Source organism: Panthera pardus, unplaced genomic scaffold, assembly GCF_024362965.1.
Source record: "Panthera pardus isolate Hobbes unplaced genomic scaffold, ASM2436296v1 HiC_scaffold_13, whole genome shotgun sequence".
Classification (NCBI taxonomy): Eukaryota; Metazoa; Chordata; class Mammalia; order Carnivora; family Felidae; genus Panthera; species Panthera pardus.
In genome coordinates this window covers 158902851-158974939 of record NW_026526688.1, presented here as the reverse complement: position 1 = coordinate 158974939, position 72089 = coordinate 158902851, and positions in this window count along the sequence as shown.

The following is a 72089-nucleotide window of genomic DNA, read 5'->3' as shown; positions in this document are numbered from 1 at the left end:
AATAAAAGAAGAGATAAAAAAGTACAAGGAAACAAATGAAAACGCAATGATCCAAAACCTTTGGGATGTAGTAAAAGTGCATTCCCTTCTAAGAGGGAAGTTTTTAGCAGTACAGGCCTACCTTATGAAGCAAGAAAAAAATCTCAAATAAACTACCTAACCCCACAAAAAGAGCAACAAACAAAACCTAAAACAAGCAGAAGGAGGGAAATAAATATTAGAGCAGAAATAAATTATATCGAAACTAAAGGAACAACAGAACAGATCAATGAACCAGGAGCTATTTCTTTGAAAAAAAATCAATAAAATTGATAAACCTCTAGTCAGACTTATCAAGAAAAAGGAGAAAGGACTCAAATAAAATCACAAATGAGAGAGGAGATATAACAATAAATACCACAGAAATACAAACAACTTTAAGAGATTATTATGAAAAACTATATGTGAGCAAACTGGACAATCTAGTAGAAGAAACAGATAAATTCCTAGAAACATATAAAATACCAAAACTTAAATAGGGAGAAATGGAAAATTTGAACAGATTGATAACCAGCAAAGAAATTGAATCAGTAATAAAAAAAAAAACTCCCAACAAACAAAAGCTCACTGCCAGATGGCTTCACAGATGAATTCTCTGAAACATTTCAGGAAGAATTAATACCTATTTTTCTCAAACTGTTCCAAAAATAGAAGAGGAAGGAAAACTTCCAAGATCATTGTATGAAGCCAGCATTACTCTGATACCCAAACTAGATAAAGACACAACAAAAAAAAGAGAACTACAGGCCAATATTTTTGCTGAACATAGATGCAAAATTCCTCAACAAACTACTAGCAAACCGGTTTCAACAATACATTAAAAAAATCATTCACTGCAAGTTGGGTTTATTCCTGGGATACAAGGTGGTTCCATATTTATAAATCAATCAATGTGATACATCACATCAGTAAGAGAAATGGTAAGACCATATGATCATTTTAATAGATGCAGAAAAAGCACTTGACAAAGTACAATATCCATTCATGGTAAAATCCCTCAACAAAATAGGTTTAGAGGGAACATACCTCAACATAACAAAGGCCTTATATGAAAAACACACAGCTCACATTATACTCAATGGTGAAAAACTGAGAGTTTTTCCCCTAAGGTCAGTAACAAGAGGAGGATGTCCACTTTCACCACTTTTATTCAATATAGTACCGGAAGTCCTAGCCACATCAATCAGACAACAAAAAGAAATGAAAGGCTTCCAGATTGGTAAGGAAAAAGTACGAACTTTCTCTATTTGCAGATGACATGATACTGTATATAGAAACCCCTAAAGACTCCACCAATACTAGAACTGATAAATGAATTCAATAAGATTATAGGATACAAAATCAGTGTATAGTAATCTGTTGAATTTTTATACATCAATAATGAAGCAGAAGAAAGAGAAATTAAGAAAATGTTCTCATTTACAGTTGAACCAAAAATACCTAGGAATAAACCTAACTAAAGAGGTGAAAGTCCTGTGAAAACTATAAAGCGCCGATGAAAGAAATTGAAGACACAAGGAAATGGAAAGACATTCCATGCTCATGGATTGGAAGAACAAATGTTAAAACGTCTATACTACCCAAAGTAATCTACACATTCAATAAAGTCCCTATCAAACTACCAACAGCATTTTTCATGGAACTCGAGCTAATAATACTAAAATTTGTATGGAACCACAAAAGATGCTGAACAGCCAAAGCAACCGTGAATAAGAAAAGCAAAGCTGGAGGCATCATAATTCTGGACTTCAACTTATATTACAAAGCTGTAGTAATCAAAGCAGTATGGTACTGACACAAAAGTAGACACATAGATCAATAGTATAGAATAGAAAACCCAGAAATAAACCCACAATTACATGGCCAATTCTTCTTTGAGAAAAGAGACAGGAATATTCAATGGGAAAAAGTCTCTTCAACAAATGGTATTGGGAAAACTGGACAGCTACATACAAAAGAATGACACTGGACCATTTTCTTACCCCATACACAAAAATAAATTCAGTATATGTGCTGCCGAAGCGAGCACTCACAAAAATAAATTCAAACTAGATTAAGGATCTAGGGGCGCCTGGGTGGCTCGGTTGGATAAGCATCCAACTCTTCATTTTGGCTCAGGTCATAATCTCACAGTTTGTGAGTTTGAGCCCTGCATCAGGTTCTGCACTGTGTCCATGTGGAGCCTGCTTAGAAGTCTCTCTTCCTCTGTCTCTGCCCCTACTCCCCCCTCCCCTCAAAATAAATGAACTTAAAAGAATAGATTAAGGACTTAATGTGAGACTTGAATCCATGAAAATCCTAGAAGAGCGCATGGGCAGTAATTTCTCTGACATTGGCCATGGAAACTTTTTTCGGAATAGGTCCCTGAAGCAAGGAAAACAAAAGCAAAAATAACCTGTTTGCTCTACATAAAAATAAAAAAGCTTCTGCACAGTGAAGGAAACAATCAACAAATCTAAAAGGCAACCTACCTAATGGGAGAAGATATTTGCAAGTGACATATTCAATAAAGGGTTAGTATCCAAAATATATAAAGAACTTATAAAAACCAACACCCCCAAAACAAATAATCCAGTTAAAAAAATGGGCAGAAGACCTGAACTGAATTTTCTCCAAAGAAGATATACAAATGGCCAACAGACACATGAAAAGATGCTCACCATCACTTATCATCAGGGAAATGCAAATGAAAACTACAATGAGATATCACCTCACACCTGTGAGAATGGCTAAAATCAACAACAGGAATTGGTAAGGATATAGAGAAAAAGGAACCCTCTTACACTGTTGGTGGGAATGCAAACTTGTGTTGGCACTGTGGAAAACAGTTTGGAGGTTCCTCAAAATGTTAAAAATAGAACTATCTTATGATCCAGCAATTGCACTACTGGGTATTTACCCAAAAGATAGAAAAATACTGATTCTAAGGGATACGTGTAACCTCTATGTTTATGTCAGCATTATTTACAATAGACAAGATATAGAATATGTATATATATATATGTATATATATATGAATATTACTCAGCTATAAAAAGAATGAAATCATGCCATTTGCAACAACACGTATGGAGGTAGAGAGTATAATGTTAAGGGGAATAATTCAGTCAGAGAAAGACAAATACCATATGATTTCACTCATATGTGGCATTTAAGAAACAAAACAAAGGAGCAAAGGGAAAAAGAAACAGACTCATGGGGTGCCTGGGTTGCTCAGTTCGTTAAGCATCCTACTTTGGCTCAGGTCATGAACTCATGGTCTGTGAATTCAAGCCCCATGTCGGGCTCTGTGCTGACAGCTCAGAGCCTAGAGCCTGCTTCAAATTCCGTGTCTCCCTCTCTCTGCCCTTCCCCTGCTCGCGCTCTCTCTCTCTCAAAAATAAACATTAAAAGAAACAATAGAAAAAAAAAAGAAGAAACAGACTCTTTTAGCTATAGGGAGCAAACTGATGGTTACCAGAGGTGGTGGTGGGCTAAATAGATGATGGGGATTAAGGAGTGCACTTGTTGTTATGAGCACTGGGTGATGTTTGGAAGTGTTGAATCACTATGACATATACCTGAAACTAATATAACCATGTATGTTAACTAACTGGAATTACACTTAAAACTTAAAAAATAATTCTCCTTTGATAGAAGAAAAAAAAGCTCTTGTAAATGCATACTTGGTAAATGCATTCATCTGTCTGGGGAGAAATTTTTAGCTTCTTTTGTGGTTTCAAAACCATAAATACGGAATTGTTTAAATCAAATCTCTACAGATGTCAGGTATCAACCACACTATCTTCATGACATGAATATAAAAATTATAAACTATTTTGAGATAGATATTTGGTACATTTAAAGTAGCTGTTTTCTGGGCACCTGGGTGGCTTAGTTGGATGGGTGTTTGACTCTTGGTTTCAGCTCAGGTCATGATCTCATGGTCTGTGAGTTTGAGCCCTGCATCAGGCTCTGTGCTGACAGTGCAGAGCCTGGTTGGGATTCTCTCTGTCTCCATCTCTGCCCCTCCCATGTTTCTCTCTCTCTCTCTCTCTCTCGCTCTCTCTCTCTCTTTCTCAAAATAAATAAATAAACTAAAGTAGATGTTTTCTGAATTTGGTAAATTTTTCAAATTTCTCCAGAAAAGTTGTTTTAAATTTCAAGTAAGACTGGACAGGTACTAGTTGTATGTGTAATTGTTGTTTCACAAATGGGAGAATATCACACATCTGTATGAGACTTACACAGATACCTTCAGAAGAAATGAAACATTATAAATATACAAGGGTACATACAGACTGGAGCTGGAAATAAGGTCAGCAAGTATATGGGGATTGACTCTACAATCTCTTTTTATTAATTTCATAATATGATAAATCAAAATTTATTAAGCCAGTCCTTCAATACAGCAATTACATTACATCCAGTTGTTCATTATTATACATAAGCTGGAGTGAACATATTTGTATTTGGATCTTTGCCATTCTTTTTTTTTTTTTTTTCAGTATATGAAGTATACTGTCAAATTGGTTTCCATACAACACCCAGTGCTCATCCCAAAAGATGCCCTCTTCAATGCCCATCATCTACCCTCCCCTCCCTCCCACCCCCCATCAACCCTCAGTTTGTTCTCAGTTTTTAAGAGTCTCTTATGCTTTGGCTCTCTCCCACTCTAACCTCTTTTTTTTTTTTTTTTTTTTTCCTTCACCTCACCCATGGGTTTCTGTTAAGTTTCTCAGGATCCACATAAGAGTGAAAACATATGGTATCTGTCTTTCTCTGTATGGCTTATTTCACTTAGCATAACACTCTCCAGTTCCATCCATGTTGCTACAAAGGGCCATATTTCATTCTTTCTCATTGCCACGTAGTACTCCATTGTGTATATAAACCACAATTTCTTTATCCATTCATCAGTTGATGGACATTTAGGCTCTTTCCATAATTTGGCTATTGTTGAGAGTGCTGCTATAAACATTGGGGTACAGATGGCGGCATAGGAGGACGCTGGGCTCACCGCGCATCCTGCTGATCACTTAGATTCCACCTACACCTGCCTAAGTAACCCAGAAAACCGCCAGAGGATTAGCAGAACGGAGTCTCCAGAGCCAAGCGCAGATAAGAGGCCCACGGAAGAGGGTAGGAAGGTCGGTGAGGCGGTGTGCGCTCCACGGACTGGCGGGAGGGAGCCAGGGCGGAGGGGCGGCTCGCCAGCCAAGGAGAGCTCCCGAGTCTGGCTGGCAAAAGCGGAGGGGCCTGACGGACTGTGTTCTGACAGCAAGCGCGACTTAGCGTCTGGGAGGTTATAAGTTAACAGCTCTGCTCAGAAAGCGGGAAGGCTGGAGGACAAAGGGAGGGAGAGCTGCTGAGCCCCCGGAAGACAGAGCTCAGTTTGGTGGGGAACAAAGGCGCTCACCAGCGCCATCTCCCCCGCCCATCCCCCAGCCAAAATCCCAAAGAGAACCAGTTCCTGCCAGGGAACTTGCTCGCTCCGCGCAAACACCCAACTCTGTGCTTCTGCGGAGCCAAACCTCCGGCAGCGGATCTGACTCCCTCCCGCTTCCACAGGGCCCCTCCTGAAGTGGATCACCTAAGGAGAAGCGAGCTAAGCCTGCCCCTCCTGCCCCCGTGCACCTTGCCTACCCACCCCAGCTAATATGCCAGATCCCCAGCACCACAAGCCTGGCAGTGTGCAAGTAGCCCAGACAGGCCACGCCACCCCACAGTGAATCCCGCCCCTAGGAGAGGGGAAGAGAAGGCACACACCAGTCTGACTGTGGCCCCAGCGGTGGGCTGGGGGCAGACATCAGGTCGGACTGCGGCCCCGCCCACCAACTCCAGTTATACACCACAGCACAGGGGAAGTGCCCTGCAGGTCCTCACCACTCCAGGGACTATCCAAAATGACCAAACGGAAGAATTCCCCTCAGAAGAATCTCCAGGAAATAACAACAGCTAATGAACTGATCAAAAAGGATTTAAATAATATAACAGAAAGTGAATTTAGAATAATAGTCATAAAATTAATCGCTGGGCTTGACAACAGTATAGAGGACAGCAGAGAATCTCTTGCCACAGAGATCAAGGGACTAAGGAACAGTCACGAGGAGCTGAAAAGCGCTTTAAACGAAATGCAAAACAAAATGGAAACGATGACAGCTCGGATTGAAGAGGCAGAGGAGAGAATAGGTGAACTAGAAGATAAAGTTATGGAAAAAGAGGAAGCAGAGAGAAAGAGAGATAAAAAAATCCAGGAGTATGAGGGAAAAATTAGAGAACTAAGTGATACACTAAAAAGAAATAATATACGCATAATTGGTATCCCAGAGGAGGAAGAGAGAGGGAAAGGTGCTGAAGGGGTACTTGAAGAAATTATAGCTGAGAACTTCCCTGAACTGGGGAAGGAAAAAGGTATTGAAATCCAAGAGGCACAGAGAACTCCCTTCAGACGTAACTTGAATCGATCTTCTGCACGACATATCATAGTGAAACTGGCAAAATACAAGGATAAAGAGAAAATTCTGAAAGCAGCAAGGGATAAACGTGCCCTCACATATAAAGGGAGACCTATAAGACTCGTGACTGATCTCTCTTTTGAAACTTGGCAGGCCAGAAAGGAATGGCACGATATCTTCAGTGTGCTAAACAGAAAAAATATGCAGCCGAGAATCCTTTATCCAGCAAGTCTGTCATTTAGAATAGAAGGAGAGATAAAGGTCTTCCCAAACAAACAAGAACTGAAGGAATTTGTCACCACTAAACCAGCCCTACAAGAGATCCTCAGGGGGACCCTGTGAGTCAAAGTACCAGAGACATCACTACAAGCATAAAACATACAGACATCACAATGACTCTAAACCCGTATCTGTCTATAATAACACTGAATGTAAATGGATTAAATGCATCAACCAAAAGACATAGGGTATCAGAATGGATAAAAAAAACAAGACCCATCTATTTGCTGTCTACAAGAGACTCATTTTAGATCTGAGGACACCTTTAGATTGAGAGTGAGGGGATGGAGAACTATTTATCATGCTACTGGAAGCCAAAAGAAAGCTGGAGTAGCCATACTTATATCAGACAAACTAGACTTTAAATTAAAGGCTGTAACAAGAGATGAAGAAAGGCATTATATAATAATTACAGGGTCTATCCATCAGGAAGAGCTAACAATTATAAATGTCTATGCGCCGAATACCGGAGCCCCCAAATATATAAAACAATTACTCATAAACATAAGCAACCTTATTGATAAGAATGTGGTCATTGCAGGGGACTTTAACACCCCACTTACAGAAATGGATAGATCATCTAGACACACAGTCAATAAAGAAACAAGGGCCCTGAATGATACATTGGATCAGATGGACTTGACAGATATATTTAGAACTCTGCATCCCAAAGCAACAGAATATACTTTCTTCTCGAGTGCAATGGAACATTCTCCAAGATAGATCATATACTGGGTCACAAAACAGCCCTTCATAAGTTTACAAGAATTGAAATTATACCATGCATACTTTCAGACCACAATGCTATGAAGCTTGAAATCAACCACAGGAAAAAGTCTGGAAAACCTCCAAAAGCATGGAGGTTAAAGAACACCCTACTAACGAATGAGTGGGTCAACCAGGCAATTAGAGAAGAAATTAAAAAATATATGGAAACACACGAAAATGAAAATACAACAATCCAAACGCTTTGGGACGCAGCGAAGGCAGTCCTGACAGGAAAATACATTGCAATCCAGGCCTATCTCAAGAAACCAGAAAAATCCCAAATACAAAATCTAACAGCACACCTAAAGGAAATAGAAGCAGAACAGCAAAGGCAGCCTAAATCCAGCAGAAGAAGAGAAATAATAAAGATCAGAGCAGAAATAAACAATATAGAATCTAAAAAAACTGTAGAGCGGATCAATGAAACCAAGAGTTGGTTTTTTGAAAAAATAAACAAAATTGACAAACCTCTAGCCAGGCTTCTCAAAAAGAAAAGGGAGATGACCCAAATAGATAAAATCATGAATGAAAATAGAATTATTACAACCAATCCCTCAGAGATACAAGCAATTATCAGGGAATACTATGAAAAATTATATGCCAACAAATTGGACAACCTGGAAGAAATGGACAAGTTCCTAAACACCCACACTCTTCCAAAACTCAATCAGGAGGAAATAGAAAGCTTGAACAGACCCATAACCAGTGAAGAAATTGAATCGGTTATCAAAAATCTCCCAACAAATAAGAGTCCAGGACCAGATGGCTTCCCAGGGGAGTTCTACCAGACGTTTAAAGCAGAGATAATACCTATCCTTCTCAAGCTGTTCCAAGAAATAGAAAGGGAAGGAAAACTTCCAGACTCATTCTATGAAGCCAGTATTACTTTGATTCCTAAACCAGACAGAGACCCAGTAAAAAAAAGAGAACTACAGGCCAATATCCCTGATGAATATGGATGCAAAAATTCTCAATAAGATACTAGCAAATCGAATTCAACAGCATATAAAAAGAATTATTCACCGTGATCAAGTGGGATTCATTCCTGGGATGCAGGGCAGTTTTAACATTCGCAAATCAATCAACGTGATACAACACATTAACAAACAAAAAGAGAAGAACCATATGATCCTGTCAATCGATGCAGAAAAGGCCTTTGACAAAATCCAGCACCCTTTCTTAATAAAAACCCTTGAGAAAGTCGGGATAGAAGGAACATACTTAAACATCATAAAAGCCATTTATGAAAAGCCCACAGCTAACATCATCCTCAACGGGGAAAAACTGAGAGCTTTTTCCCTGAGATCAGGAACACGGCAGGGATGCCCACTCTCACCGCTGTTGTTTAACATAGTGCTGGAAGTTCTAGCTTCAGCAATCAGACAACAAAAGGAAATCAAAGGCATCCAAATTGGCAAAGATGAAGTCAAGCTTTAGCTTTTTGCAGATGACATGATATTATACATGGAAAATCCGATAGACTCCACCAAAAGTCTGCTAGAACTGATACATGAATTCAGCAAAGTTGCAGGATACAAAATCAATGTACAGAAATCAGTTGCATTCTTATACACTAACAATGAAGCAACAGAGAGACAAATAAAGAAACTGATCCCATTCACAATTGCACCAAGAAGCATAAAATACCTAGGAATAAATCTAAGCAAAGATGTAAAAGATCTGTACGCTGAAACCTTAGAAAGCTTATGAAGGTAATTGAAAAAGATATAAAGAAATGGAAAGACATTCCCTGCTCATGGATTGGAAGAATAAATATTCTCAAAATGTCAATACTACCCAAAGCTATCTACACATTCAATGCAATCCCAATCAAAATTGCACCAGCATTCTTCTCGAAGCTAGAACAAGCAATCCTAAAATTCATACGGAACGACAAAAGGCCCTGAATAGCCAAAGTAATTTTGAATAAGAAGACCAAAGCAGGAGGCATCACAATCTCAGACTTTAGCCTCTACTACAAAGCTGTCATCATCAAGAAAGCATGGTATTGGCATAAAAACAGACACATAGACCAATGGAATAGAATAGAAACCCCAGAACTAGACCCACAAACGTATGGCCAACTCATCTTTGACAAAGCAGGAAAGAACATCCAATGGAAAAAAGACAGTCTCTTTAACAAATGGTGCTGGGAGAACTGGACAGCAACATGCAGAAGGTTGAAACTAGACCACTTTCTCACACCATTCACAAAAATAAACTCAAAATGGATAAAAGACTTGAATGTGAGACAGGAAACCATCAAAACCCTAGAGGAGAAAGAAGGAAAAGACCTCTCTGACCTCAGCCGCAGCAATTTCTTACTCGACACATCCCCAAAGGCAAGGGAATTAAAAGCAAAAATGAACTACTGGGACCTCATGAAGATAAAAAGCTTCTGCATGGCAAAGGAAACAATCAACGAAACTAAAAGGCAACCAACAGAATGGGAAAAGATATTTGCAAATGACATATCAGACAAAGGGCTAGTATCCAAAATCTATAAAGAGGCACCAAACTCCAAACCCGAAAACAAATAACCCAGTGAAGAAATGGGCAGAAAACATGAATAGACACTTCTCTAAAGAAGACATCCGGATGGCCAACAGGCACATGAAAAGATGCTTAACGTCGCTCCTCATCAGGGAAATACAAATCAAAACCACACTCAGATATCACCTCATGCCAGTCAGAGTGGCCAAAATGAACAAATCAGGAGACTATAGATGCTGGAGAGGATGTGGAGAAACGGGAACCCTCTTGCACTGTTGGTGGGAATGCAAATTGGTGCAGCCGCTCTGGAAAGCAGTGTGGAGGTTCCTCAGAAAATTAAAAATAGACCTACCCTATGACCCAGCAATAGCACTGCTAGGAATTTATCCAAGGGATACAGGAGTACTGATGCATAGGGGCACTTGTACCCCAATGTTTATAGCAGCACTCTCAACAATAGCCAAATTATGGAAAGAGCCGAAATGTCCATCAACGGATGAATGGATAAAGAAATTGTGGTTTATATACACAATGGAATACTACGTGGCAATGAGAAAGAATGAAATATGGCCTTTTGTAGCAACGTGGATGGAACTGGAGAGTGTGATGCTAAGTGAAATAAGCCATACAGAGAAAGACAGATACCATATGGTTTCACTCTTATGTGGATCCTGAGAAACGTAACAGAAACCCATGGGGGAGGGGAAGGAAAAAAAAAAAGTGGTTAGAGTGGGAGAGAGCCAAAGCATAAGAGACTGTTAAAAACTGAGAACAAACTGAGGGTTGATGGGGGGTAGGAGGGAGGGTAGGGTGGGTGATGGGTATTGAGGAGGGCACCTTTTGGGATGAGCACTGGGTGTTGTATGGGAACCAATTTGACAGTAAATTTCATATATTAAATAAATAAATAAATAAATAAATAAATAAATAAATAAACATTAAAAAAAATAAACATTGGGGTACAAGTGCCCCTATGCATCAGTACTCCTGTATCCCTTGGGTAAATTCCTAGCAGTGCTACTGCTGGGTCATAGGGTAGGTCTATTTTTAATTTTCTGAGGAACCTCCACACTGTTTTCCAGAGTGGCTGCACCAATTTGCATTCCCACCAACAGTGCAAGAGGGTTCCCGTTTCTCCACATCCTCTCCAGCATCTATAGTCTCCTGATTTGTTCATTTTGGCCACTCTGACTGGCGTGAGGTGATATCTGAGTGTGGTTTTGATTTGTATTTCCCTGATGAGGAGCGACGTTAAGCATCTTTTCATGTGCCTGTTGGCCATCCGGATGTCTTCTTTAGAGAAGTGTCTATTCATGTTTTCTGCCCATTTCTTCACTGGGTTATTTGTTTTCGGGTTTGGAGTTTGGTGCCTCTTTATAGATTTTGGATACTAGCCCTTTGTCTGATATGTCATTTGCAAATATCTTTTCCCATTCTGTTGGTTGCCTTTTAGTTTCGTTGATTGTTTCCTTTGCCATGCAGAAGCTTTTTATCTTCATGAGGTCCCAGTAGTTCATTTTTGCTTTTAATTCCCTTGCCTTTGGGGATGTGTCGAGTAAGAAATTGCTGCGGCTGAGGTCAGAGAGGTCTTTTCCTTCTTTCTCCTCTAGGGTTTTGATGGTTTCCTGTCTCACATTCAAGTCTTTTATCCATTTTGAGTTTATTTTTGTGAATGGTGTGAGAAAGTGGTCTAGTTTCAATCTTCTGCATGTTGCTGTCCAGTTCCCACAGCACCATTTGTTAAAGAGACTGTCTTTTTTCCATTGGATGTTCTTTCCTGCTTTGTCAAAGATGAGTTGGCCATACGTTTGTGGGTCTAGTTCTGGGGTTTCTATTCTATTCCATTGGTCTATGTGTCTGTTTTTGTGCCAATACCATGCTGTCTTGATGATGACAGCTTGGTAGTAGAGGCTAAAGTCTGAGATTGTGATGCCTCCTGCTTTGGTCTTCTGCAAAATTACTTTGGCTATTCAGGGCCTTTTGTCGTTCCATATGAATTTTAGGATTGCTTGTTCTAGCTTCGAGAAGAATGCTGGTGCAATTTTGATTGGGATTGCATTGAATGTGTAGATAGCTTTGGGTAGTATTGACATTTTGAGAATATTTATTCGTCCAATCCATGAGCACGGAATGTTTTTTCATGTCTTTATATCTTCTTCAATTTCCTTCATAAACTTTCTATAGTTTTCAGCATACAGATCTTTTACATCTTTGGTAGATTTATTCCTAGGTATTTTATGCTTCTTGGTGCAATTTTGAATGGGATCAGTTTCTTTATTTGTCTCTCTGTTGCTTCATTATTAGTGTATAAGAATGCAACTGATTTCTATTCGTTGATTTTGTATCCTGCAACTTTGCTAAATTCATGTATCAGTTCTAGCAGACTTTTGGTGGAGTCTGTCGGATTTTCCATGTATAATATGTCATCTGCAAAAAGTGAAAGCTTAACTTCATCTTTGCCAATTTTGATGCCTTTGATTTCCTTTTGCTGTCTGATTGCTGATGCTAGAACTTCCAACACTATGTTAAACAACAGCGGTGAGAGTGGACATCCCTGTTGTGTTCCTGATCTCAGGGAAAAAGCTCTCAGTTTTTCCCCATTGAGGATGATGTTAGCTGTGGGCTTTTCATAAATGGCTTTTATGATGTTTAAGTATGTTCCTTCTATCCCGACTTTTTCGAGGGTTTTTATTAAGAAAGTTGCTGAATTTTGTCAATGGCCCTTTCTGCATTGATTGACAGTATCATATGGTTCTTATCTTTTCTTTTATTAATGTGATGTATCACGTTGATTGATTTGCAAATGTTGAACCTGCCCTGCATCCCAGGAATGAATCCCACTTGATCATGGTGAATAATTCTTTTTATATGCTGTTGAATTTGATTTGCTAGTATCTTATTGAGAATTTTTGCATCCATATTCACCAGGGCTATTGGCCTGTAGTTTTCTTTTTTTTTTTCTGGGTCTCTGTCTGGTTTGGGAATCAAAGTAATACTGGCTTCATAGAATGAGTCTGGAAGTTTTCCTTCCCTTTCTATTTTTTGGAATAGCTTGAGAAGGATAGGTACAATCTCTTTTTTATTGACTTCAAACACCTTTCTAGTGATGGTTGTGTGTGTTTTTTTTTTTTTTTTGGTGTGTGTGTTTTCTCCAGCATACTTTCTCTCCTAACTGACCAGTTGTAGACACCATGCTTGACATGTGCAGTTAATTATTTTTTTTTATCCTGTTTTCCTTCATTCTCTATTTCTTCCACTGCAGCAGCAACTCTGGTAGAGTCTTGCACAAATGCTGGGTGTCCTGGATGTTTCTCTCAGTGCAGAGACAAACACAGTAGATGAAATTAAAAATAGAATTGAGAAGGGGTGCATGGGGGCTTGGTCAGTTAAGTATCCCACTCTTTGTACTGGTTCAAGTCTTGATGTCAATGATTGTGAGATGGATCACCACGTCAAGCCCCATCTCAGGCTCTATGCTGGGTGTGGAGTCTGCTTGGGGTTCTCTCTCTTGCTGCCCCTCCCTCACTTGCACTCTCTTTCTCTCTCAAAATAAATAAATAAACTTAAAAAAATAGAAATGAGAAGAAAAGCCCAAATTACAGCCTATAGAAAGAATGATATGAGCATAATAGAATAACATCGTGAAACTCAAAAAAACAATATAGGGTTCTTTGATTAGGAACTGGATAGATATCTTTCTTTGATCAGAAAGTTCTGTCATTTCTGTCTTGCTCCCAATTTGTTGTTCTTTTCACTGTTCATATGTTCAATCATTGTGAATGACCACTGCCATCATCCCACCCCCATGAGGGAAAAGGACCAAAGTGGTTTCATGGTAAACTAGTCAATTGATGTCTTTCATTTTCATGAACCTGTGGCTAGAGGTCCATGAAGTATCTAACCTTGATCTCCTGTATTAGTATGTGGATATTTAGCATTTTCACTGCCAGATATAGAGCTTCCTTGGCATATTAAAAAACCATTTCATCAGGAAGATACAGCATCTTTTAAGGGAAAACCAACTTCTTTATGTTTAACAGAGAGCATGATCGTGCTTTGTGTCGATCTATTCACTAACTCCTTATCAGGTATAATATATTCCTGTTGGCAGCTTGATTTAATTGGATTTGTGGTAACTGGTTCAGATGAGCACTTTAATTAGGTAATTATTTTGTTATAAGAACCACTTTTCAGCTTGCTAGAGAGAGGAAATTTTCCATTTTTCTCAGGCTAAAAAGATTCTTTTCTTTTATAATAAAGTGGAATAAAAATGATCAGATATAGAATTAGGTTGAGATTGAGCTGTAGAATGAAGAAAAATAACCTTGACTTAGGTATTGATAAGAGACAAGTAAGCTTTGAGAAATGATTACAGAATGAGATTTTCTTAGACTGTGAGTACTGCCACCAGCTATTCATCACTGTTGAACAGAGTGATTATTTGTCCTTTGCCTCAGTTTCCCTTCGGAGGTATAGATTTCTTTTTCTGACCCTATGCAAGAAGATAACTCCTGGAAAAAGAAAATAGAACATAAGTTCCCTTGACTCTAAGCAAATGTCCATGATCTAGGGAATTTTTAAAAACAGATTAATTGATTATTGCCTTCTTTGAAATTTTTTAATGAAAATTAGTTATTTATTAACTTCCTAAAGAAACTTTGTCTTGAAGAAAAGACTCAGGCTCTGAAAATTTTGCCTGAGACTGAGCATACAGGATAAAAGCTGTTTTCTAATTCCCATATACTTGTGAGATTCAACCTTATTATCTTTTGTTGGTTGGCAAGAATAATAGTAAATAATCTAAGGATACCTCAGATCAGACAAACAAATAATTAGAGTTGACACTAGAAAAGCTAACAAGACCCTAATTAATTGATTTGTTAATAGCTACTCTCCATTTACAGACATTAGCCCAAATTGGGTTTTAAGCTGTGACAGGGACCACAGGATAAACATTTTCTTTCTAAATTTCCTGATTTCCTGCCAGCTTTCTAGTCTCACCATCAACTAGTCTTTGGAAGTTTTTGTTCACTAAAGGATTGGAGGTAATTCCTAACAGTTTCCATCTGAAACATAATATTCTTGTATTAGCTCTTTGTGGAATGGTCAGTCAGTATATAAATTATGTTTTGCTGTAGAATTTTTTAGCTTTATCTTTTCTGTGTGAAAATAGAACAAAAGGAAACATTTCTCAATGAAATTCTCATTTAAACAAATGATGTTGCAAGTGAAGCTTTCCCTAGTGGATGATAAGAACAATGACAATTCTGTTCCAGAAACCCAGGTGCCAGAAAGGAGCTGGTTCCAATCACCACTGTGTAACAAACCATTCCAAAATCTACTGGTGAAAAATAACAAACATTTTCGTATCTGTAACAACTTTGTAGGTTGACTGGTCTCAGAGGGTTGTTCTTCTGTTCTTTTATGATATCATTTGGGCAGCAGTTGTATAGGCTGGAATATCCAAGTTGGTTCATTTACATGACTGGCAGCAGATGCTGGTCATCTGCTGGGAGCTCAGCAGTTGATAGGAGCACCTCAGTTTTCTCCATGTGAGCTTCTTAAATCATCTCCAGTTTCATGTGATGTGGGTTTTGTGGTTTTGAAACTGGGGCTGCAACTGGGAGGGGACCAGGGAGCAGTGAGTGGAAGCAGACCAGAACATACATGTTAGGACTCCTGTCATCTTTACCTAGGTAATATGATACCAGAACCTCTTGAATTGTGTGAGCCTATGGTTTTTGTATTTTATTTTTTAAAAATTTTTAATGTTTATTCATTTTTGAGAGAGAGAGAGAGAAAGTGAGAGAGAGAGAGAGAGAGAGAGAGAGAGAGCGAGAGCGAGCAGGGGAGGGGCAGGGAGAGAGAGAGAGAGAGGGAGACAGAATCCGAAGCAGGCTCCAGTCTCTGAGCTGTCAGCACAGAGCCTGGTGCAGGGCCTGACTCATGAACCGTGAGATTGTGACCTGAGCCGAAGTTTGATGCTTAACTGACTGAGCCACCCAGGTGCCCCTGGATTTTGTATTTTAAATTATTCAACAGCTGCTGCAAAGGAAAAATTATGTATTAGGTATCAGATATTTATCAGAAAAGGAAGAGTGGTGATTTGCATGACTTATACCACCTGGGAAAGCAAACTTAACATTTTCCATTTTCTGCTATCTCCTGCATTTATTTGCTCTATACTGTGCTGTGACATAATGTTTGGAAAAGTGACACTTACCAATGGCTTGCCTGTCATGGGATGGGTTCTCTTTCTTTTTTTTTTTTTTTTTCTGGCTTCACAGTTTCCATGTGCAGGGATTTAGAGTAAACCTTTGGCCTCTAGTCCTACCCGTTATTTCCTGTGAGTTTCCTCAGTTATCTGAGTAACATCCACCAGTCCATGATTCTCAAGGCCCCAAACTCTGGGGATATGATCTCTTACTTTCTGCACTACCTTAGATACAATGAAGAGACACTTACTTTTTTTTTTTAATTTTTAAAAAATCTTTTCATTTACTTTGGAAGGAGAGAGAGACAGAGCATGAGCGGGGGAAGAGCAGAGAGAGAGAGAGGCACAGAATCCGAAGCAGGCTCCAGGCTCCGAGCTGTCAGCATAGAGTCCGATGCGGGGCTTGAACTCATGAACTGCGAGATCATTACCTGAGCTGAAGTCAGATGCTCAATCGCCTGAGCCACCCAGGCACCCCAAGAGACACTTCTTTAAGTGTATGTGTCCTGCAGAGCCAATCCTTCCTTTAGATGGACTTTCTCAAGGTTTATTATGGGATAGGAAGGAGTCATAAATTATTTAGGTTACAGATTGCATGGCTCATTTTTCAATGGACTTGTCAATACTAATGCCACAATTATCAGTGTACCACCTTTATTGGTCCTAAAGTAGGAGAAAGAATAAATGGGTGTTACTTATAGGCTCCCTAAAACTTCCACAGTGACATTTTCCAACTCCATTTAGCTGGGGTTGTCTGAATCGTTGAGACCAACCTGATTGAACTTAACTCATATCATAATATCTATGTATAGAGCAGTAAAAAACTTTTCATTTTAAAAGCACATTTGTAGAGCTCTTAAAAATAATTATTTCTTGTATACTCTGTATGCTCTTACATATTCCTTCTTGTGTAGTACCTCCTTTAGTGAGACATTTGTGTTTCTGTCTACTAATCCAACAAATATTTATTTAGCGCCTTCCACATGCCAAGCACTGTCTTACGTGTTGGAGTTATCACTAGGAAACAAAAACAGATGGGGCCCCTACTCTTCTTGTTGGTCTTATATTCTAGTGGGGGAGGAGACAGGCATGAATCTAAAAATAAATAATAGAAATCGTTGTTTGTGTAAGAACGAGCTGAGACCAGTGGTATGAAGTCCATGATTCTGTGCAAGTTTTAATAGAGCCTGACTTGGATTTTGTCCCCTAAGTTGTCAATTTATTTTAATTTATTCACTCACTCATTCACTCTTTCTGTCTGTTTATGCTTTCACTCATCCATCCATCCACACTCATCCATCTATCCATCCATCCAAACACACATTTATTGAGTGTCTGTATGTGCCTAGTACCATGCTAGGAAACGAGTTTATAGAAGGGCATAAGAATGAAACTATGGTTAATTGATGTTAATTATATCTTTCCCTGGGCTCCAACACTATTGTGTTTCTCTCTCTGACCTTTCAAGTGTTGTATTTATTTACTTTCATGTTTATCTTTTTCATAAGACTCAGCTCCGCAGTCATATACTTTGTCTCATTCACATTTGGATTCCTGGTGCTTAATAGGGTGACTGGCACACACTATTTAAGAAACACTTGTTAAATGAATTAATTTAATGCATCACTATTACTGAGTAGTATCAAATTAAATGCCAGATGAATTCTCACTGTTATGTGTAGGCTAAAATTGGAGTGACCAGTTTGATGTTTTGATATCTTAAACGATGAACTCAGGTACATTAAAATTTTCAATTATAAGTTGGGCAGTGCCAAACCTTAAGTGGTTAGGAGTGCTCCCCTGGGGAAGAGGTTTTTTTTTTCTTTAATAGAGAAAATGTGGCAGTAAGGCAAAGAAATTATTTGACTGGTTGTATCTTAAGCAGTTGCCTGCTGGCTGTTTGTGATTGGTTTTTCTTAAGTTTCGCTTTCTTCGATTCAAGTGCATTGACTCCAGTTTATGTTTTGGTTTCCTTACATAGGTTACCAAAGCATTAGACCCACCTCAATCTAATAGCCTTCTCGTTTAAAATATGTTAACAGGTACAAACCAATAATGCTATACTTTGAATGAAGTGGATGGCTTCTAGTGAGACCTCAACAGGCATGGCCAGGAGCTATCAGTACTGGTCCCTCTGTCATTGTCCTAATTGGATCCCTCAGCCAACCGCTTTGCCTCTGAGTACATCAAGTCTTGAAATATTCCAGGGAGAAAGAGCAGTAACACGTTTCCCTGTTCCTTGGGAAGATGAACAAAATGAGATTAAGAAGGGGACCCTGTTCCTTGGACACAAGAAATGCATAACCGGGGGTTTAATGATTATGGCAATCTAAGAATTGATGTATCTTCATCACACCACACTGCATTGTGTCTCTAGATTCTAGAAGAGTTTAGCAAAATAATCAAAAGCAAAGGAATGAACTTTTTTCTTAGCTTCAGAAAGCATTTCTATAAATTTCACAGTTGAATTCTCTGAAAGTAAAGGCTGTTTTAAAAGAGTGAACGAGGTACTTTACACAGATCTCTCAACTCTCAAAATAGACCTGTGAGATTCAGATGCAAAAAGGGGCCATAATTTCTTCTCTCACAGGTGCAGTTCAAATCAAATGATTTCCATTTGTTTTTCTTGTCACTTTAGCCACCACTATAGCTTTATTATAGCTATGTGTTTCCCTCCTCTTTGCCCTACCAATTCCTCCTAAGGTTTTCCACAGTTCTTGTCTGAGAAGTAAACTTATAAATTAGCTGACAGTAAAGTCAGGGGATAAGTAAATCACCATTCAGTCTGATCACAAAATCAAAATGTTTGTGATATGTCAAACCTCTAACAAGTCAATTGCTTCTTTTGAAAAATGTGTCTCTTCTTCATGCTGAGAACAACTATGTCATTCAATGAATTTTACTCTGCTGCAAGACCAAAGGCACAATGTCTTCAGGCAATAAATTATGTCAAATATCTAATAAGATGGTTAAGCAGAATTAATGTCTTATTTTTAAGAATCTTATTTCATAGTTTAATTCCCTATAGGACAGATTGAGCTCTGTGTCTGTGGAAACTTGAGTAGATAATGTAAAATTTGTCCTGAAGTTTCAGGGAGTAAAAGTTTAGGTCTTGCAGGCCCTGAGCCATTTGTGGTGTCACCAGACATTTTCCTCCTAAGTAGTCTTCAGAATTATGCTCTGTGTGTGTGTGTGTGTGTGTGTGTGTGTGTGTGTTCCTCTACTCTAAGAGTTGTTCATCAGACCCTAGTTTGTTAATGACTATTGTTCCTGCCGGACTTCATTTAATCTTGCTCACAGATGAAACTGAGGAGCACATTGGTCAAACCTGTGTTCTTTTACAAAGCCAAAAATAAAGATCTTTTAAAAAAGATTTAAAAGAAGTGTTTGGACATTAGAGTTGAGCAAGAATTTTCAGATTTGCTGAGTAATAGTCACTGCAAACAACAGACTCATTGAGCCTTGAGGAACTCAATCAAGCAAGGATACCAATTTCCAGATGAAAAATTTAATACTAGAGGAATGTGTTGGTTTATTAAATATAGAAACCCATTTCTGAGAATGATTGATAATTGGAGCATTATATAAAAAGGTAGCTTCTCACAGGAAGTTTCAAAATGCTTAAAGAAAACATTCTTGAGCCTTTCCAAACAGTGTAACTAGTAACGTGAGATTTAATGTGAATACTTGTTGAATTGAAAATAGAGAAGAAAACATATTCTTTCTTTTAACCCCTCCCCCCTTTTCTCTCCCTCTCTCTCAATCTCTCTCTCTCATGCACATGCATGCACACACATACATACACCCTTACACTTGTACATGTAGAGTCCACATAATGCTTTTTCAAACTTAAGTGTGAATTTCTGTGGATGAGAGTTTCAGAACAAAAATATCCTATCTGGTCCTTTAAAGAACTGCAAGGTCCTTTATTCTCAAACTTGTCACTTTCTCTAATCTTGTTTCCTATCTCAGACAGCTTACAAATAAGCTCTAAACACAACATCAGCGTTTTGGGGTTGTCCAACAACTAATAGTCATTTATTTTTCTTGTGTATAAGTGTCGCTAAGGTAAGTTGGCTAATTCTCTCAAAGATTAGGTTCATCTTGTCATCTTTATTTTAGCTCTAAACGCAAGGTGAAGGGCCAAAAAGACTTTCCTGAGTGTAACTGGGCGACAAGCAGTCTTTCAACGCCCTCTGTTTAGAACCTCCATTATCATTTTTCTCCTACAGTGAATCAGATCATCCTCTTTTCATTAGCCAGCCCTCCCAATGGCTTGGTCTGCTTCAAATGGATTGCTAGCTGCAGATTATGCATGCTCAAATATCTCATCATTTCCACATAATTCCCCTAATTGAGAAACTTGTACTTTCATTGCGTCCTCAAAAAGCAATTTCCTAATGACTTATTAAAATAATGCCATTTGCCAGCCTTTTTAAAAGTCCCACTTCTGCATGGTGTCATGCTATAATTAGTAATACAGTATCAGTGATTAAGTTGAATACCAAATTGAGGCATTTGCACAGCCTTAACGGGGTTTGGTCACTAATGGGGTATGGCACTTTGATTGTTTCTTGATACCTGAATGCTGCAGCAATATCTAGATCCGCAGATTACCTTGAAATGTTGATTTCAGACTCTTGAAACCATGGCAACAGTTGGTTCAAGTGAATCCCAGGGCTTTAAATACCAGAATTCTGTTGTTGAATTTTTTTTCTTTTTTTTTAACCCCTTGGTCATAAAGCTCATGAGAAAATAGTTACATCCAGGCTTTGTACAAATGTGGTATTCATTCACCTTTCTATGGAAAAGGGCAGAACACAGGTATGATTATCTTTCCACCAGGATGAGAAGGGAAAACTGAAATGTGGGTCCCATGACTGGTGTTTAAAGGTTACATGATAATATGGTAGCAGAGTAGTAAACAGTATGGTATTAGAATCTACCCAGTTGTCCAAGCTTAGAAATCACCCCTGCCATATCCACTTGGATACCAAAACCTCAAATCCTATTGACGAAATACATATTTTTAAGTTTATTTATTTATTTTGAGAGAGAGCGAGAGAGAGAGAGAGAGAGAGCAAGCATGTGTGTGAGAGAGCACGTGGTGGGGGAGGGGCAGAGAGAGAGAGAGAATCCCAAGCAGGCTTCGTGCTGTCAGTGCAATGCAGAGCTGGACAAGGGGCTCAATCTCATGAACCATGAGATCATGACCTGAGTGGAAATCAAGAGTTGGACGCTTAGAGGTTCCTGGATGGCTCAATTGGTTAAGCGACCAACTCTTGATTTTGGCTCATGTCATGATGTCATGGTTGTAGGATTGAGCCCCAAGCTGGGATCTACACTGGCAGTGCAGAGCCTGCTTGGGATTCTCTCTCTCTCCCTATTTCTCTGTCCCTCCCTTGTTCTGTGGTGCATGCTCTCTCTCCCTCTCTCTCAAAATAAATAAATAAACATTAAAAAAAAGACTTGGACACTTAACCAACTGAGCCATCCAGGCACCCCAACTAAATAATTTTTGTATTTCTTCCCTCCTCCTCATTCTCATTGCTACTTCCCTAATGTAGGCAATAGCCCATTAACCCAGCTGCTTGCTTCTTATCTGGCACCTTTTAAATCCATCCTTATGTTTAGTTGATGCCTGAGTGATTTTGCTGCTTGAAAAATCCATAATGGATCTCCATCATCTTCAGAATAAAATCTGAATTTTTGACATGAATTTAAGGCTTTTGACAAATTGGCTCAAGCCTAACTTTTTAAGCTTTCTCTGTTCATTTCTCCTCATGCATCCCAAATTCTAGATATATCAAATTATTGATGGTCCCTGAACAGAGCTTGTCATTTCTTTTATTTCTGATTTTGTTTTCACTATTCTTTCTAGGATATCCTTTCCCCACCTGGTCTAATAGCCATCAAGAATTCTTCAAGTCTCATCAAATGTCTTCTCCTTTCTAAGTTTCTCTGATATTTTTGCCCCTTTCTATACATCTCAGCAAACTGTCAGCCATGATAGTATTACGTCAATATTAGATTTCATTTTTTTCATATTAGATTTAATTTTATTGTACATTTCTATTTTCTGCTGCACTATGAATTCTTTGAAGGCCAAAAACTTGCCACATTTACTTCTATGTTCCCAGAATTTAGTACAATGCTTGTCAAATGACAAAATTCTAGTTTTTGTTGAGATGAGCTGAATTATCCCTGAAACTGATTCTATACCTGTCACTAATTGAAATAGTCCAAGATAAAATGGTGAGGAAGTAAAAACTTTTTTTCATTGTTTTCTTTTTTCTTTTCAGACCTAACCCTTCTTGTCAGTTTAGTTCCAACATTATTCTTATAGCTTTGATCAGCATGAAGAGAATCTTCCACAGTTGGACCTCCTTCAGAATAATCTCCACAGTTTGTAACACAACCTGAGCAAATGCAAAAGGAGGGGATTCCAATACAAAGGTTAGGAAAGCATAAAAATGGCAAGTCTGGGTTAATGTTTTGATGCTAGGTTTGGATGAATGCCCATCAAGGGCCCCTGTCGTATTGTTCTCCTTACCCCCTCTCCTCTCCTTCTCCTTAATGTCCTGGACAAACACAAAATTTCATTTCTTTACAGATTGTCACCCTGAACAACTCTTTCAGATTCTACAGAGAGTCCTTTCTCTTTCCCTTTTGGTGATTTTTTCTTCATCTTCTTTTTTTTTCCCCCCTTCTAGATTTCTGATGCCTCATGGCAAATAGGTAAATTAATATGATCACTTGAGAACAGGAGGTAGTCATGGTCCATTAATAGTTATCTGATTTTCAATAGCATCTGAAAATAGAAGAGATAAACCCCTTGAGAAGTTGCCTACATATACTTATTAAAGAACCTCAATCATTTCACCCTGAAATCCCCAATGCTATATTGCCCCATCCTATGGGTCAGAAAGTTATACAGCAGAAGCAAACTGTTCATCTCAGGATCTTCTCTGTTTATGATTTTTTTTAATGGCTATTTAAGAAAAGGAGGACAGAGAGAGAATAGCAGGAAAAGTGAATTCTCTTTCTGACTGGGGCAAGGCCAGAAGTAGTAGGGATGCTTCATACAGTTTGTGTTTTCCTATCCTTTGTCTTCTGTCTAGGCTTCTTTAATTCTTAAATCTATCTTGTTTCATTCTTAGTTTTACCTTTCCTGCTCATGGTTTCCATCATCTTTATTTAAATATTTCTTAGTTGATTTTTGAGTGTTCATCATTTATTTCAACACAATTTAATTGAACATCTACTGTATTAGAGACAGTAATGCTAATCATTGTAACAAGAATGTCAGTAGCCTATCACGGTAGTTTGTTCCTTGCTCGCCTAAAGTCCAGTCTGAATGTTCCTGCTGAGACTGCTTACCTTTTAAGCGTGATTCAGGGATTTGACTGCTATAGTTCTTTGTTTCTAGCCACATGGATAGAGAACCTTCAAAAGATTGCTTGGGACATGTTATGGCCAGATTTGATAGTGCTGTATGTTGCATGCATTCACATTCTACTGGATGGAACTCAGTCATGTGATTACAGTCATGCCAGGCTGGGAGTGGACAGATGCAAGAGGTGTGTGGGAAATCTTTTTTAATTGTATATCCAGGAAGGAGAGGAGAACTGATGAACACAGTGTCAGACACTTTGCTAAGTATTGGGAATTAAAAAAAAAAATGAATAAGAAACTGGCTTCAGGAGCTCATGTCCAGGGCACCAGACACATATAAACAGAAAATCAAATATGATATGATATTAACAATTACTGAGTGTATACTTTCCTCCACATACTATAGTAAGCCCTTAATATAGTGTCCCTTAATTAATTTATTCTGTACAATAGCCCCATGAGGTAGGCACTTTGATTATCCCTATTTCATAGATAAGGAAACTAAAGCACAAGAGTTTAAGAAATTTGCCCAGGATCACACTACAAATAAGTGACTGAGCAAAGTTTCAAAACTAGGTAATCTATCTCTAAAGTTTTAACACTTAAACTTATATTATACTGCAATAAAGAGATGTACAGGAGTTTAGGGGACTATAAGGGAGACCTAGGTGGTTGTGGGATTAGGAAAAGGCTTTCAGAACAGGCCAATCCCTGAACTGAGGTGTGATAGTGGAGTTGGAATTAATCCAGTTTCAGGGTAGGAAGAATTCCAGCAGAGGAAAAATGGTGGATAAAGGTAGAGCAGTGACAGATAATCTTGGTGTATTTCAAGATCTATGGGCAGTTTGATGCTGTGGGTCAAGATCCAGGCTGGGAGTTGGGAGAGACTAGCTGTAGAGATAGGTGAGACCAGGCCATGGAAGGCATTTTATGCAGTGCTAAGGAGCTCACCACTTATCCTAAGTGATGGGAGCTCTTGAAAAGTTTCATTTAAAGGATTTAAATAATCAAATTTACATTTTACCTACAATCCGCTGGTGGCTATGTGAAGGATGGGTTGGAGTGAATCAAAAGATCAGTTAAAAGGCTTTTAAAGTATTTCAGGAAGGCCAAATTTTGATATATCTTGTTTCCTTTCTTGTTACAGAGAGAATGTAAAATAATGACAAATTTCTGAGTATCACCACACCACTCATTTGTCCTCACAACAGCCATGTGAAAGAGGTATTGTTATTATCCCCATTTCACAGTTGAAGAAACTGAGGCACAGATTGTGTGCATAAGTGGTTAGTAATTAATGGCACCAAAATCCAACCCTCTGTGGTCTGGCTCGAGGGCAGACCCCTAGTAATATAGTCTGTATACTAGTATATATATATATATAATTAACCCCTAGTTTGTAGTCTCCCCATATGAAGTAATGTTACAATTTATTAACGTTACAAAAAGCTGGGTGGGTTATATGGGTGAGGGGGAAAGGAGGGATTGGGCAGTCAAATCAGCAAGGGGTGAGCCAGTCGAGGGTACAGGGACCTTCTCCCGAGGGGCCAGGTATTCTTCATTCTGCAGAAGAAAGAACTTAGGCACAGAAAGATAAATGACTCACCCAAAGTCCCATAATTAGTAAGTCACAGAAAAAGGATATGAACCTAGGTAGTTATTTATGGAGTCCATATTCTATATCACCACGCATTGTTGCCTCTCTCTGTTCCACACACAATCAGTTATTGAGAGTGAAAAGCATTTTCCTGGAATGTGAGAAAACCTTGGCTCAATTTAGCAAACCTAAATTTAGGAAACGTTTCGCAGTTATCAGTAAATAGTTTCTATCAATAATAAAACAGGAGTAGCTGCAGAATATACATATTCTTGGTAAAAGTGGGAGCCATTTTCACAGTTTGCTAATGAATTACTTCTCCCAGATATCATAAGGTCTTTAAAAATACATATTTATGTCTAATTTGGTGGTATATGGAAGTGTCCTAACTCTCTGAGAGCTCTCTTGGGGCTTCCCTGTGTTCATTTTCTTTTATCCTGAGGGTATACAGCCCCTTGCTTAGAGCTACCATATACAGGGCTGACTATATAATATGTGGGGCCCAGGGCAATATGAAAATGGGGGCTCCTTGTTCAAAAACTGGTAAGGATTTCAAGATGGCAACAACAGAGAACTAAACCAAGTTTGGGGATCTTCTGAATGTGGGGCCTTGTGTGGTTGCACAGATCACACACCTATGAAGTAGGTCCTGGCAGTGGCTCCATCCAACACGTAGCTCAGTCGTTCCTGAAGGCATGGTCTGGGGTGCAGTGTTCTGTTGATCCCTAGATTCATTGTGTTTGTGTCTCCAATATGCTTAATGTGCTCATTGGTGGGGGGGGGGGCTCCTCATCTTTAAGGTCTTCTCAGTATGCCTCATTGCCCGGAGGTATAGACGATAATGGCTCTGAGAGGACCCTGTTATTTCTCCTGGAAGGCAGCCAGGCTGCTCATCTCAGTCAGATTCTGTCTCTGCCTCATGGTATCTTGATGCACAGTTAAGATGATGGCTGGAAGGAAAGATTGGGACTCAGTGGCCTTTTTGGTTTTTAGAATATGATCAAAATTGAGGAGGAAGTTTGTTTTTAATACATTTAACTGTCACAGGTAAGTGTACAGAATATATACAGAACCCCTATAAAATCAGTAAGAGAAAGACAACTCAGTAGAAAAATAGGTAAAAAACGTAAGCACTTTACTCCAGAGAAATTGTGAATAGCCAACAATTATAAACATTCTTTTGTATATATTTATTTTTATTAAACATTTTTAATGTTTATTTATTTTTGTGAGAGACAGAGATAGAGCGCAAGTAGGGGAGGGGCAGAGAGAGATGGAGACACAGAATCTGAAGCAGGCTCCAGGCTCTGAGCTGTCAGCACAGAGCCCAACGTGGGGCTGGAATTCATGGACTGTGAGATCATGACCTGAGCCAAAGTCAGAGGCTTAACCGACTGAGCCACCCACATGCCCCACTATTGTATATATTTAATATCAACAACAGCAAGTATTAAGGAAAGGCTTAGCATCAAAGCAATTAGGAATATAGCTTCCAAAGGAACATATTTTTTTTTAAAGAAGTTAAAAAAACAGTAAATTTTTGTATAAAAAACACCTACTTTCTTTGTGTGATAAGATGAAAGCATGCAAAATTGATTTGGAAACTACCCCTGCAGCATAAATACCCTTTTAATCACCATGTTGGTCAAAATATTTAATTATGGTACTTTATTCTTCCATTTCAATATAAGAAAAACATGGTTTTGCTGATGACAATTATGCTCTCATATTACAATGGGGGCAGATGTCTGCACTTAATCTGCAAAATTATTTGCATTTCAATATTGCAAATACCCGTCATAGTAATTGATAACAGACTGTGAAAGCGGACCCTTTCACCTCTCTGACAAATTCAGCCAAACCAGTAATACATAACCATCTACAAACTGAGATGCCATATGTTCCATGTAGCATTCCATTCAGGGCTGGACACTAACTAGTCAAGATTTATTAGGCTCTCATCGTTTACTGAGTCTACCATTTCTTTATTATTTATTCTTTACCAGCCCTGAAGAATAGAGCTCGATTGCAACTTCCATTTTGTAGGGAAGGCAGTTAGAGATGAGGTAATTTGCTAAGGGTGGAAGAGTGAGTTGGTGACAGGCTTGAGATTAGAGCCTGTGGTCCCAGGAGGGTAATTTGGATTCCACTGCCTCTGTGAGTGCATACTGGCTCTGTGTTCATCACGCGCTCTCATCGAGGTTGCTGAAGCATTTCATGAACAGAAATCTTTTTCCTCCTGGGTCTCTCTGGCCCTCCCAGGATATATTGTACCACTTAGCACCTATATTGCTCTTATATGTTTCTATTTTCTTCTTTAAATGTTTCGTTTGTGTAAAGGAGTGGAGTCCCTAATAAAATTGTGAGTACTTTAACAGCAAGAAACATGTTATTTTACTTCTTTTGCTATCCTCTCTCCTTATCAGCATAATGCTGAACATGTTTGGTAAACCCTCAATAAGTAGGGTTATTGTTCTCTGATCCCTTATTATCACCCTTTGTAAACTAGGTGACCAAAACACAGGATTCCAATTTATTTTGCAAAATTAAAATTTGCTTTTATCACAAGGGATCTGTGTTTGGGCGACTTTTGAAATATGGCTATATATTTAAAAAAAAAAAAATTTTTTTAACGTTTATTTATTTTTGAGACAGAGAGAGACAGAGCATGAATGGGGGAGGGTCAGAGAGAGGGAGACACAGAATCTGAAATAGGCTCCAGGCTCCGAGCTGTCAGCACAGAGCCCGACGCGGGGCTTGAACTCACGGACCGTGAGATCATGACCTGAGCTGAAGTTGGCCGCTTAACCGACTGAGCCACCCAGGCGCCCCTGAAATATGGCTATATTTAAGAAGATTCAGTTTTGATATAATTTCATGTGTGTGTATTCAGCAGGGGTAGTATATGGATTAATTAACTTAAGGGATCATTTGATCATACATTTGATCTGTAAAAAGTTACAGAAAATGTGCTCTGTGTTCCCCGTGAATACTTGTTTGGGTAACTGTAATTGTGTAAAGTACCATCATCCCTTGTCAATTCTAATGTTAGATTTCTTATTTAACGAAATATGTCTGGCCTGTATGATTTCAAGATTTGAAAAGAAAATGAAGGAAAGGACAAGGGAATTGAAATGCTTACCCATGGATGGTAGGAATTAATGTGAAAAATACTAATCTTGAGTTTGAATTATTTAAAAATTACTAGTTTTGTAAGATGATCTCTGTTCTTACCTCTTTTTCTTTCTTTTTTCCTTCTTTAAGCCTTTAAAGTATTTCATTTTGTTTGGTTTGGAGGCTCCTAAGTATCAAATCCATCAACCCCGGGCTGACAAATTGCACAGCTTACCCAGGCAGGGCTGATATGCACCAGTTCCCACTGATCGACATAACAGTTGGCATTCATACTGAGTTGTCAGTCCCTGCACCACACTGGGTGTTAAAGATTTTGACTATAACCCATCCCCTGTCATACATGATATAGGCTGACTACATATTTGGGTTCTCTTCTATCACAATGTTTTTGCTGAACCTTTCTCTTCAGTTCCACTTTTGATTTCCAAAGTTGAAGATGAACAGGCCATAGTGGACCTTTATTATTTTTGCTTGCCCAGCGCCTATGGATCATGCTTCTGGTAACAGGCCTTGGCTTTTGTTTGGGGCTCAATTCTCCCCATCTCAGCCCATGAGGTCCCAGTAGAACTCACTCCATCCCCACCATGTGTTCTGGACCTGGCCACATTGATTCAGGATGATGTGATCCCCTGCTGCTTATTAGATGCTCTGAAGTATTTCCTGGGACCACTGGCATAGAAGTAAAACATCACTTTCACGGGTTTTGGACTTTAAGGCTGGAGGATCTGGGGCTGCTGCTGCCATCATGGTAAAAATAGAGTCTGAGGACGGAGTCAGCACAGAGGCATAGAACCAGGTAATGGAGAGTGAGAGAAACCTAGTCCTTAGATATTGATCAAAACTCTGTATTTAGCAACTCCTAAAGCCAGTTCTACTGGAGGTCTTTTTTTTTTTTTTTTAGTATAGAGAATTCCAATATACTTCTTCCCCTTATCTCTCCCTGCAGCCTCCTCCATTGTCCTCTTTCATGTACCCAGAATGGTACATTTGTTGTAATGGGTGAACCTACATTGATGCATCATTATCATCCAAAATCCATAGTTTACATTGGGGTTCACTCTTTGTGTTGTAAATTCTATAGGCTTTAATATATGTATAATAATCATACATTATATAATATATATTATGTGATGTACATTATATGTGATCTGCATTATAGTATTGTACAGAATAGTTTTATTGCCCTAAAAATCCTTTGTGATTCCCTGTTCATACTTCCCTTCCCCCAACCCATAGTAACCAGAGATCTTTTTACTCTCACCATAGTTTTGCCTTTTCTAGAATTTCATGTAGTTGGATTCATACAGAAGCTATCTTTTAAAGATTGGCTTATTTCACTTAGTAATAAATGTTTAAGTCTTTTCCTCCATGTTTTGTTGTGGCTTGATAGCTCACTTCTTTTTAGCACTGAATAATATTCCATTGTTTGGATATACCACAATTTATTCATTCATTTACTGAGGACACCTTGCTGTTTTCCAAGTTTCGGCAGTTATGAATAAAGCAGCTATAAACATTTGTGTGCAGGTTTTTGTGCAGGACATAAGTCCCCTGAATGTTTTAGACATAAAATTCAACCATTTTGCTTTAACAGTTTTGGATTAGATTTTCTATTGTAAACAAGTAGAAGATACTAATGAAATGCAGAGGCAGGATTATAAACTATCCAAGATGTTCTTGATGTTCTTTTCTGCCCCACCTCATTTCAGGCACCCACTCTTTTTTTTTTTTTAATTTTTTAATGTTTATTCAGTTTTGAGAGACAGAGAGCAAGCAGGGTTGGGGCAGAGAGAGAGGGAGACATAGAATCCAAAGCAGACTCCAGGCTCCAAGCTTTAGCACAGAGCCCAACGCGGGGCTCAAACTCGCGAACCGTGAGATCATGACCTGAGCTGAAGTCAGACGCTTAACCGACTGAGCCACCCAGGTACCCCTCAGGCACCCACTCTTAATCTTTTCCTCCTCCCTTTTATTAAATAAGGAAGGAGGTGTAATTTGCTTACAATTATTATCATCTTTACGCTGAATTATTACAGCAATCTCCAAAACTGGTCTCTATTCAGTCTTGTTTTCCTTCTGATCGTTCCTCTACCATGCAGTCAGAGGAATTGTTCTGATTTGTGAAATACACTGTATTGCTCCTCTATTTATCTATGCCCCTTTAGCCCATGGCATACTACTGTTCTTGGGGTTACCTACGGTGGCCCATAGGCCTTGGATCATCTATTCCCCTTCCTCAGCACTTTTCTCTCTTGGTTCTTCTGTCAATTCCGTGACAGTTGTGGTACCATTGAATCTTTGTATATGCTGTTATCTTTGCCTTGAAGACATGCCCCTGTGCTCCTCCTCCCTTTGTGGCCATCTCTTTGTAGCCATCCCTTCTTACTCATTCTTCAGTTTTCAATTCAGATATTGCATCTTTCAGAAGGCCTTTCCTGATTCCTTACTCTGGGGTAGGTCTCTCTACTACAAGTACCTCATAATGTGTCTATTTAACATTCAGTATCACAGTGAATTATTGAGGTTTCCCAGCTGCTCTGGAGACAACCTCTGATGTGAAACACTTTGTGAAACCAAGCCTCAAACTCATAAGTGCATGGGTAGGTAGGTGGGTGGGGAAGTGTGTTGGGAGTCCCATATTTATCACAGGCAAGTGGGGAAGAAAGTAGGTGGTCCTCAGAACTGAGGGGGAGGAATAGGTAGGGGAGAGAAGAATATGAAACTCAGCTTGGAGGAATGGGGGAAGGAAAACTTAGTGTGGTAGGTACTTTTATGCATCTCTCTGGGAAATGTGTTCATCTGTGTGAGATGGACATGATTCTCTAATTTCCCAGAAGAGGTTGGGAGATGTTTGAAAATTACCCAAGTCTAACAAGCATTATCAAGAGGCAGAGTTGATAGGATTGCCAGATTTAGGAAGCAAAAACACAGGATGCCTAGTTAAATGTGAATTTTAGATTAACAAGTACTTTTTTAGTGTAAGTATGTCCTAATGATTAATTATTTATCTGAAATTAAAATTTAAGTGGGTGTCCAGTATTCTGTTGAGCAACTGTAAAAGGTAGGGCAGTCTCTACCTTAGTAATGGCAGGTAATTTCACAGGCAGGATAAACTGACCACCCTAGTCTAATCAGTGGTTGAGAGTATTGAACTTGAGAAAGCAGTGGGCAGACCAATGGTATCAAAGTGACAAAAGAACTGTGAAATTCTTATATCTTTAGGGGCAGTAAAAGTGTCCTGTCAAAAAACCATGAGGTGACATGTTTCCAGAAGGGTCACACATTTGACCTGCATCACAATTATAGGCATTTTAGAAAACAGCCTTAAATCCATTTGGAACAAACTGAGATGCCAGTTAATCAGAAAACGATCTCTCAAGGAAGTATTCCAAAATATGAAAATGTTTTTGAAAAAATGCTCATAACTTATTTTTTTATTTTTATTTTTTTTATTTTTTTATTTTTTTTAATATATGAAATTTATTGTCAAATTGGTTTCCATACAATACCCAGTGCTCATCCCAAAAGGTGCCCTCCTCAATACCCATCACCCACCCTACCCTCCCTCCCACCCCCCATCAACCCTTAATTTGTTCTCAGTTTTTGAGAGTCTCTTATGCTTTGGCTCTCTCCCACTCTAACCTCTTTTTTTTTTTTTTTTTCCTTCCCCTCCCCCATGGGTTTCTGTTACGTTTCTCAGGATCCACATAAGAGTGAAACCATATGGTATCTGTCTTTCTCTGTATGGCTTATTTCACTTAGCATCACACTCTCCAGTTCCATCCACGTTGCTACAAAAGGCCATATTTCATTCTTTCTCATTGCCACGTAGTACTCCATTGTGTATATAAACCACAATTTCTTTATCCATTCATCAGTTGACGGACATTTCGGCTCTTTCCATAATTTGGCTATTGTTGAGAGTGCCGCTATAAACATTGGGGTACAAGTGCCCCTATGCATCAGTACTCCTGTATCCCTTGGATAAATTCCTAGCAGTGCTACTGCTGGGTCATAGGGTAGGTCTATTTTTAATTTTCTGAGGAACCTCCACACTGCTTTCCAGAGCGGCTGCACCAATTTGCATTCCCACCAACAGTGCAAGAGGGTTCCCGTTTCTCCACATCCTCTCCAGCATCTATAGTCTCCTGATTTGTTCATTTTGGCCACTCTGACTGGCGTGAGGTGATATCTGAGTGTGGTTTTGATTTGTATTTCCCTGATGAGGAGCGACGTTGAGCATCTTTTCATGTGCCTGTTGGCCATCCGGATGTCTTCTTTAGAGAAGTGTCTATTCATGTTTTCTGCCCATTTCTTCACTGGATTATTTGTTTTTCGGGTGTGGAGTTTGGTGAGCTCTTTATAGATTTTGGATACTAGCCCTTTGTCTGATATGTCATTTGCAAATATCTTTTCCCATTCCGTTGGTTGCCTTTTAGTTTTGTTGGTTGTTTCCTTTGCTGTGCAGAAGCTTTTTATCTTCATAAGGTCCCAGTAATTCACTTTTGCTTTTAATTCCCTTGCCTTTGGGGATGTGCCGAGTAAGAGATTGCTACGGCTAAGGTCAGAGAGGTCTTATCCTGCTTTCTCCTCTAAGGTTTTGATGGTTTCCTGTCTCACATTCAGGTCCTTCATCCATTTTGAGTTTATTTTTGTGAATGGTGTGAGAAAGTGGTGTAGTTTCAACCTTCTGCATGTTGCTGTCCAGTTCTCCCAGCACCATTTGTTAAAGAGACTGTCTTTTTTCCATTGGATGTTCTTTCCTGCTTTGTCAAAGATGAGTTGGCCATACGTTTGTGGGTCTAGTTCTGGGGTTTCTATTCTATTCCATTGGTCTATGTGTCTGTTTTTGTGGCTCATAACTTATAAATGCATATCCTCCAAAATGTGGAAATAACATTGGATAGATGATTATATCCACTCCATGGAATATTTTGCCATTGTTAAGAATGATGATTACAAAGTCTTTAATAACATGAGAAATACAACAAGATAGGATACATACCTGTATATACGAATAATTACAGCTGTTTGAAAGGGAAAAAAATGAAGAAAGAACAAAAACTTAAGAAAACTTTGGTAAGAATTACCCCAAATGTTGAAAGTGCTTTTCTGTGGGTGGTAGGAAATCTTTTCCTTTTTTTTTTTTTTAGCTTTGCTGTATTTTTCAAAATTTTAATAATAGGCCTAATATTACTTTTATAGTGAAAACTATCAGTGTTTTAAAAGAGGGAATGTGAATACTGTTATTAGTTATTTGTTGTTATATCTGTTTTCCACCCTGGATATAAAGTTTTAGTATTGTATTTGACATATAGTAACCATTCAGTAAGTAATTATTCAGTGAGTGAGGACAGGTAATATGTCTGTATTCTTTTTTTTTTTTTTTTTTTACTGTATTTGCTATATCCAACTGAGAGTTGAATGAATGGGGGATTTTAGCTCTTGGAGGTTTTGGACAAGCTTCCTAGACTTCATGGGACTCTGTTTCCTCACTTGTAAATTCAGGACTTAGACTATGACTGATCTCTGTGGTGGTCTCAAGAAGCTGAAAAACACTGTGATTATTTGATTGTGCAAGGCTTAGACTGTCAGACAGGAAGGGTAGCAGCCAGTTCCTGATCTGATAATTCCAGGCCACTTCTTATCTCTAGATGTCTCTACTTTAGGATCTGGCAAGCCTTTTATGATGGACTATATTATGAGACTTCAGAACTGCCCAGTTGTACAGGGATCACTCATGATTATATCCACTGCTTCCTGTATTTCAAAGATTTTATTTTACATTGCTCCTATGCTTTCTGAATTATTGCTTTGTTCTGTAAGGGTAGCAGTGTCTGGCCTATATTAGAATTGTTGGCATTTGTCAGCTGCTCTCTAGAGTTGACTAGACAGTTTGTTGTGCCTATACTATATCAGAGAAATGGCATGTTGAGCTGACCAGTTTCTTCTATTGTTACAATTGTTATTTTGTATTTGGACATTCAAAGGGTATTTCATACAAAAACAAATTACCAAGAAGAAAGAGGAACTCAGAAACCCTTTATGCTCAGGATTTTTTTTTATCCATTTGAGGCACATTCATAGGTAAACCACCTGAACTGGTTATGTTAGGGAGGACATTTCTGGGTTCAGCAATTTTTATGGTGGGTAAGCCTTTCTTATTTTTAAGATTTTTTTTATTTTTATTTTTTATTTATTTTTTATTTTTTAATATATGAAATTTACTGTCAAATTGGTTTCCATACAACACCCAGTGCTCATCCCAAAAGGTGCCCTCCTCAATACCCATCACCCACCCTGCCCTCCCTCCCACCCCCCATCAACCCTCAGTTTGTTCTCAGTTTTTAACAGTCTCTTATGCTTTGGCTCTCTCCCACTCTAACCTCTTTTTTTTTTTTTTTCCCTTCCCCTCCCCCATGGGTTTCTGTTATGTTTCTCAGGATCCACATAAGAGTGAAACCATATGGTATCTGTCTTTCTCTGTATGGCTTATTTCACTTAGCATCACACTCTCCAGTTCCATCCATGTTGCTACAAAAGGCCATATTTCATTTTTTCTCATTGCCACGTAGTATTCCATTGTGTATATAAACCACAATTTCTTTATCCATTCATCAGTTGATGGACATTTAGGCTCTTTCCATAATTTGGCTATTGTTGAGAGTGCCGCTATAAACATTGGGGTACAGGTGCCCCTATGCATCAGTACTCCTGTATCCCTTGGATAAATTCCTAGCAGTGCTATTGCTGGGTCATAGGGTAGGACTATTTTTAATTTTCTGAGGAACCTCCACACTGCTTTCCAGAGCGGCTGCACCAATTTGCATTCCCACCAACAGTGCAAGAGGGTTCCTGTTTCTCCACATCCTCTCCAGCATCTATAGTCTCCTGATTTCTTCATTTTGGCCACTCTGACTGGCGTGAGGTGGTATCTGAGTGTGGTTTTGATTTGTATTTCCCTGATAAGGAGCGACGTTGAACATCTTTTCATGTGCCTGTTGGCCATCCGGATGTCTTCTTTAGAGAAGTGTCTATTCGTGTTTTCTGCCCATTTCTTCACTGGGTTATTTGTTTTTCGGGTGTGGAGTTTGATGAGCTCTTTATAGATTTTGGATACTAGCCCTTTGTCCGATGTGTCATTTGCAAATATCTTTTCCCATTCCGTTGGTTGCCTTTTAGTTTTGTTGGTTGTTTCCTTTGCTGTGCAGAAGCTTTTTATCTTCATAAGGTCCCAGTAATTCACTTTTGCTTTTAATTCCCTTGCCTTTGGGGATGTGCCGAGTAAGAGATTGCTACGGCTGAGGTCAGAGAGGTCTTTTCCTGCTTTCTCCTCTAAGGTTTTGATGGTTTCCTGTCTCACATTCAGGTCCTTTATCCATTTTGAGTTTATTTTTGTGAATGGTGTGAGAAAGTGGTGTAGTTTCAACCTTCTGCATGTTGCTGTCCAGTTCTCCCAGCACCATTTGTTAAAGAGACTGTCTTTTTTCCATTGGATGTTCTTTCCTGCTTTGTCAAAGATGAGTTGGCCATACGTTTGTGGGTCTAGTTCTGGGGTTTCTATTCTATTCCATTGGTCTATGTGTCTGTTTTTGTGCCAATACCATGCTGTCTTGATGATGACAGCTTTGTAGTAGAGGCTAAAGTCTGGGATTGTGATGCCTCCTGCTTTGGTCTTCTTATTCAAAATTACTTTGGCTATTCGGGGCCTTTTGTGGTTCCATATGAATTTTAGGATTGCTTGTTCTAGTTTCGAGAAGAATGCTGGTACAATTTTGATTGGGATTGCATTGAATGTGTAGATAGCTTTGGGTAGTATTGACATTTTGACAATATTTATTCTTCTAATCCATGAGCAGGGAATGTCTTTCCATTTCTTTATATCTTCTTCAATTACCTGCATAAGCTTTCTATAGTTTTCAGCATACAGATCTTTTACATCTTTGGTTAGATTTATTCCTAGGTATTTTATGCTTCTTGGTGCAATTGTGAATGGGATCAGTTTCTTCATTTGTCTTTCTGTTGCTTCATTGTTAGTGTATAAGAATGCAACTGATTTCTGCACATTGATTTTGTATCCTGCAACTTTGCTGAATTCATGTATCAGTTCTAGCAGACTTTTGGTGGAGTCTATCGGATTTTCCATGTATAATATCATGTCATCTGCAAAAAGCGAAAGCTTGACTTCATCTTTGCCAATTTTGATGCCTTTGATTTCCTTTTGTTGTCTGATTGCTGATGCTAGAACTTCCAGCACTATATTAAACAGCAGCGGTGACAGTGGGCATCCCTGTCGTGTTCCTGATCTCAGGGAAAAAGCTCTCAGTTTTTCCCCGTTGAGGATGATGTTAGCTGTGGGCTTTTCATAAATGGCCTTTATGATCTTTAAGTATGTTCCTTCTATCCCGACTTTCTCAAGGGTTTTTATTAAGAAAGGGTGCTGGATTTTGTCAAAGGCCTTTTCTGCATCGATTGACAGGATCATATGGTTCTTCTCTTTTTTTTTTGTTAATGTGATGTATCACGTTGATCGATTTGCGAATGTTGAACCAGCCCTGCATCCCAGGAATGAATCCCACTTGATCATGGTGAATAATTCTTTTTATATGCTGTTGAATTCGATTTGCTAGTATCTTATTAAGAATTTTTGCATCCATATTCATCAGGGATATTGGCCTGTAGTTCTCTTTTTTTACTGGGTCTCTGTCTGGTTTAGGAATCAAAGTAATACTGGCTTCATAGAATGAGTCTGGAAGTTTTCCTTCCCTTTCTATTTCTTGGAACAGCTTGAGAAGGATAGGTATTATCTCTGCTTTAAACGTCTGGTAGAACTCCCCTGGGAAGCCATCTGGTCCTGGACTCTTATTTGTTGGGAGATTTTTGATAACCGATTCAATTTCTTCGCTGGTTATGGGTCTGTTCAAGCTTTCTATTTCCTCCTGATTGAGTTTTGGAAGAGTGTGGGTGTTTAGAAATTTGTCCATTTCTTCCAGGTTGTCCAATTTGCTGGCATATAATTTTTCATAGTATTCCCTGATAATTGTTTGTATCTCTGAGGGATTGGTTGTAATCATTCCATTTTCATTCATGATTTTATCTATTTGGGTCATCTCCCTTTTCTTTTTGAGAAGCCTGGCTAGAGGTTTGTCAATTTTGTTTATTTTTTCAAAAAACCAACTCTTGGTTTCGTTGATCTGCTCTACAGTTTTTTTAGATTCTATATTGTTTATTTCTGCTCTGATCTTTATGATTTCTCTTCTTCTGCTGGGTTTAGGCTGCCTTTGCTGTTCTGCTTCTATTTCCTTTAGGTGTGCTGTTAGATTTTGTATTTGGGATTTTTCTGGTTTCTTGAGATAGGCCTGGATTGCAATGTATTTTCCTCTCAGGACTGCCTTCGCTGCATCCCAAAGCGTTTGGATTGTTGTATTTTCATTTTCGTTTGTTTCCATATATGTTTTAATTTCTTCTCTAATTGCCTGGTTGACCCACTCATTCGTTAGTAGGGTGTTCTTTAACCTCCATGCTTTTGGAGGTTTTCCAGACTTTTTCCTGTGGTTGATTTCAAGCTTCATAGCATTGTGGTCTGAAAGTATGCATGGTATAATTTCAATTCTTGTAAACTTATGAAGGGCTGTTTTGTGCCCCAGTATATGATCTATCTTGGAGAATGTTCCATGTGCACTCGAGAAGAAAGTATATTCTGTTGCTTTGGGATGCAGAGTTCTAAATATATCTGTCAAGTCCATCTGATCCAATGTATCATTCAGGGCCCTTGTTTCTTTATTGACTGTGTGTCTAGATGATCTATCCATTTCTGTAAGTGGGGTGTTAAAGTCCCCTGCAATGACCACATTCTTATCAATAAGGTTGCTTATGTTTATGAGTAATTGTTTTATATATCTGGGGGCTCGGGTATTTGGCGCATAGACATTTATAATAGTTAGCTCTTCCTGGTGGATAGACCCTGTGATTATTATATAATGCCCTTCTTCATCTCTTGTTACAGCCTTTAATTTAAAGTCTAGTTTGTCTGATAGAAGTATGGCTACTCCAGCTTTCTTTTGGCTTCCAGGAGCATGATAAATAGTTCTCCATCCCCTCACTCTCAATCTAAAGGTGTCCTCAGATCTAAAATGAGTCTCTTGTAGACAGCAAATAGATGGGTCTTGTTTTTTTATCCATTCTGATACCCTATGTCTTTTAGTTGGCGCATTTAATCCATTTACATTCAGTGTTATTATAGAAAGATATGGGTTTAGAGTCATTGTGATGTCTGTATGTTTTATGCTTGTAGTGATGTCTCTGGTACTTTGTCTCACAGGATCCCCCTTAGGATCTCTTGTAGGGCTGGTTTAGTGGTGACAAATTCCTTCAGTTTTTGTTTGTTTGGGAAGACCTTTATCTCTCCTTCTATTCTAAATGACAGACTTGCTGGATAAAGGATTCTCGGCTGCATATTTTTTCTGTTTAGCACACTGTAGATATCGTGCCAAGCCTTTCTGGCCTGCCAAGTTTCAAAGGAGAGATCAGTCACGAGTCTTATAGGTCTCCCTTTATATGTGAGGGCACGTTTATCCCTTGCTGCTTTCAGAATTTTCTCTTTATCCTTGTATTTTGCCAGTTTCACTATGATATGTCGTGCAGAAGATCGATTCAAGTTACGTCTGAAGGGAGTTCTCTGTGCCTCTTGGATTTCAATGCCTTTTTCCTTCCCCAGTTCAGGGAAGTTCTCAGCTATAATTTGTTCAAGTACCCCTTCAGCACCCTTCCCTCTCTCTTCCTCCTCTGGGATACCAATTATGCGTATATTATTTTTTTTTAGTGTATCACTTAGTTCTCTAATTTTCCCCTCATACTCCTGGATTTTTTTATCTCTCTTTCTTTCAGCTTCCTCTTTCTCCATAACTTTATCTTCTAGTTCACCTATTCTCTCCTCTGCCTCTTCAAGCCGAGCCATCGTGGATTCCATTTTGTTTTGCAATTCGTTTAAAGCGTTTTTCAACTCCTCGTGACTGTTCCTTAGTCCCTCGATCTTTGTGGCAAGAGATTCTCTGCTGTCCTGTATACTGTTTTCAAGCCCAGCGATTAATTTTATGACTATTATTCTAAATTCACTTTCTGTTATATTATTTAAATCCTTTTTGATCAGTTCATTAGCTGTTGTTATTTCCTGGAGATTCTTCTGAGGGGAATTCTTCCGTTTGGTCATTTTGGAGAGTCCCTGGCGTGGTGAGGACCTGCAGTGCACTTCCCCTGTGCTGTGGTGTATAACTGGAGTTAGTGGGCGGGGCCGCAGTCTGACCCGATGTCTGCCCCCAGCCCACTGCTGGGGCCACAGTCAGACTGGTGTGTGCCTTCTCTTCCCCTCTCCTAGGGGCGGGATTCACTGTGGGGTGGCGTGTCCCGTCTGGGCTACTTGCACACTGCCAGGCTTGTGTTGCTGGGGATCTGGCGTATTAGCTGGGGTGGGTAGGCAAGGTGCACGGGGGCTGGAGGGGCAGGCTTAGCTTGCTTCTCCTTAGGTGATCCACTTCAGGAGGAGCCCTGTGGCAGCAGGAGGGAGTCAGATCCGCTGCCGGAGGTTTGGCTCCGCAGAAGCACAGAGTTGGGTGTTTGCGTGGAGCGAGCAAGTTCCCTGGCAGGAACTGGTTCCCTTTGGGATTTTGGCTGGGGGATGGGCGGGGGAGATGGCGCTGGTGAGCGCCTTTGTTCCCCGCCAAGGTGAGCTCTGCCGTCCGGGGGCTCAGCAGCTCTCCCTCCCTTTGTCCTCCAGCCTTCCCGCTTTCCGAGCAGAGCTGTTAACTTCTGACCTCCCAGACGCTAAGTCGCGCTTGCTGTCGGAACACAGTCCGTCCGGCCCCTCCGCTTTTGCCAGCCAGACTCGGGGGCTCTGCTTGGCCAGCGAGCCGCCCCTCCGCCCCGGCTCCCTCCCGCCAGTCCGTGGAGCGCGCACCACCTCGCCGCCCTTCCTACCCTCTTCCGTGGGCCTCTGGTCTGCGCTTGACTCCGGAGACTCCCTTCTGCTAATCCTCTGGCGGTTTTCTGGGTTCTTTAGGCAGGTGTAGGTGGAATCTAAGTGATCGGCAGGACGCGCTGTGAGCCCCGCGTCCTCCTACGCTGCCATCTTCCAGAACCTCCCCTTATTTTTAAGATTTTTGATGCTGTTCTCAAAAGCTGTTTTCCAGCTCTTTGCTTATAATAAGAGATGGTTAGCAGCTATTTACCTTAGGCCAACAGCGCCTAAAATATTTTCCTGGTTTTTAATAATATATAATATTCTTTTTATCTTTTCCTGAAAACTACTTGGTTTCCTTGACAAAAAATAATTTCAAATATTATGTGGATAGTTTATTTTTAAGGAAAACAAGAAACCCCTGGGTAAATTCTACTTATAACAGTAATCAGCTGAAAAGGACATTGGTCCAAGACTAAGTGAGTTGTGGAAGTTTCAGGAAGGTTGAGTTACCAGAGCCACATGTTGCATCTTTCTCCATATTCTCCCAGGGTTTACTCCTTAGTTCCTTTAAGAGAGGTTCAAATAGAGACAAAGACATAGCGGTAAAGTAATAAATTCATGAAAAAACTCCAAATATACAAAATAAGGAAAAAAATTTTCTTTAACTGTAAATGTAAAACATTTGTGCTTATAGCACACAAAGACAAATGCACATGAAAAGCCAGCAATATTTGGTTCTTATAAGAACACCCTGTTTTTTGAAACCTTATATCTACATCGGTTTGCTCCCTCCAATTAGTACCTAGCTCTGTAATGTGTTTAGCCTTTTCTCTTCACAAAAGTTTATTGATTTTTTTCGCAAGCATTCCATTATTTCAGAAAAAGAGAATATCAGATATTGAACTGACATAAACATTCATACAACTGGATACTTGGCTATTCCAGTCCTTGCTCTCCAGCTATTGGGTTTTGACTGCAATTGTTAGAAACTGACTATAAAGGAAGAGGGAGCATCAATATCTATTGCAGGAGCAGTTTATTCCAATCTCACTCGCAAATTGAGGGGAAAAAATAAAAATGAAAGACCCCATTTCTACCTTCTGTAATAAGGATGTGGATGTTGAATTTAAATTTGTCCATTGGAGGAGGGACAGTTGGCTTGAGAGGATTTGGAGAATGAGGTGGGAAGACATTCTTCAGTTCAGTGAAGGCATACAAAGCCCACAAGCTTTTATGGGAAAAATATGGAATGAGGTAGTGTGTTCTTCAATAGACCAGGAGGTGGGTCAGTTATTAATGCACATATTTAAAATAAATAAATAAATTAAATAAATTAAATAAATCATAATTATTTATTTGTTCTGTGACTTTGGGGCATAATTCCAGTTCATGTCTTAGCTCTAGATGTCCCAACTGTAGATAAGGCAAGCCTTTTATGATAAACTATTTTGTGAGTCTTCAGAATTGCCCAGTTGTACAGGGATCACTTACATTAAGATAGGTCACAACCTATCTTTCCATGCTGTCACCCCTCTTCCTGATCACCCCTGAATTCTAGACTCACTGTTCTATTTGAGACTCTATAAAAATATCATGTGGTTTCATCCTTTTATGCTTTGCCTATATGGTTCACCATCCCACTGTCTTTACTTCCCCATCTCCAAATCATGCTTGAAGGCTTGGTTAAAATGTCATTTCCCTATGAGGTCTTTTCAGATACCTTCAGGCAGAAATAACTGCATCCAATCTGTGATCCCACTGCAATTTAAAAATTATTTTTAGAGATCACTCATTATATTTTAGGTAGATATTTTTAACTATCTTGTCCACTACTATGAGCTCCTTGAGAACATGCTAATAATGTTAATCAACGCTGTTTCATAAAACATTGGATATGAAGTAGGCAACTAAATTTTTTATCATCCATTTTCTTTCTGCCTGTGTGTGGCAGGATGAGATTTTTATTCCCCTTTTTCTTTGTTAACTACAGTAAAGAAACAGTGACTTTGCATAACATATATCCAGCTTGAGCTATAAGAGGCAGTCAATAATAGCAAGATAAAGATTTGTCTTGTTCAACTCCAAAAGATGTGAAAGATCTAAGCTTTCTCCTTTGGTAAACTGTAGGGTTCTTTTTCTACCCTACAAGTATAGAGACTTGATTAGCATTCATGCTTTCAAGGACATTGCAAATTATCTCTGAGATGAAAACTAGACAAAGGTGGACCTTGGGGAGCTGAGGGAAACGGAGGGGATCCATAGAAAGCAGGGATTGCTGGTTTTTTTTCTGATGAGATCCCCATATGGAAGGAAATAAGACTCAGAGGAAAGATTGAATAGACCCTTTGTAACATCTTCAGGACTTTTTGTGTTTATAGTCATCTAAAAAGGGATTGTTTTAATGGACTATGCTCTAGATGGGAGTCTGAGAGTCTCTCTTAATGGTGTCCTTTCCTTTTCTTTCTCTTGTCCCCAACATATGCAAGTTTCTGCTTTGTCTCAATTCCATCTTCAGGGCTCAACCCTGACTTAGTGGAGGGAGATTACTTCTGTGCTCTAAGAAATAAGCATAGGTCCAATCTGTGTGAACTGGTGTCCCCTCTACCTCCCCAATTTCTCCTGGTACCAGGGGTTAAGTTTTCTATCTGTCCATTGAAAAGGGGCCTTGGAGTCAGAATGTAAGTTGAGTTATAGAAAATAATGTATTACTTTTTGCATATTTATGTTTGTGGACTATGATACATGCCTGCCAACTTTTTTAACATTTATTTCTTTTTTGGATTACAAAGCAAACATGTCCATTATATACATGTTAAGAATATAGAAAAACATAAAAAGGCCCATCGATAATTCTATTATTTTATCTAATTTTTGAGGTATAAAAAGTAAATAAATCAAAGTTTCCCTCCTCCACTCATGTCCTCTGTTCATAACACCTATATATTGTTATCCAATCTATAATTTTCTTTTAATATATTTAAATACATAAATTATTTAATGCATTAATTTACTACTATAATTATACAGTTCCAAAATATTATTGAATACCTTGAGTGTAGAACATGGTAGTGAGTTCTATGAAACTGTGTGTGTGTGTGTGTGTGTGTGTGTGTGTGTGTGTGTTTGCCTGTGTTTGTAATGGTAAGCTTGATTCTTGCCTTTGAGGAATCAGTTAACCACTTGTCAGATATATGTGAAAAAGATGAAAATATTTTAAAAAGAAATATGTAACTACACCTAAACAGTTTCAGTAAGACAGATTGAATTATCTCTTAGGGATAGGTTAAGATTGGGGGAAAAAGAATCTATTTTTTTTTCAGGTCCTCCGGTGATATTTAGTACGTATTATACCTTTGAAGTTACTGCATTGAGTCACACACTCAGAATCTAATCAACTCAAATACTATGTGGCTTTATAAAGAAAGTGAAAAATCCCTTTTTTTCCAGACCAACTGTAGGAATCACCCCTTATCTTTGTGCCCCAATCTGCCTCCCACACAGCACTGTTTGAAAGTGGGCATGAAGAATGATTGGGAAGACAAGCCCCTCTGTGGTACTGACAGGAAGTGAGTAAATACAGCAGTCTTTCATCTTACAAAAATAAATAACATTTCTTCATTCCCTCACCTTGGTTTAGGCTTGATTGAGCATGAAAGGGGAATTTTCTTCCTCCTTTCAGAATAGCATTTATGAACCTCTAAATGGAAGTCTCTCTGCTTCTTTGCTCAGATGAGGGGCCTCGCTTCCATATCCTCAGGGTGTACTACATGGACCATGGACTGCCAAGTGGGAGATGCAGATCCTATTTCTGGCACTGCCCCCTGGCTTGCTGTGTGACCTGGTATAAATCACTTACATCTCTCCATTTCCCCCATGGCAAGACAGCTGCTGAAACATTCACTCCTGTCTCCAGTGTCACAGCCACTCTCTTGCTACAGGCTTGAGAACAGGACAGAGTTGTGTCACTTGTCAGAGGAATCAGCCAGTCAGTTACTCATTTCTTCTGATATGATTAAATCGTTCTGGATAAATCCACCAGAGGCTCAGAAGCAGATGGTGTGGTTTTTCACTTTACCCAATTAAAAAAATGAAAACGAAATTCTCAAAACCTAGAAAACACTCACAAAACACTCAGGTAAAGTTTTGGGAGGTTTTAAGAATTCGATGTTTGTTTGGTATATATACATATGTATATGTGTATATATATATATACATATACATATACATATGTGTATATATATATATATACACATATACATATACATATACATATGTATATATATATATATATACATATACATATGTATATATATTTGGCTTTAAAAGGAGAATTTTGGAAATTCTTAGAATTGTAAAACTTGAGGATTAGAAGAAAATTTGGAAATAATCACAATCTGATTGCTGGTTAGAATCAACCAAGGATTTTTAACAAGGATATAGAGCCCCATATTCCAAGTGAAATGTATTTATTCAGGAGGCCCAGGCAACTGCCTTCTAAGGAAAATCCTCAGATCAGTTAGGGTGGGGAACCATGGATCAAGTCTAGTAAATTGGACATTTATGTTTTCTTTCAGTGTGTTTGAATACTTTCAGATTTGGGGAAATCACTACTTATGAAGAGAGTAAATTCTGGTTTGGAGTTGTTTGGGAAATCAGTTATTATTATCTCCTTTGATTAGGAACTAAAGCACTAATTCTGCCTCAATTGCTACTACCACTAGTAAATGTTAATATTTATTGAGTACTTTTTGTATATCAGATACTCTTTTAAAGACTGACCAACCATCCCAGGGTGCTTGGTACTGTCACAGTTTATCATTATCCCTTTTAATTCTCAAATCAGGCTAGGAGATAAATCCTGTTCTTGACCTCACTTAACATTTGAGGAAACCAAGGTACAAATAAATAGTTTGCCTAAGGTTATGTAGCATGTAAACCGAGATCTCGGCTTAGAATCCAGAGAGTTCAATTCATGAGGTCCTTTTCTTCATCGTTATTCATTCATCAAGAGTCATTCTTAAATCTTTATTTCTTGACAGATTCACCATTTCTTGTGTCAGTGGGCCTTTTCAAGTAGTCCTATTTGGCGCTCTGTGATTGGACCTGCTTAATACTGGCCGTTCTGGGTGACAAAATCTAACTCTTGCTATAGTGCTGTGGGAATTAATAAACCTGAGTTGAGGGGTTGAGGTCATGTGCAGGAGACATGTGCCTGGCTGCTGACCGTAGAGTGTTTATGATATAATTGTTTATGAGTCTCAACATTAGAAGTTTTATTTTATTTTACTATTACTATTCTTCTTCTTTAGCATTAGTTGTTAGTGCTGTCAGCTTGTGTTATATTACCTGACCCTCACTGCTTTAAAAAATTATCCTAAAGAAATTTGAGTGCTGACAATATTTTATGATTAAGGAATTATTTTTTGAGTCATGATAGTGATATTGTGATTATGTTAAGAAATACAGGAATCTCTTAGAGATATACACCAAAATATCTATGGATGAAGTAATTTGCTGTGTGGATTTGGTTTATTAAAAAAATTTTTTTTAATGTTTATTTATTTTTGAGACAGAGAGAGACAGAGCATGAGCGGAGGAGGGGTAGAGAGAGAGGGAGACACAGAATCCCAAGCAGGCTCCAGGCTCTGAGCTGTCAGCACAGAGCCTGATGTGGGGCCTGAACTCACGGACTGTGAGATCATGACCTGAGCCAAAGTCGGACGCCCAACCGACTGAGCCATCCAGACGCTCCTGGATTTGGTTTAGAATAGTGGAGGAAAGGGACAACTAGGGAAGTAGGCAGATAAAACAAGATTGGCCATTATTATTGAAGCAGGATTATGGCTACATGTGGGCTCATTTTTCCCCCCTCTATTTTGGTTTAAAATTTTCCATAATGAGAAGTAGGATTAGGGAGGAGTCCCACTATATTTCTGGGTGATTATATTACATAACATAATTCAAAGTTTCTTTTGGTTTGATGTTCCACTTGAGATACCTTCTTTACTTAATGTGACCTGATTCATACTGAAGAGACTTTAGAAGGCACTACATTAAATATGACTTTATTTTAAGATGACTTTGTCACATGTACATTTCCTCTGTGTGCAGATGGGGCAAAGCGCTAGGGGCCAGAGGTAGACTTGCAGTTAGGTCACTGGCTTCTGGGGGGTAGGACAGAGTTCCAGGAATGATCATAACAGATGTGAATCAGGTGAGGATGGAGTGGGGTCTAAACCAAGAGAAAAGATCTTGTTTAGGGTGTGATTTGATTCCTGTCAGCTTCAGGACACCCTTCTCAGGCTTTCTATCCCTACCTTCTGCTCATCTCATTTTGCGTAATTTCCTCTTTTCCCTATTTTTTAAAAAAATTCCTTTGCTTCCAGACACCTTATTAAAGCTACTTTGTTCTGAGTGTTAGAGTTAAGAATCTGTCAGCAATTTCCATTAAACACTTCTCTCAGCTGACATTCTATTCCTAATTGGCCCTGTTGTAGTGGAGGGAAAAAGACAAAAAGCTTTACTTAATGCTGGGGACTAAACTAGGTTCTCAATCTTAACTCTCCATTTTCTGGATTAGTGTGTTGAAGTTAGTTCTTTCATTTTCTTGAGTATCTTTTATTCCCAGGTGACCTCTTTGTTATTTGCAGTGCTGTGTTGTGTCAACTGACAACCAGAGGGAATTTCCTTTGCCAGAAAGACTGGGTTCTTCACTTAAATTTAACCCTGATCTCAATAGGTTTTCATATAGGTCAGTTCTTAAAGGAGAATGGTAACACTGCAGAATATACCAGTTGGAAGTGTACATAGAAATTATCTTGTCCTCCCAGCACCATTTGCTAAAGAGACTGTATTTCTTTTCTTTTATTGGATGCTCTTTCCTGCTTTGTCAAAGATTAGTTGGCCATAAATTTGTGGGTCCAATTCTGGGTTCTCTGTTCTATTCATATGGTATCATATGTTTTCATTCATAGGTAGATCTTGAGAAACTTAACAGAAGACCATGGGGGAAGAGAAAAGGAAAAAAAAAGTTACAAACAGAGAGGGAGGGAGGCAAACCATTAGAGACTTAAATATAGAGAACAAACTGAGGGTGGGGGGGGTGTGGGGAGAGGGGAAAATGGGTGATGGGCATTGAAGAGGGCACTTTTTGGGATGAGCACTGGATGTTGTATGTAAGCCAATTTGACAATAAGTTATAGTCATTAAAAAAAAAAGAAATTATCTTGTCTACTCTCCTCATTTTGTGGATTTTAAAAATTGCCCAAAATATTTGGATGACTTTTCCAAGTCAGAAATCTATTTAGTACAATAAAGTTTTCTGACTTCCATTTAAAAACAGGTTCAGCTATGAGTACTTTTAAAATAAGACATTTCATCACGAATTAGAGAATTAAAAAAATATAAACATTTTAAATATTTATTTACCTTAAATATATACCTTAAATATTTATTATACCTCAAATATACCTTCATTTGCCAAGTATTGGAATTTTCTGACACCCATCATATATCATTTTCAATTCTGTTTAAAATGATTTTTAATTTTTTTTTTTTTTTGAGAAAGCACACGAGCACATGAGTCGGCATGAGTGGGGGAGGGGCAGAGAGCGAGAGGGAGAAAGAGAATCCCAGGCAGGCTTCATGCTCAGCACAAATCTCATGAACTGTGAGATTCTGACCTGAGCTGAAAATAAGAGTCTGACGCTTAACTGACTGAGCCACTCAGGCACCCCTCTAGTTTCTTTCAAGGACTTGTAGGGCAGTGAAGCTTACAGACATTTGTTCAGCAATCTGGCTGCAGAATTCTTCTCAATTTTTAAGACACCCCAGAGGAGCCTGGGTGGCTCAGTCAGTTAAGTGTCTGATTTAGGCTCAGGTCATGATCTTGTGGTTTGTGAATTCGAGCCCGGTGTCTGGCTCTGTGCTGACAGCTTGGAGCCTGGAGCCTTCTTTGGATTCTATGTCTCCCTCTCTGCCTGTCCCTCCCCCCCGCCACTCTCTCAAAAATAACCATTAAAAAAATTAAAAAAATTTAAGACACCCCAACGTTTTTACAGTTTTGTAATTCGTAGCCAATTTTTAGTAACTCACTTTATAGTCTTTCCAGAGAATTCAAGCTGTTTCTGTAGAAACAATAACTCCCTCTCTTTACACACTCATATTCTATCAGTCACCTTAATATTTAATTAAATTCTGGAGTTAAAGTTACAAGTACCCAGGCAGTGACAGGTTTAGGAACCAATACTGTTGACTCTTGGTAAATGTAGCAACCAGTGAGTGAAAGAAGAAAAGTTTATCCGTATTCCAGGGAATGATGTAGCCAAGATAGGGGCATTAGTCAGTAGGTTTGCAAAGGTAATGAAGAGTTTTGGTTTATCTGGCCAGATGGTTAAATGGCGGTTATTTAAGAGATGATTTTTTAATAGTTTTCAATAGTTTAATAGTTTTCCCCTTGATGTGCTTTGGGGCTTGTGGCGTAATGTAGGAGACCTGGCTCCACCTTTCCTGCCTCCTGGGACCCTCTTCCAGGAGCACAGCTCTGCTGGAAGGCCATGAGATTAGCTCATACGTCTTGCTCTGTGAAATCCCTTTTGTTTTTAAGCACTTGGATATTTCTAATCTCTGTATTTCAAACTGAGTCATGCATAATTTTGGGAGGCCATATTTTATCCAAAATATCTTTTTTTTTTCTTTTTTTTTTTGAGGAGGGGACTCATCCACATCAGTTTAGTTCATCTGTCAGAAGCCATCTAGAAGACCTTTCTATTCTAAAGAAAGAAGTGCTGTGAATCTTTCAGTGAAACCTTGCAGATTTTTGTTTGCTTTCAAGAAGGCAGACACAGGTCTCCTACTGGGGGAGTCTCCTTTGCTTATATGCACTCAATATTGGAGGTGCCTTTGTTCTAGCATGCTCCTCAGCCCCCACACATTACTCCCAAGTTACCTTGGAAGCACTCCAAGTTATCATTGCTTTTTGTCTCCCTGGAAGCCAAGTTTTAATTCCACTTCCTATTATCCCATCACTCTGTCTCTTGGACATTTTTCCTTTGATATAGATCTGTCAGGCCCCTTTGTAAAAACGTAAACCTATTACATTCCCTTTATTCACCCTGGCGCTAATGTCCTGACTTCAAATAAATGTCCTGAAGCTCTGTTGGCTGGCCTTTACAGAGCAGCACATTTTTAAGTTACCTTCCATCTACTGCCCTCTTTTACTTTGTTTAAGATGTAAAATGAGGGCAAAGAATCACAGGGCTTAACTAATGGTCTGCAATTTCCTGCTGTCTCTATACCTTTTTTATGACATTAATTCATTGCCATTTCTCTGACCTGTGGAATCTCTTCTGGATAGAAATGACTAGGAGTTAAAATGAAGTTTAAAAAATTGCCAGTGTGATTCAGTAGTCTTGTCAGAGTTCTTGTCACTGCCTCTTTGGGACAGGATACACTATTGTAATCATTTTAACAACAGGTCTCTGTGTTAAAACAACTATCTTAATTACTCATCGGAAGGTTAGCATTTTGACTTAGTTTCCTTTGGTTAAAAAAGAAGTGTTATCCACTTAAAGTACTTAAGTCATCTAAATTTCCTCCCTCTCCTAGCTTCTCTATTTTGTCAATTTCTTCCCAACAGATCATTATGATACAAATCCTAGGACAAACATCCAGTTTGAGTTTTATCTTTCTGGTGTTATCATTTGATATTCCATTCTTTGAGTTTCTCAAAGTTGTTATGGTTAGTATACATCAGATAGGTTGTTTGAATTGCAAGTAATACAAACTGGATTTTACTTCATTTAAGCATACTAGGAGTTTGTGCCTAGTGCCTCACAAAATCATGGGTCTGTAGGTTGACTGTGGTTTGGTGGGTCCTGGATGGACTTGACCCCTGTGGTAGGCCGAGTAATGCCTCTTTCAAGATATCGAGGTGCCTCTGTAACCTGTGAATATTACCTATGTGGCAAAAAAGACTTTGCAGATGTGATCTTGAGGTGGCAAGGCTATCCTGGATTTTCTTAGTGGACCCTAAATGCAATCATAAGTGCCCTTATAAGAGGGAAGCTGAGGGGAATTTTATACAGAAGGCAGAAGGTGATGTGCAATGGCAACACAGAGAGATTTAAAAATGCTGTGCTGCTGGCTTTGAAGATGAAGGATGGGGCCCTGAGCCAAGGAATGCAGTTCTAGAAGCTGGAAATGTCAAGGAAACACATTTTTTTCAATATATGAAATTTATTGTCAAATTGGTTTCCATACAACACCCAGTGCTCATCCCAAAAGGTGTCCTCCTCAATACCCATCACCCACCCTCCCCTCCCTCCCACCCCCATCAACCCTCAGTTTGTTCTCAGTTTTTAAGTCTATTATACTTTGGCTCTCTCCCACTCTAACCTCTTTTTTTTTTCCTTCCCCTCCCCGATGGGTTTCTGTTACGTTTCTCAGGATCCACATAAGAGTGAAACCATATGGTATCTGTCTTTCTCTGTATGGCTTATTTCACTTAGCATCACACTCTCCAGTTCCATCCATGTTGTTACAAAGGGCCATATTTCATTCTTTCTCATTGCCACGTAGTACTCCATTGTGTATATAAACCACAATTTCTTTATCCATTCATCAGTTGATGGACATTTTGGCTCTTTCCATAATTTGGCTATTGTTGAGAGTGCTGCTATAAACATTGGGGTACAAGTGCCCCTATGCATCAGTACTCCTGTGTCCCTTGGGTAAATTCCTAGCAGTGCTACTGCTGGGTCATAGGGTAGGTCTACTTTTAATTTTTGAGGAACCTCCACACTGTTTTCCAGAGTGGCTGCACCAATTTGCATTCCCACCAACAGTGCAAGAGGGTTCCCATTTCTCTACATCCTCTCCAGCATCTATAGTCTCCTGATTTGTTCATTTTGGCCACTCTGACTGGCGTGAGGTGATATCTGAGTGTGGTTTTGATTTGTATTTCCCTGATGAGGAGCGACGTTGAGCATCTTTTCATGTGCCTGTTGGCCATCCGGATGTCTTCTTTAGAGAAGTGTCTATTCATGTTTTCTGCCCATTTCTTCACTGGGTTATTTGTTTTTCGGGTGTGGAGTTTGGTGAGCTCTTTATAGATTTTGGATACTAGCCCTTTGTCTGATATGTCATTTGCAAATATCTTTTCCCATTCTGTTGATTGCCTTTTAGTTTTGTTGGTTGTTTCCTTTGCTGTGCAGAAGCTTTTTATCTTCATAAGGTCCAAGTAGTTCATTTTTGCTTTTAATTCCCTTGCCTTTGGGTATGTGTCAAGTAAGAAATTGCTACGGCTGAGGTCAGAGAGGTCTTTTTCTGCTTTCTCCTCTAGGGTTTTGATGGTTTCCTGTCTCACATTCAGGTCCTTTATCCACTTTGAGTTTATTTTTGTGAATGGTGTAAGAAAGTGGTCTAGTTTCCATCTTTCGCATGTTGCTGTCCAGTTCCCCTAGCACCATTTGTCAAAGAGACTGTCTTTTTCCCATTGGATGTTCTTTCCTGCTTTGTCAAAGATGAGTTGGCCATACGTTTGTGGGTCTAGTTCTGGGGTTTCTATTCTATTCCATTGGTCTATGTGTCTGTTTTTGTGCCAATACCATGCTGTCTTGATGATGACAGCTTGGTAGTAGAGGCTAAAGTCTGGGATTGTGATGCCTCCTGCTTTGGTCTTCTTCAAAATTACTTTGGCTATTCGGGGCCTTTTGTGGTTCCATATGAATTTTAGGATTGCTTGTTCTAGTTTCGAGAAGAATGCTGGTGCAATTTTGATTGGGATTGCATTGAATGTGTAGATAGCTTTGGGTAGTATTGACATTTTGAGAATATTTATTCTTCCAATCCATGAGCACGGAATGTTTTTCCATGTCGTTATATCTTCTTCAATTTCCTTCATAAACTTTCTATAGTTTTCAGCATACAGATCTTTTACATCTTTGGTTAGATTTACTCTTAGGTATTTTATGCTTCTTGGTGCAATTGTGAATGGGATCAGTTTCTTTATTTGTCTCTCTGTTGCTTCATTATTAGTGTATAAGAATGCAACTGATTTCTGTTCGTTGATTTTGTATCCTGCAACTTTGCTAAATTCATGTATCAGTTCTAGCAGACTTTTGGTGGAGTCTATTGGATTTTCCATGTATAATATCATGTCATCTGCAAAAAGTGAAAGCTTAACTTCATCTTTGCCAGTTTTGATGCCTTTGATTTCCTTTTGCTGTCTGATTGCTGATGCTAGAACTTCCAACACTATGTTAAACAACAGCGGTGAGAGTGGACATCCCTGGCGTGTTCCTGATCTCAGGGAAAAAGCTCTGTTTTTCCCCATTGAGGATGATGTTAGCTGTGGGCTTTTCATAAATGGCTTTTATGATCTTTAAGTATGTTCCTTCTATCCCGACTTTCTCTAGGGTTTTATTAAGAAAGGTTGCTGAATTTTGTCAAATGCTTTTTCTGTGTCGATTGACAGGATGATACGGTTCTTATCTTTTCTTTTATTAATGTAATGTATCACGCTGATTGATTTGCAAATGTTGAACCTGCCCTGCATCCCAGGAATGAATCCCACTTGATCACGGTGAATAATTCTTTTTATATGCTGTTGAATTCGATTTGCTAGTATCTTATTGAGAATTTTTGCACCCATATTCATCAGGGATATTGGCCTGTAGTTTTCTTTTTTAACTGGGTCTCTGTCTGACTTAGGAATCAAAGTAATACTGGCTTCATAGAATGAGTCTGGAAGTTTTCCTTCCCTTTCTATTTTTTGGAATAGGTTGAGAAGGATAGGTATTATCTCTGCTTTAAATGTCTGGTAGAACTCCTCTGGGAAGCCATGTGGTCCTGGACTCTTATTTGTTGGGAGATTTTTGATGACAGATTCAATTTCTTCACTGGTTATGGGTCTGTTCAAGCTTTCTGTTTCCTCCTGATTGAGTTTAGGAAGCCTGTGGGTGTTTAGGAAATTGTCCATTTCTTCCAGGTTGTCCAATTTGTTGGCATATAATTTTTCATAGTATTCCCTGATAATTGCTTGTATCTCTGAGGGATTGGTTGTAATAATTCCATTTTCATTCATGATTCTATCTATTTGGGTCATCTCCCTTTTCTTTTTGAGAAGCCTGGCTAGAGGTTTATCAATTTTGTTTATTTTTTCAAGAAAACAACTCTTGGTTTCGTTGATCTGCTCTACAGTTTTTTTAGATTCTCTATTGTTTATTTCTGCTCTGATCTTTATTATTTCTCTTCTTTTACTGGGTTTAGGCTGTCTTTGCTTTTCTGCCTCTTTTTCCTTTAGGTGTGCTGTTAGATTTTGTATTTGGGATTTTTCTTGTTTCTTGAGATAGGCCTGGATTGCAATGTATTTTCCTTTCAGGACTGCCTTCGCTGCGTCCCAAAGCGTTTGGATTGTTGTATTTTCATTTTCGTTTGTTTCCATATATTTTTTAATTTCTTCTCTAATTGCCTGGTTGACCCATTTATTCTTTAGTAGGGTGTTCTTTAACCTCCATGCTTTTGGAGGTTTTCCAGACTTTTTTCCTGTGGTTGATTTCAAGCTTCATAGCATTGTGGTCTGAAAGTATGCATGGTATGATTTCAATTCTTGTATACTAATGAAGGGCTGTTTTGTGACCCAGTATGTGATCTATCTTGGAGAATGTTCCATGTGCACTTGAGAAGAAAGTATATTCTGTTGCTTAGGGATGCAGAGTTCTAAATATATCTGTCAAGTCCATCTGATCCAATTTATCATTCAGGGCCCTTGTTTCTTTTTGGACCGTGTGTCTAGATGATCTATCCATTTCTGTAAGTGGGGTGTTAAAGTCCCCTGCAATTACCACATTCTTATCAATAAGGTTGCTTATGTTTATGAGTAATTGTTTTATATATTTGGGGGCTCCTGTATTTGGCGCATAGACATTTATAATTGTTAGCTCTTCCTGATGGATAAACCCTGTGATTATTATATAATGCCCTTGTTCATCTCTTGTTACAGCCTTTAATTTAAAGTCTAGTTTGTCTGATATAAGTATGGCTACTCCAGCTTTCTTCTGACTTCCAGTGGCATGATAAATAGTTCTCCATCCCCTCACTCTCAATCTGAAGGTGTCCTCAGGTCTAAAATGAGTCTCTTGTAGACAGCAAGTAGATGGGTCTTGGTTTTTTATCCATTCTGATACCCTATGTCTTTTGGTTGACGCATTTAGTCCATTTACATTCAGTGTTATTATAGAAAGATACGGGTTTAGAGTCTTTGTGATGCCTGTAGGTTTCATGCTTGTAGCGATGTCTCTGGTACTTTGTCTCACAGGATCCCCCTTAGGATCTCTTGTAGGGCTGGTTTAGTGGTGACAAATTCCTTCAGTTTTTGTTTGTTTGGGAAGACCTTTATGTCTTCTTCTATTCTAAATGACAGACTTGCTGGATAAAGGATTCTCGGCTGCATATTTTTTCTGTTCATCACATTGAAGATCTCCTGCCATTGCTTTCTGGCCTGCCAAGTTTCAGTAGAGAGATCGGTCATGAGTCTTATAGGTCTCCCTTTATACGTTAGAGCACGTTTATCTCTAGCTGCTTTCAGAATTTTCTCTTTATCCTTGTATTTTGCCAGTTTCACTATGATATGTCGTGCAGAAGATCGATTCAAGTTACGTCTGAAGGGAGTTCTCTGTGCCTCTTGGATTTCAATGCCTTTTTCCTTCCCCAGATCCGGGAAGTTCTCAGCTATTATTTCTTCAAGTACACCTTCAGCACCTTTCCCTCTCTCTTCCTCCTCTGGGATACCAATTATGCGTAGATTATTTCTCTTTAATGCATCACTTAGTTCTCTAATTTTCCCCTCATACTCCTGGATTTTTTTTATCTCTCTTTTTCTCAGCTTCTTCTTTTTCCATAATTTTATCTTCTAGTTCACCTGTTCTCTCCTCTGCCTCTTCCATCTGAGCCGTGGTTGTCTCCATTTTATTTTGCAGTTCATTAATAGCATTTTTTATCTCCTCCTGGCTGTTCCTTAGTCCCTTGATCTCTGTAGCAATAGATTCTCTGCTGTCCTTTATACTGTTTTCAAGCCCAGCGATTAATTTTATTAGTATTATTCTAAATTCACTTTCTGTTATATTGTTTAAATCGTTTTTGATCAGTTCGTTAGCTGTCGTTATTTCCTGGATTTTGTTTTTGAGGGGAATTCTTCCATTTCGTCATTTTGGATAGTCCCTGGAGTGGTGCGGAACTGCGGGGCACTTCCCCTATGCTGTCTTGAATAACTTGCATTGGTGGGTGGGATAGCAGTCCGACCTGATGTCTGCCCCCAGCCCACCGCTGGGGCCACAGTTAGACTGGTGTGTGCCTTCTCTTTCCCTCTCCTAGGGGCGGGATTCACTGTGGGGTGGCATGGCCCGTCTGGGCTACTTGCACACTGCCAGGCTTGTGGTGCTGGGGATATGGCGTATTAGCTGGGGTGGATCAGCAAGGTGCACAGGGGCGGGAGGGGCAGGCTCAGCTTGTTTTTCCTTTGGAGATCCGCTTCGGGAGTGGCCCCTCTTCCGTGGGCCTCTCGTCTGTACTTGGCTCTGGAGACTCCGTTCTGCTAGTCTTCTGGTGGTTTTCTGGGTTATTTAGGCAGGTGTAGGTGGAATCTAAGTGATCAGCAGGAAGCGGTGAGTCCAGCATCCTCCTACACCGCCATCTTCCCCAGGTCTCTCGGAAACACATTCTTTACTAGGGCTTTTTGATGAAGCATGCTCCTGCTGATACTGTGATTTTGGCCCACTGAAACTCACTTTGGGCCTTCCAAAGTGTAAGAGGATAAATTTTTGTCCTTTTAAGCTAAAAATTTTGTGATAATATGCTAGCATATCCACAGGAAACTAATACAACTGGGTATCTCTGCCTTGAGGTGTGGGTTGGCTGGGCTAAGGTTAACACTTTGAATTGGGTTCTAATATGCTGCATGTGTGTCCTTCCTTTGGCTCAGGGAAAGGGAAGAGGCTTGCTGAGGCTTTTCCTGTGGGAAATCCCTGGAGTATAATGATCAAGTAAGTGGCCAAGTGTATGTAAACCTCTGTTCATCATGTCAGCTAATATTGTTTTGACCAAAGCATGTCATGTGGTCAACCCCACCACTAGTGGTTTGGGGAGGTATACTGGGCAAATGGTAGAAGGCAGGAGGTGGGTGGAGTATTTGCTGAACTATAATCCAGTCCATCACAGGCAGGGATCAAGTGAATTTGTGGGTCTGAACCACAGCCACGGGGTCCACATACCACAGGAACAGCTAGTGGTGGGTTACTAGATATTAGGTGTTGCTACTGGGTGCTAAGGACAGGATGCTACCATTACCACTTGATGAATTCCAAACTGCCTCTTGCCTTTTTTTTTTATTATTAAACCAATCACTTGAACTAGAGTCAGTGTCCCTGGGTCCCAGGTACAAACATTTGATTAGCCAATTCTAGATTAATAATAGTTCAGAGAGAGCAGTTGTCTAGCTTTTCTTTCTTTCTTTCTTTCTTTTTTAATGTTTATTTATTTATTTTTGAAATAGAGAAAGGGGCAGAGAGAGAGGGAGAGAGAATCCCAAGCAAGCTCTGTGCTGTCAGCACAGAGCCCTATGTGGGGTTTGATCCTACAAATGGTGAGATCATGACCTGGAATAAAGTCAAACCGCCCCTAGCTAGGCACCCCTAGCTTTTTCAGCTCCACATTGGGAGGGGGGCCCTGCTTACTGCCGAGTCTTACATAATTGGAAGGACTCCCTCAGTAAAAGGGGATTTAGATGCTGGGCAGCAAAAAGCAGTAATAAAAATCTTCCAAGGGGAAGTGTGATATGGTTGAAAAAGCAAGGGTTTGGGGAAAATTACTTAAATGTTCTGAAACTTCATTTCCTCATCTCTAACGGATAAAAATAACCATAAAACTTTTCATGAATAATAGAATTCAGTACTTGACACATTTGATGCTTAATAAATGGCAGCCATTTTCCTTCTTTCCTTTTTTTTTTTTTTTTTTAGGAGACAACTCACTTTTTTCTGCTTCATTTTTTTATGAGGAAATTTTGATTTCATTGCTTAAAGAGGAATAGTATTTTATGGCTGTATGTGTGTTTGTCAGCCATACAAAGCCTGATCCCCTTTTCAGTCTCCGTTCTTTGCCTTTTATTTCTTCAGGAGTGGTTTACCTTTTCACTGAGGTGGCAAGAATTGGACACCCCCCACTGTCCACATTCATCTGGGTGAGGTTCAGGTGATGAGCGTTGCTCTTCTCCTGTGGTCTTTTCTTCTTCATTCCCTTGGCCTATGCTTTGTACATTCGTGCTTTCCTTCTCTACCTGCATGTGTTAAGTCTCCTGCAGTGAGACTCAGTGTTGTAAAGGGTAGATGGGTTTGTACTGTAGATAAAGTGTTAGGAAAACCATATGGGGATGGGTCCATGTGTGATCTCAGACCTGGCACTACCAGAAATTAAGCTGATACTTTGATATCTAGTTGACCACTCTTGTTTCTCAACTGATTCCAAATCCATAATATGAAGGTATGTAATTGGCAACCTCAAACTCTCCGACATTATTTTAAAGTGAGTCAAAGAATAAAGTTTAAGGTGGAGAGTTGTTGTCCAGAACTCTCATTTCTAGTCTTATCTTACTGGGCCAGTTTCATGTCCTATAAAATGGTTTATTTTTGTATACATAAATGGCTGAACTCCAAATGTCAAAAATAACTTGAGAAGGCAAATGCAAATAGTTGAGCAGGAATGTCAGTGAAGAACAATCTTAAGTGTTTATAGTCATCTGGGTTGGTTCAGATAAGCAGACCATGGAAGTAGCATATAATGGGGAGCCAGGACAGATCTACTGCTGACTCTGCCACTGCTTATTCAAGTTTCTTTACTTTTGGATCATATGGGCTGCATGTTCTCTGTTAAGTGCACAGGATGTTCAGTGGACCTCACCATAGCCCTCTTCACCTAGGTGTGGGGATGCTCACAGAAAGTTGTCCAGGGTGGGAAGTCATCATGGCCCTTTCAAAGTGATAGTAAGTCACTTCTTTCCAGAGGGACAGATGGTGGATAAAAGAGTCATCAACACAAAGTAATCTTTTTTTTAACTTTCCCAATCCTGACCTGGCTCATACCATTTTCAGATCTCACTACCCTGGCTACATCTGAGAAGAAGGAATCTGTTTGGAGAGCATGAAAGCTATAAAAGCTTATCCTTAAGTATACTGCCTAATTCAGAGAAATTATGCTTGAAAACAGTTGCTTAGCTGTATATATAGTCATGCAGACTTGTCTTTAACTAGAACTTTTCCAAAGTGAATCCTGTAGATCAAAGCAAAGATACAACCCAAGAATGAAGGCACCTAATGAAAGTCAATGAAACATTGATCAAGTTGACAGACAGACAGACATAGATGAGGCTATTTAAGAGTAGAATGGACATCAGTTTTTTGTTATTTGTTTTGCCTGCCCAACATCCATTTTACATTCTGATGTCAGCATCCTGAACTTCCTTGGGTGAAACCATCCTTTCTCCATCCTCATTCTATGTGATTTGGGTGGGGCTAACTCGACTTTCTAGAGACTGAGAATTGCCTCATGACCCAAAATGAGCCAATAAGATGAAATCCAAGGAATTTTGATAGAGCAACTGAAAGTCCTATGGGAAGTAAGAAACTGCCTGAGAATGGCACCACAGAGACAAGCAAAATTGAGAGATGAAGAGAATAATAACCAAGCATACAACATAAATCAAGTGCCTGGATTCAGCCATGCCTGAATCACACCTACCCTTGGACTTTTAGTTTACTTTAGCCAATAAGTCTCTTTTCATCAAGTTTGGGTTGGATTTTTGTTACAAATCAAGAAGCTTCCATTGATAGAAAGCATTGACAGCAGATAAAAAAAAATAGAGGCAGCATGAAATAGCAAGTAGAAAGTGTACAGGTTTAGGTTATTAGGCCCAGTTTAATCACTAAACATTTGTGGGCCTTCTTCTTCACCTGTGAAATGACACGCAGTTTTATAAATGTTATTTATTTTATCGAGGTTCTAAAGATTACATGGCTGTAAAACTAGTTACTAGCAGAGTCATGCAGTGGGCAGCTGACCTATGTTTTCATTCTAGGGCTCTGTTTGCAAGATTTTTTTCTCTGAGACAAGTAGCCTTTTATGCTATTGGATTGACATTATCCCCAACCTTTGGAAATTCACATGGATAAAATAGTATTGATTTTGGACCATGAATGAATGTTTCTCCTATGGCAGAAAAACATTTTGTATTATATATAAGAGGGGGATTGGAACACTGACCCACATTTTTCATATATTAAACCAAGGATTGATACATTAGAGATTTCTTTTTCTCTATTATATCTTTTGAGACATGTTTGAGGAGAATTTAAGTCAGTTGTTTATTAGATCTCTAGTGCCTTAGTAATGTGTCTGTTACTCAGGAAATATTTAGCAAATTGTGAGTTTTTGGGGTTATTTCTGCTTATATTACAGAGTCTCTCATTTTAATTCAATAACACTTTCAAAAGAAGGAGATTTCCAGAAGTATGTTGTCTTTGTTATTACTAATGAATGTTTAAAGGTGGTATTTTCTTATACACATTAACAATGAAAACAATAGACATTTATGTGTGATGTTTTGCATTATTTAAAAAAATACAGCTTCCTTAAGGACTTTATATTTTTTCTATAAAAATTCCGCATTTTGCCTCATACTGGTTTTCTTAAATTTGTTTGACTCACTTTTTATGTTGCTTTAAAAGATTAGCTTCCTCCTTTCTAAATAAATCAATATTATTCATGTTGAAATCATATTTTCTAAATGTTAACACATTCTACTCCCTTCCATCTTATTTGCCATGCTAGTTCCTTCACTGCACACAGAATATGAAATATATTTAGATATAATTGGGTCACAGATTATTAAATAACCAGCCTCTCAACTTTGTCCTGTAAAATTTCCAGATGCACATACACGTTTCCTTTTCTGCCTGCCACTGCAAAGCATTTCTCCCCACGGAGATTAACTGAATGGAAATTTGTTCATGATCTGAATTTATTCAGTGGTAGATACCTCTTATTTGTAGCCCCTCTTTGAAGTCCTTTTTAGGCCCCTAAACTAGATTTGTAATTGGTTTCCTATTTTTGGTTGTTTATTTTTTCATTTTCCCTTTCTTCCTCACACACACTGGCCTTGGATCTCTTCAACTATTCCATTATTACTAAGCTATTTCCTTTCATCCTTCCTTCCTTTCTTTTTTTCTCCCTCTTTCCCTTTCTTCCTCTCTCCCACTCTCCTTCCTTCCTCCTTTCCTTGCTTCTTCCTTTTAAAAAATTATTTAAATGAATGCTTTGAAACTGATTGACCAATAGATTTCCTCATTCTGGAAATTCTTGGTCAGTCACTTAGGTCCATGTATATATAAGGACTCCATTTCTACCTTTTTTCTTTATTCTTTTCTTTGTACTCCTTTAATATATATAATTTTGGGTCTCTGGATTTTTTTTTGTCTTTTCCACAAGAAATAATAGTGACATAGCAACATGATCTAGCCTTTAAGGGGCAGAACTATGAGATTACTGGCCTGTGTCCACAGCTAGCTCTGAGATGTGTATTTCCTAGCAGCTTAACCTTTCTGTATGTTGAAAAGAGAGAACGAGAGGGAATTTAGTTCAGTTATTAAAAGCAGAGTTTCTGGCTACAAACTGCCTGGGTTGAATCCTGGCTTTGCCATTTACCAGTGTATGACCTTAGGTAAGTTATTGAATTTCTCTGTGCTCAACTTACTTTAAAATGAGAAGATACTAATAGTACCTAATGAATCAAAATATTGGGAGATTTAAAGTCAATAATAGATGGAAATTCTTGAAAATCTTTTATGTATACCAGCTTTTATTACTAAGTGAGAATTATATTCAAATAGCTGGAAGAGGAATATTAACATTTTTATCATTATCAAAATGTCTAACTTAGAAACAAATGTTAAAAGAATCCAATCAGTCAAGCAATGAATAAGGAACTGTATAACTTGGAAAGTATTAGATGCAAGTGTAAAACTCTTGAAAAATTTCTTTCTATATTAGGAAACATCTTATTGACCACTTATTAAAATATTGTATATGTGTACTAGGAGAGGGTTGTTTCACTCATCTATTGCTGGGTAATAATCACCCCCAAATCTAGAGGCATAAAACACCACCGTTTTATTTGCTCATAGATTCTATGGGTCAGCAATGTGGACAGAGCACAGTAATGTGGACAGTACATACAGCATATCTTTCTCTGCTCCACAACGTCTGTGGTCTCACCTGGGAAGACTCTGATGCCTGGAGATTGGAATCGTCCAGAGCCTCCCTCACTTATATGTCTGGCAATAGATAAATGGATTGGGCTGGGGTAAACGAAGGTGTGGGCCAGCTGGGATGGTTGACTGGTCTACTTGTGTCCTCTCCACGTGGTTTAGACTTCTTCACAACATGATGGCCTCAGAGTAGTCAGTCTCCTTACTTGGAAGCTCAAGGCTCCAAAAGTAAGTATTCCAGAGAAGAAAGAGAAAGCTTCAATATCTTTTATGGTCTAGCTTTGTAAGTACATACTAACACTTCCACAAGCTGCATTTATTGAAGTAGTCACAAGCCGGACCAGATTCAAGGAATGGGGGCGTAGATCCCACATGTTAAAGAGAGAAGTATCAAAGAATTTGTGACTATATTTTAAAAACACTACAAGAGACTAAAGAGAAATTCATTTTTGTTGCATCTGGTGCTTATTTATTTGCATGAAAACATAGGACTAAAAGATAGATAACTTAATGGAAGGAAGAGCTTTTAATAAGGAGCATCTGTAAGAAAAATAGTGCGATCTCCCGGATCCTTTTTTATTTATGCTAAACTTAATGTTTTTTCTTGTTTAAATACTTGTTTATGTTTTTTAGGTCTCTCCCATTCCCTGATTACACAGTTAACATGTTTTATAGTAAATGCAAAATTCACGTAAATATGTAGGAAGCAGAACTGTGCCTGCATCCATTCTCCCACCAGTAGTCTTACTACCAAGAGGAAAGAGCTGTTAATATTCTGACATATTATCTCTCTCTGTTGTTTACTATGATAGTTTTACATTTTCTGTAATCCTGTGCACGCAATATATATTGACTACTTTTTCAATTTGACACTTTGTTAAAAGCACTTTTTAAATATTACTAAAAGTTACCTGTAATTTTTTTCTCTATATACATGTTATTATTAGGCTTAAAATGAAAAATTTAACGAGTTCCTGGGTGGCTTAGTCAGGTAAGCATCCAACTCTTGATTTTGGCTCAGGTCATGATCTCATGATTCGTGAGTTTGAGCGCTGCATCAGGCTCTGCGCTGGCAATACAGAACCTGCTTGGGATTCTCTCTCTTTCTCTCTCTCTCTTTCTGCCCCTCCCACTGTCTTGCTCTCTCTCTCTCAAAATAAATAAATAAACTTAAAAAAAAAGAAAAATTTAAATTTAAGTTAAAACAACACATACTCATGAAACATTAATGTACACAGGTGTGTAAAATTAAAAGAAAGCCTCTTCCCTACCCAAGTTATAAAAGAAACAAGTATTTAAGCAAGAAAAAACATTAAGTTTAGCATAAGTAAAAAAGGATCCGGGAGATAGCATTATTTTTCTTACAGATGCTCCTTATTAAAAGCTCTTCCTTCCTTTAAGTCATCTATCTTTTAGTTATCTATAAATAGGTAACTTTTTTTCAAAATGTGGTTTTTGGTGTATTTATTGTTTTACAACTTATTTTCTCTTAACATTAGCAAATTTTGAACTTTCTCTGTTAGCATTTGTGGATTTACCTTTATCTAGATACTCTCTAACCCATGTTTTCTAATGTTTGATGGTATAAAAATGCTGCAACAAACAATTTTTAAATATTGTTTGCACATTTATAAAAGCTTTTCTGTAGGGTAGACCCAGAGGTAAAAATATTGGCTCAAAGGATTGATAATTCATAATTTTGATAGATACTGCAGAATTTGTAATCATCTGTTTTAATTGTTGCATAATATTCCCATATATGGATGTAATTTAATTTGTTTAATCATTTCCCCAGAATTGGACATGTAGGTTGTCTGAAGTGATAAATAATGCTGCATGAATATCCTCATGATTAAATCTTTTTAGCATTTACTATTTGTAGATATTAATATATTTAGCATTACTTTAAGAATGACTTTTATAAAGGAAATTTGTTGTCATAACATATGAATATTTTAAAGACTCCTCATTCATACCATGAAATAGATTTTTCTGAAATGTTGCATGAGTTTACATACCTGGTACGTGCAAACCTTTGAACTTGAGATCAGGCTAAAATGTTGCTATAAAATGTTATGGCTGGTTCTTAATTTCCTATATTTAAGATTAATAATGCCTTGATAAAAAGGGTGAACATTTGTGCAGAAAATGATGAATACTTTTCAGATGACTCATATATTACTTAAAATGTCATGGAATTCTGATGCAGAATTGTCTGATGCAGACTGTCCTCTGTTGTCCCTTGGCAGTCACTTCTTACTGCTACAACAGTTGTCAAGTCTGGATATGTGTAGTGGAGTCAGGAGAATTGCCTTGGTATAGGAGTATTGTACAGGAATATGAAATAAAAAATGTTCAGCTACAGAAATATTATGTTTATCTAGAGTAAGAAAATATTAGAAATGATCCTTAAATATGGTCCCCATATTTGTAACTAGATTCCAAACTTTGGATGCTGTATTGTATTACTTTATAGTTTTTCTTGTCCTTTGGATAAAATAAAGGCAAATTATTTTTGGATCTTTCGAGAGAAATATTTTTAGTTCAGGATATAAATAAAGAGAGGACTGTATTTCCAACCATCTTAAATCTTGACTTCTTTTTCCTTTTCACTCACTTGTCTAGTTCCCATTGCTGTGGATGCTTAATTTTATTTAGTTTGTGTGTGTATTAGTATTTAATTTCACAATAAGGTTCTCAGCTCAATAAACACAGGAATTATTCCTTATATATCTTTGTATTCCCTGATAGTAATAGAAAAGGACCTTGACTATAGTGTGTTCTTCATTCATTCAATATGCTCTTGTTAGGCACATATTCTGTACCATTCTGGAGACTCTATGAGAAGACATAGCCTTGGTGCTCATCAGATAGTGCTATAATTCCTTGTATTTCCAGCTTCCGTTGCAGTTGGGTTGCAGCATGTAACTGGTTCTGACCAGTGGACTGTGAGCATGTAACTGGGCTAAGACAGTTAAGAATTGCTGTGGCACTACCATCTCTCTCTTACCCTGATGTGGCAACCTGGGAAGCTAGATATTGAGATGGTGACATGAGAAGGTGGGGTCTTAATCCCTGAATTGTCATTCAGGGAGTAGAAGTCCTCACCATGCACACCAACCAGACTTAAGTGTGAGTGAAAAATGAACTTCTGTTGTTTTAAGCAACTGCGATTTTTGGCCCTATTTGTTTCTACAGAAAAACCAATTCTATCTTGAGACACTTCGCTTAAGCAGCTTATAGTCTGTGTGAAGTAAGGATATGTATGTTTAACTTTTGATTATGTGGTTGGGAAATAGAGTGACCTATAGACTTTCAGGTTCTCAGTTGAATAAGAATTCAACATGATTAGTTTCCCTGGGTTTTGGACTCTACTTTAACTATCAGTGAGTTTGAAGAAAAACACAACCTCCCAGGGCTGTAATTTCCTCATTTGTAAGGGAGGGGGTGCAGGCCATTTTTCTTGCTCTAACTGCATCTCTGTTTTGTAAGCAGCTGTGAGAGTAGAAGAAACAGGGACCATAAGGACATTCATATCTTTATAAAAAGAGGTACTTTTCTGTGATTTATTGGTTAGGTCCTCACAACACTACACTTGAAGTAGCAGATGGAGGAAGGAAGGGCCATTATCTTCTAGCTCAAACATAGATCTCTCAGTCTGTCTTCATGGCAGCCAAGAAAATTTGTCGCAATACATTCTTTACTATCTACAAGGATACCTTTTCTTCAGAAAGAGGATACTCACAACTCCGTCAAACTCCTACTCAACCTTCCATGTCATATATTGCATTTTAGGGCAATCTTTTCTTGAATATCTTTACATTCCCTTACACAAAGAAAGTTATCCACTACTTCCTACATGTTATCTCTACAGTCCAGACACACTTTCATTATTTTACTTATTACCTAGTATTTTATTATTTTTTAAACAGCTATTTCTGCTCTGCTGGACTGTACATTTCATAAGGAAAGGACTTTTTTTTTTTATATCCCCAGGATCTAACCTAGTGCCCAGCATCTTGTAGCCACCTAATAAATACTTCTTAAATAATTGAATGACAAGCAAGGCATTGAATGACAAGCAGTGAATCCTTTACTGTTAATCAACATTTCCTGGTAAACCTGACTTGGAAATGGATGCAACAGCACTAGGACTCCAGTCAGTTTGCTATTACCATAATCCCCTCCCCACCACCTTTTTTCTTTTAAGAGATGGGCCATTTCCAGGTGGCCTGCCATGCAGTTGAATTACAGAATCATGTTTTAGCTCTGACTTCTTAGCTTGTTTTGCAAGGGAATTAGGAGATTTAGTACATTTGTGTTGCTAAAGAGCTTGAGATCTGCTCAGGAAAGTAACTTTAGAATGGCTAAGTGCTTAGTATCATAATATTTATTGAGAATTGATGAATAGAATTCTTAAAATAGTCTTGCTTATTGTGGTATCACTGAAAGCATGTTATACTAAATCCCATTTGTCTTGGATATAGGATTTCTGGAAGATGAATGGAAAGAGGAAATTAGTGGATTTTGGAGTGGATTGTATGAGAACGAACAATTTCTTTAAAGAGTCTCCTTTCTTAAAGTGACAAATGCTAGAAAAAAATGCCTTTAGCTGCACCTACTTGGTTGGGCCTGGTAATTACAGGTCTAATAAATGGGCAAATCCCATATGCTGCCAGATGGAGAATGTGAAAAGAGCCTCTGCTTTGAATTCTGTTCTGGGATGGGGCAGAAGAACCACTGAGGATCATTCCTCTGCAGGGTCTCTAAAGTTAGGCATGCCGTTTATGGATGTATTCATTTTCCAGGAGAAGAAAAGCTTCATTCTTGCAGCTGTGTGGCGTTTGATGGCATTTGGTATTTGTATCAGGCATGGATTTTTAAAAAGTGAACAAATACATCTTCAATGCTGAGGAAGGATTTGATGGTCAGAGCAATTGCTGGCTGAGTTGGGATAGTCACCTTCATTTGGGAGAACTTGGACAGTGACACAGGGAGATAGCTAGAGGGGAATGAGATTGACTTCATCTGATGGTGCTAAAATTTCTCTGAAGTGTGTTTCAAACATCTAGTCTAAAATATGCCCCTCCCAACAAAAAAGGGTAAGACTGCACTTCTGCTCTTACCTCTATTCTTTGTACTACCCTCTGGTTTCTCTGTTTTCTCTACAAAAGTTCTCTTGATATTCATTTAAATCTTATTTTACTTATACAAAAATATACAGAGGTTTTGGTTCAGTACCCCCCTAAAGACCTGCCTTCTCCCAATGTTAAGAAATGAATTTCCTAAAACAGAGAAGCTAGCCCAGTTTTTGTTGTAGGAGAGTACTTATCACAATCTTCATTCACAAACTCCTAGAGACAATCCATCCTGTGTAATAATAGTTATAACAATAGTAACAGTTATTGAAAGCTTACATAGAGGTTCTTACATGGGGACCATTCAGGGACTTTCGTAGTTAAAGTATAGCAGAAGAAAAATAGCATCCGAGTCTTACAAAGTCAGTTTAGAACTCTATCAAAGTGATTGCTTAGTAGTCATCTATGCTTAGACAGACAGGTTTTGATGACTGTTAGCTCCTCTGATTGGAAGAAGGGAAATATTTCAACCAGAAGGAGAGTAGTTGGTACGGCTGGGTGTGGATACAGATAGGTTTGTTATGATTGCCAGTCAAGTGTGTACTAGAGATGACGAGTAGAAAATAATTTTAGCTGGATGACATTGATGTTATTCTCTCTAAAGTAGAAGGCGAAGTCTTCTCCTGAGAGTGGGCAAAAGTGGAGGCTTAAGGGTGTGGTTATTACTCATCTGTGGGTTATCAGATGTGTCTTCAAATCACAACAGATGTCAACTTTGGTAAATTACAAAACTTAATTTTCTTCTTCATCATTATTATGATAATAAATCCTGTAGGTCTGTGACTTCATCAGATAGTACATATGCTTATAGAATGGTGAAGAATTGGTTGATATTGAGATATCATTTTGAGAGCACCATTTAATGTAGTACTGGGATGCACGAGCCCTAATATTACTTGCAGTTGGAAAGTTTGTGGACAAAGACTGCCCCGGGCCTCAGTGAATTCTCATTAACTCCAAAAAGCCAGAGGAAAGATAGAAGAGGTTGACGCCTCTTAGTGCTGTATATCACTCTTCTTCAACTGCCCTATGAGAATCGGGCAGGACACCCATTTCTACATTCTTCATAGAACTTCAGGGATGATTGTATCAGAGTGAAACAACTTTTTTTACTTTTTAATTTTGTTGCATTTTCTCTCTTGGAAGATTTGCATTGAAAAGACTCTGTACATAGCTTATCTGTTCATGATTTTAGCAATTTATCTGCATTTCTATTCTGAATTTAAACTATTACCCTTTAGAAGCTTTTCATGTCATGTTAAAAAAAACCCTTCTGTTTTTTATAGCCATAAAAAGAGCAAAAGTAGATACTGCTATTCAGTAAGGAGTGGGTATCATTAGTTCAGCACATCAGAAATCCTCTGAATATAGAAAGATTTCTTCTGAAATGATGTAAAAATTATTGTATTTAGCAAAGAATACCATTGTCATAAGCATTTATTACAAAGAAGAATTTGAACCTTTAATTTCTTACTTCTCTTTTCTGAAGTGCTAATAGGGGAAAGTCTAGTGTCAGTACTTATAAAAGTCCTTTTTCCTTACTAAAGCAGTAGCATGGCCTTCTGGGTAAAGATGCAAATTAAAATTTAGGAGGACTGGGTTCTTTCAAACTCAACTATTGCCTGACCTTGTTAATGCTGTTTACCCTCTTCAAGCCTCAAGCTCCCCATCTATAAAGTTGGACTCATAATGATCTTGCATTTACACACTCCTTTGAGGATTATAAAGGGAAGGTACTACATAAACCAGGAGCTTTTTATTCTTTATAGTTTTCAACTGAGGGTATTATTTAGCTAGGGTTCCAAACAGATCAATGAAGAGCTAGGAAGTAGGATTTTAAAAGAAAGGTTGAACTAAAAGTTTTGCAGAGAGCAAATATTTATATATTATTTCATGTAATCCCGTTGACTTTCTTTTTACATTTTTTATTTTTTACATTTTTTTTTGAGAGACAGAGCACTAGTGGGGGGAGGGGCAGAGAGGGAGAGAGAGAGAGAGAGAGAGAGAGAGAGAGAGAGAATCCAAAGCAGGTTCCAGGCTCTGATTGTCAGTGCAGACCCCAGTGCGGGGCTCGAACTCGAACTCACAAATCGTGAGATCATGACCTGAGCCGAAGTCGGACGCTCAACCAATTGAGCCACCCAGGCGCCCCCCACTGACTTTCAATATGTTTGGAAATGTTACTATAGGAAAAACCAAATGGCCCCAACTCCTAAGAGGAGATTTCACTTGAGAATCCTGCTACTCAAGTTTAGGGAATATTTAGCCTTTGTCAAAAATATAATCTGGTTACATTTAATGCTTCTCATCACACTGGTGAGTTATTGGATGACCATCCTATGTAACCACACATATATTTAAAAAACACATTGGACACTATTATCTCACTGTATGTCCTTACTATCTTAACTAAAGTAGATAATCTGTCCGAGTTACGAGATGTCTGTAGTTGATTAGTAACCATCCTTAATAGGAGTATGCAAAGGAGGGTGAATTTTCAGAGCAGATGTCTGCATTTAGCATAACAGACCTCTTCACTGTCAGTGGATATTGGTTTCAGAACTAGACCAAAAGAAGTTTCCAACAATGGCAGTATTGATGAAACCAACAAGAGTCTTGTTATATTTTAGATATAACTTCATATCTAAAACAGATCATTGTTTAATAAAATTGACCTAAACCAGATGTGATCAAGGTAAGAGAGAGTTGTTATTTGGAGGAGAATAGATAAACCTAAATATAAATAATTTAATAAGGCTTCTGGATGTATGATGGTGAATTGCAAACGGATGGTTCAGGTGTCTGTCTTTTTAATAGTAATGGTAAGGAACAGCACTGGGATGGTGGTGAGTAAAAAGCAAACCATCTGTATATACAAAGAAGTTTCTTAAGAAAAGGATAAACAAAATAAGAAGAACAATGATAGAATCATAATTTGGTAATTAAAGATCTTCAGGATAGTAGAACTACACAAGCCTTTAAATAGGTAAAATATGCCAGGAGAAACAGTGGCTGAAAGGATAAAGCAAATTATTGGAAAGAGGAAGGGAATGAGAGAGAATGGGAAACATGTTAGAGTTTATCATTTATGAAAGACTGACAGCACCATATTGAAAACTTCTGGGATGTTTTTGTGTTATTTGGTGATGGAAAAAATGATTTTATGTGTAGTATGCAATAATATTTTATAATGAAAACTTGGGGGAATTTCCTTTCTAACATTTCGAGGGAGAGGATATAGAGATGTCTTCTGTCATCCATGGCTCCAAGAATAAATGATACTTGGCTTGAGGTATTAAGGAATGGTGGAGACTGGTGAAGTGTGAGATGTTAGCTATAGAGGAAAGAGGATGGACTCTCTGACCCCTTCAAAGAGTCCTTGCCTGTAAGTAAATTTCTTTATGCTACATTCAGGACAAAATAAACTTTGGCTTCCTTGACTAACAGATCACCTAAGAGAAGCTGGGCTCATGGGAACAAAGGTATTTCAAAGCCTAAAAAAGTAACAACTCATTTCCACAATGGCACTTTTCTCTAGGAGCATTTGGTGCCCTATTGCTGATTCCAGGCAGCATAAACTTTGTATAGCTGACATTTTCTGACTCAACTCCTGCTATAATTGAAATTACTTTATTAAACAAGCTTGAATCATTTCAATTACCTCGTGGCCTGGAGTGCTGGTGGCATACATGATGACTACATGCTGATTAAATTAGAGCTCACACACCCCAGAAAGATGTGCATACCAGAAAATGGCTTTCTCTTTCTTCAGTATGAAAAAGCCCTCTCTAATTCATATTCACTGGCTAGATCCCTTTGGGTTGTATATTAATATTCATAAGATAAACCACATAGCTAAAGCAGAAGATTAAAGTCAAGTCTCTTAATAAAGAAGCAAGAGTAATGACTACAGTAAAATCTCCAAAAATGCCATTATCCCCCTGAAGAGTGAACACTACTACTGTACATGTGTTGAAGCTGAGCAAGAGAACAATAAAAAATGAATTACTGCAGTGATTTGGATTTTAAAATACGCTAGAGAGGAATGAGCAAACACAAACACTTAGACCAGTAGAAAAGAATATCAAGATCAGATGGTTGTACAAAGCACCAGCTTAAGAGTAGAATGTACAGTTCACCTTATTTTGATATGAGAATAGATTTGTGCTTTGGAGATAGCACTAAAAATTATTTCCCTTAAATAGACTATATGATTTTTTCTTGGATTTAGTACCAAATCCTGGGGACTGAGGTAAACTAAATCACCAAGCATAGAGCTGCCCTGTTAATTCTTTCTAGTTTATCTACTACTATACTTTTGCTCTCCTTTGATCATTTGTATTGATCTCTTCTTGATGAGATGAGAAAATTATACCTCCATAGATACTGCCTTCCCTTGCTCCTTCCTTTCCTTCCTTCCTTAGATATTTACTGAGGGCCCATTTTAAGCCAGGTACTTTTGCAGGAGCTGGGGATCCGCAACTGGCAGACAAAGCTTCTGCCCTCGGGAAGCTTATATTCTAGTGGGAAAACAATACACATCAAAACCAGTTATAAATAATAATTTAGGAGAGTGAGAAGTGCTGTGAAAAAAACAAAACTGATAAGGGTATTAGAGGTGACTTTGTTTTTTATGGGAGTTGCTATTTTAGATGGTGATACAAGGGAAGACCTCTCTCTGAGGAGGGGGCATTTGGGAAGAGAATATTTGCATATTTATGCCATTATAATAATACAATTTTATTTAGAGTTTATAGGCCACTTTTATTATTTTTTTAAAAAAAAATTTAATGTTTATTTATTTTTGAGAGAGAGAGAGAGACAGACTGTGAGTAGGGAAGGGGCAGAGAGAAAGGGAGACAGAATCTGAAGCAGGCTCCAGGCTCTGAGCTGTCCGCACAGAGCATGATGCGGGGCTCGAACTCACAAACTGTGAGATCATGACCTGAGCGGAAGTCGGACGCTCAAATGACTGAGCTACCCAGGCGCCCCATATAGGCCACTTTTAAATAAAATACATTATTTAATTGTCATATCAATCTTGTGAGATCAGAATTATGATCTCAGTGAAGCTAAGAAAGCTTAAGTGACTTATCCCAAATTGCATAGCCAATGTGTGGCAGGACTTAGGTCCATGGCTTATACTACAAAGATAATTTTACTATGACAGAGAAAATTTTGGGATTTAAATAAAACCTAAAATCCTACTACCACAAAAATATTATTTTGGCATAAGTTGTTTCAATCTGTATGTGTCTATACGTATGTGTGTGTGTGTGTCTGCATGAATGCACAAGCCTGTGTAGTGATTCAAAAAGAATTGA